Genomic DNA, 72,089 nt, shown 5'->3' with positions numbered 1-72,089 from the left:
CATTCCACGATATCACAAAGATACATTCCACGATATCACAAAGATTCATTCCACGATATCACAAAGATACATTCCATAATATCACAAAGATACATTCCACGATATCACAAAGATACGTTCTATGATATCACAAAGATACATTCCATGATATCACAAAGATACATTCCACGTTATCACAAAGATACATTCCACGATATCACAAAGATACATTCCACGATATCACAAAGATACATTCCACGATATCACAAAGATACATTCCACGATATCACAAAGATACATTCTATGATATCACAAAGATACATTCCATGATATCACAAAGATACATTCCATGATATCACAAAGATTCATTCCACGATATCACAAAGATACATTCCACGATATCACAAAGATACATTCCACGATATCACAAAGATACATTCCATGAATCACAAAGATACATCCAGATATCACAAAGATTCCACGATATCACAAAGATACATTCCACGATATCACAAAGATACATTCCACGACGATATCACAAAGATACATTCCACGATATCACAAAGATACATTCCATGATATCACAAAGATACATTCCACGATATCACAAAGATACATTCCACGATATCACGAAGATTCATTCCACGATATCACAAAGATACATTCCACGATATCACAAAGATACATTCCACGATATCACAAAGATACATTCCACGATATCACAAAGATACATTCCACGATATCACAAAGATACATTCCACGATATCACGAAGATTCATTCCACGATATCACAAAGATACATTCCACGATATCACAAAGATACATTCTATGACATCACAAAGATACATTCCACGATATCACAAAGATACATTCCACGATATCACAAAGATACATTCCACGATATCACAAAGATACATTCCACGATATCACAAAGATACATTCTATGACATCACAAAGATACATTCCACGATATCACAAAGATACATTCCACGATATCACAAAGATTCATTCCACGATATCACAAAGATACATTCCACGATATCACAAAGATACATTCTATGACATCACAAAGATACATTCTATGACATCACAAAGATACATTCCACGATATCACAAAGATACATTCCACGATATCACGAAGATTCATTCCACGATATCACAAAGATACATTCCACGATATCACAAAGATACATTCCATGACATCACAAAGATTCATTCCACGATATCACAAAGATACATTCCATGACATCACAAAGATACATTCCACGATATCACAAAGATACATTCCACGATATCACGAAGATTCATTCCACGATATCACAAAGATACATTCCACGATATCACAAAGATACATTCTATGACATCACAAAGATACATTCCACGATATCACAAAGATACATTCCACGATATCACAAAGATACATTCCACGATATCACAAAGATACATTCCACGATATCACAAAGATACATTCCACGATATCACAAAGATACATTCCACGATATCACAAAGATACATTCCACGATATCACAAAGATACATTCCACGATATCACAAAGATACATTCTATGATATCACAAAGATACATTCCATGATATCACAAAGATACATTCCACGATATCACAAAGATACATTCCATGATATCACAAAGATACATTCCACGATATCACAAAGATACGTTCTATGACATCACAAAGATACATTCCATGATATCACAAAGATACATTCCACGATATCACAAAGATACATTCTATGATATCACAAAGATACATTCCACGATATCACAAAGATACGTTCTATGATATCACAAAGATACATTCCACGATATCACAAAGATACATTCCACGATATCACAAAGATACATTCCACGATATCACAAAGATACATTCCACGATATCACAAAGATACATTCCACGATATCACAAAGATACATTCCACGATATCACAAAGATACATTCCACGATATCACAAAGATACATTCCACGATATCACAAAGATACATTCCACGATATCACAAAGATACATTCCACGATATCACAAAGATACATTCCACGATATCACAAAGATACATTCCACGATATCACAAAGATACATTCCACGATATCACAAAGATACATTCCACGATATCACAAAGATATCATTCCAAAGATACATTCCATGATATCACAAAGATACATTCCACGATATCACAAAGATACATTCCACGATATCACAAAGATACATTCCACGATATCACAAAGATACATTCCACGATATCACAAAGATACATTCCACGATATCACAAAGATACATTCCACGATATCACAAAGATACATTCCACGATATCACAAAGATACATTCCACGATATCACACAAAGATACATTCCACGATATCACAAAGATACATTCCACGATATCACAAAGATACATTCCACGATATCACAAAGATACATTCCACGATATCACAAAGATACATTCCACGATATCACAAAGATACATTCTATGACATCACAAAGATACATTCCACGATATCACAAAGATACATTCCACGATATCACAAAGATACATTCCACGATATCACAAAGATACATTCCATGATATCACAAAGATACATTCCACGATATCACAAAGATACATTCCACGATATCACAAAGATACATTCCATGATATCACAAAGATACATTCCACGATATCACAAAGATACATTCCACGATATCACAAAGATACATTCCCACGATTTCACAAAGATACATTCCACGATATCACAAAGATACATTCCACGATATCACAAAGATACATTCCATGATATCACAAAGATACATTCCACGATATCACAAAGATACATTCCACGATATCACAAAGATACATTCCACGATATCACAAAGATACATTCCACGATATCACAAAGATACATTCCACGATATCACAAAGATACATTCCACGATATCACAAAGATACATTCCACGATATCACAAAGATACATTCCACGATATCACGAAGATACATTCTATGATATCACAAAGATACATTCCACGATATCACAAAGATACATTCTCACAAGATCACCACATTCCACGATATCACAAAGATTCATTCCACGATATCACAAAGATACATTCCACGATATCACGAAGATACATTCCACGATATCACGAAGATTCATTCCACGACTTCTATTGCAGTATTACAGTAGTCGTTTACATTTGGTTGCATATAGCGGAAAATGTGGTCATTTCTCTGCATTACACTTAATGAAATTTCTTCGCTTGAATTTTCAACTAGAAAGGACAAAAACTACGTTCTTTATAACTATTTCTTAAACCTCGCGCTGGCTTTACACGAATGTTTTTTTAGCGAACTCTCAAGTTAAAATGTTCAGTGTCTGTCACACGAATCCCGGGCGCAAAGAAAGAATCACAAAAGATATTTTGAAAGAAATTTGCATTATTTCGTATGTAATTCTAACTCTGGATTGATATTGTATTGCATTTCTCATGAAATCCTAACTCCCGCCTGATATTGTATTACATTTCGTATGTAATCCTAACTCCAGCCTGATATTGTATTACATTTCGTATGTAATCCTAACTCCAGCCTGATATTGTATTACATTTCGTATGTAATCCTAACTCCGGCCTGATATTGTATTGCATTTCGTATGTAATCCTAACTCCAGCCTGATATTGTATTACATTTCGTATGTAATCCTAACTCCAGCCTGATATTGTATTACATTTCGTATGTAATCCTAACTCCGGCCTGATATTGTATTGCATTTCGTATGTAATCCTAACTCCAGCCTGATATTGTATTACATTTCGTATGTAATCCTAACTCCAGCCTGATATTGTATTGCATTTCGTATGTAATCCTAACACCGGCCTGATATTGTATTACATTTCGTATGTAATCCTAACTCTGGCCTGATATTGTATTGCATTTCGTTTGGTAATCCTAACTCTGGCCTGATATTGTATTACATTTCGTATGTAATCCTAACTCCAGCCTGATATTGTATTTCATTTCTATGTAATCCTAACTTCGTATGTAATCCTAACTCCGGCCTGATATTGTATTGCATTTCGTATGTAATCCTAACTCCGGCCTGATATTGTATTACATTTCGTATGTAATTCTAACTCTAGCCTGATATTGTATTGCATTTCGTATGTAATCCTAACTCTGGCCTGATATTGTATTGCATTTCGTATGTAATCCTAACTCCGGCCTGATATTGTATTACATTTCGTATGTAATCCTAACTCCAGCCTGATATTGTATTACATTTCGTATGTAATCCTAACTTCGTATGTAATCCTAACTCTGGCCTGATATTGTATTGCATTTCGTATGTAATCCTAACTCCCGCCTGATATTGTATTACATTTCGTATGTAATCCTAACTCTGGCCTGATATTGTATTGCATTTCGTATGTAATCCTAACTCTGGCCTGATATTGTATTGCATTTCGTATGTAATCCTAACTCTGGCCTGATATTGTATTACATTTCGTATGTAATCCTAACTCCAGCCTGATATTGTATTGCATTTCGTATGTAATCCTAACTCCGGCCTGATATTGTATTGCATTTCGTATGTAATCCTAACTCCGGCCTGATATTGTATTACATTTCGTATGTAATCCTAACTCTGGCCTGATATTGTATTGCATTTCGTATGTAATCCTAACTCTGGCCTGATATTGTATTACATTTCGTATGTAATCCTAACTCCAGCCTGATATTGTATTGCATTTCGTATGTAATCCTAACTTCGTATGTAATCCTAACTCCGGCCTGATATTGTATTGCATTTCGTATGTAATCCTAACTCCGGCCTGATATTGTATTACATTTCGTATGTAATCCTAACTCCAGCCTGATATTGTATTGCATTTCGTATGTAATCCTAACTCTGGCCTGATATTGTATTACATTTCGTATGTAATCCTAACTCTGGCCTGATATTGTATTGCATTTCGTATGTAATCCTAACTCTGGCCTGATATTGTATTGCATTTCGTATGTAATCCTAACTCTGGCCTGATATTGTATTGCATTTCGTATGTAATCCTAACTCCAGCCTGATATTGTATTGCATTTCGTATGTAATCCTAACTCCGGCCTGATATTGTATTGCATTTCGTATGTAATCCTAACTCTGGCCTGATATTGTATTACATTTCGTATGTAATCCTAACTCTGGCCTGATATTGTATTGCATTTCGTATGTAATCCTAACTCTGGCCTGATATTGTATTGCATTTCGTATGTAATCCTAACTTCCTATGTAATCCTAATGCAGCCTGATATTGTATTGCATTTCGTATGTAATCCTAACTCTGGCCTGATATTGTATTGCATTTCGTATGTAATCCTAACTCCGGCCTGATATTGTATTGCATTTCGTATGTAATCCTAACTCTGGCCTGATATTGTATTGCATTTCGTATGTAATCCTAACTCCGGCCTGATATTGTATTGCATTTCTATGTAATCCTAACTCCGGCCTGATATTGTATTGCATTTCGTATGTAATCCTAACTCCGGCCTGATATTGTATTACATTTCGTATGTAATCCTAACTCTGGCCTGATATTGTATTGCATTTCGTATGTAATCCTAACTCTGGCCTGATATTGTATTGCATTTCGTATGTAATCCTAACTCCGGCCTGATATTGTATTGCATTTCGTATGTAATCCTAACTCTGGCCTGATATTGTATTGCATTTCGTATGTAATCCTAACTCTGGCCTGATATTGTATTGCATTTCGTATGTAATCCTAACTCTGGCCTGATATTGTATTGCATTTCGTATGTAATCCTAACTCTGGCCTGATATTGTATTGCATTTCGTATGTAATCCTAACTCTAGCCTGATATTGTATTGCATTTCGTATGTAATCCTAACTCCGCCTGATATTGTATTGCATTTCGTATGTAATCCTAACTCTGGCCTGATATTGTATTCATTTCTATTAATCTATTAATCCTAACTCTGGCCTGATATTGTATTGCATTTCGTATGTAATCCTAACTCTGGCCTGATATTGTATTGCATTTCGTATGTAATCCTAACTCTGGCCTGATATTGTATTGCATTTCGTATGTAATCCTAACTCGCCTGATATTGTATTACATTTCGTATGTAATCCTAACTCTGGCCTGATATTGTATTGCATTTCGTATGTAATCCTAACTCTGGCCTGATATTGTATTACATTTCGTATGTAATCCTAACTCCGGCCTGATATTGTATTACATTTCGTATGTAATCCTAACTCCGGCCTGATATTGTATTGCATTTCGTATGTAATCCTAACTCCGGCCTGATATTGTATTGCATTTCGTATGTAATCCTAACTCTGGCCTGATATTGTATTGCATTTCGTATGTAATCCTAACTCTGGCCTGATATTGTATTACATTTCGTATGTAATCCTAACTCTGGCCTGATATTGTATTGCATTTCGTATGTAATCCTAACTCTGGCCTGATATTGTATTACATTTCGTATGTAATCCTAACTCCGGCCTGATATTGTATTGCATTTCGTATGTAATCCTAACTCTGGCCTGATATTGTATTACATTTCGTATGTAATCCTAACTCTGGCCTGATATTGTATTGCATTTCGTATGTAATCCTAACTCCGGCCTGATATTGTATTACATTTCGTATGTAATCCTAACTCCGGCCTGATATTGTATTGCATTTCGTATGTAATCCTAACTCCGGCCTGATATTGTATTGCATTTCGTATGTAATCCTTACTCTGGCCTGATATTGTATTGCATTTCGTATGTAATCCTAACTCCGGCCTGATACTGTATTACATTTCATATGTAATCCTAACTTTGTATGTAATCCTAACTCTGGCCTGATATTGTATTGCATTTCTATGTAATCCTTACTCTGGCCTGATATTGTATTGCATTTCGTATGTAATCCTAACTCCGGCCTGATATTGTATTACATTTCGTATGTAATCCTAACTCCGGCCTGATATTGTATTGCATTTCGTATGTAATCCTAACTCCGGCCTGATATTGTATTGCATTTCGTATGTAATCCTAACTCCGGCCTGATATTGTATTGCATTTCGTATGTAATCCTAACTCCGGCCTGATATTGTATTACATTTCGTATGTAATCCTAACTCCGGCCTGATATTGTATTACATTTCGTATGTAATCCTAACTCCGGCCTGATATTGTATTGCATTTCGTATGTAATCCTAACTCTGGCCTGATATTGTATTGCATTTCGTATGTAATCCTAACTCCGGCCTGATACTGTATTGCATTTCGTATGTAATCCTAACTCGCCTGATATTGTACTTTCGTATGTAATCCTAACTCTGGCCTGATATTGTATTGCATTTCTATGTAATCCTAACTCCGGCCTGATATTGTATTGCATTTCGTATGTAATCCTATTTCGTATGTAATCCTAACTCCGGCCTGATATTGTATTGCATTTCGTATGTAATCCTAACTCTGGCCTGATATTGTATTGCATTTCGTATGTAATCCTAACTCCGGCCTGATATTGTATTGCATTTCGTATGTAATCCTAACTCCGGCCTGATATTGTATTGCATTTCGTATGTAATCCTAACTCCGGCCTGATATTGTATTGCATTTCGTATGTAATCCTAACTCTGGCCTGATATTGTATTGCATTTCGTATGTAATCCTAACTCCGGCCTGATATTGTATTACATTTCGTATGTAATCCTAACTCTGGCCTGATATTGTATTGCATTTCGTATGTAATCCTAACTCTGGCCTGATATTGTATTGCATTTCGTATGTAATCCTAACTCCGGCCTGATATTGTATTGCATTTCGTATGTAATCCTAACTCCAGCCTGATATTGTATTGCATTTCGTATGTAATCCTAACTCCGGCCTGATATTGTATTGCATTTCGTATGTAATCCTAACTCCGGCCTGATATTGTATTGCATTTCGTATGTAATCCTAACTTCGTATGTAATCCTAACTCCGGCCTGATATTGTATTGCATTTCGTATGTAATCCTAACTCCGGCCTGATATTGTATTGCATTTCGTATGTAATCCTAACTCCAGCCTGATATTGTATTGCATTTCGTATGTAATCCTAACTCCAGCCTGATATTGTATTGCATTTCGTATGTAATCCTAACTCCAGCCTGATATTGTATTGCATTTCGTATGTAATCCTAACTCCGGCCTGATATTGTATTGCATTTCGTATGTAATCCTAACTCCGGCCTGATATTGTATTGCATTTCGTATGTAATCCTAACTCCGGCCTGATATTGTATTACATTTCGTATGTAATCCTAACTCCGGCCTGATATTGTATTACATTTCGTATATAATCCTAACTCCGGCCTGATATTGTATTACATTTCGTATGTAATCCTAACTCTGGCCTGATATTGTATTGCATTTCGTATGTAATCCTAACTCTGGCCTGATATTGTATTGCATTTCGTATGTAATCCTAACTCCGGCCTGATATTGTATTACATTTCGTATGTAATCCTAACTCTGGCCTGATATTGTATTGCATTTCGTATGTAATCCTAACTCTGGCCTGATATTGTATTGCATTTCGTATGTAATCCTAACTCTTCCGGCCTGATAATCCTATATTTCGTATGTAATCCTAACTCCGGCCTGATATTGTATTGCATTTCGTATGTAATCCTAACTCTGGCCTGATATTGTATTGCATTTCGTATGTAATCCTAACTCTGGCCTGATATTGTATTGCATTTCGTATGTAATCCTAACTCCGGCCTGATATTGTATTGCATTTCGTATGTAATCCTAACTCTGGCCTGATATTGTATTACATTTCGTATGTAATCCTAACTCCAGCCTGATATTGTATTGCATTTCGTATGTAATCCTAACTCTGGCCTGATATTGTATTACATTTCTATGTAATCCTAACTCCGGCCTGATATTGTATTGCATTTCGTATGTAATCCTAACTCCGGCCTGATATTGTATTGCATTTCGTATGTAATCCTAACTCTGGCCTGATATTGTATTGCATTTCGTATGTAATCCTAACTCTGGCCTGATATTGTATTACATTTCGTATGTAATCCTAACTCCGGCCTGATATTGTATTGCATTTCGTATGTAATCCTAACTCTGGCCTGATATTGTATTGCATTTCGTATGTAATCCTAACTCCGGCCTGATATTGTATTGCATTTCGTATGTAATCCTAACTCCGGCCTGATATTGTATTACATTTCGTATGTAATCCTAACTCCGGCCTGATATTGTATTACATTTCGTATGTAATCCTAACTCCGGCCTGATATTGTATTACATTTCGTATGTAATCCTAACTCCGGCCTGATATTGTATTGCATTTCGTATGTAATCCTAACTCCGGCCTGATATTGTATTGCATTTCGTATGTAATCCTAACTCCGGCCTGATATTGTATTGCATTTTCGTATGTAATCCTAACTCCGGCCTGATATTGTATTGCATTTCGTATGTAATCCTAACTCCGGCCTGATACTGTATTACATTTCATATGTAATCCTAACTTTGTATATATATGTATTGCATTTCGTATGTAATCCTAACTCCGGCCTGATATTGTATTGCATTTCGTATGTAATCCTAACTCTGGCCTGATATTGTATTGCATTTCTATGTAATCCTAACTCCGGCCTGATATTGTATTGCATTTCGTATGTAATCCTAACTCCGGCCTGATATTGTATTGCATTTCGTATGTAATCCTAACTTCGTATGTAATCCTAATCCGGCCTGATATTGTATTACATTTCGTATGTAATCCTAACTCTGGCCTGATATTGTATTGCATTTCTATGTAATCCTTACTCTGGCCTGATATTGTATTGCATTTCGTATGTAATCCTAACTCCGGCCTGATATTGTATTACATTTCGTATGTAATCCTAACTCTGGCCTGATATTGTATTCATTTCTATAATCCTAACTCTGGCCTGATATTGTATTGCATTTCGTATGTAATCCTAACTCTGGCCTGATATTGTATTGCATTTCGTATGTAATCCTAACTCCGGCCTGATATTGTATTACATTTCGTATGTAATCCTAACTTTGTATGTAATCCTAACTCTGGCCTGATATTGTATTACATTTCTATGTAATCCTAACTCCGGCCTGATATTGTATTGCATTTCTATGTAATTCTAACTCTAGCCTGATATTGTATTGCATTTCGTATGTAATCCTAACTCCAGCCTGATATTGTATTACATTTCGTATGTAATCCTTACTCCGGCCTGATATTGTATTGCATTTCGTATGTAATCCTAACTTTGTATGTAATCCTAACTCTGGCCTGATATTGTATTGCATTTCGTATGTAATCCTAACTCTGGCCTGATATTGTATTGCATTTCTATGTAATCCTAACTCAGCCTGATATTGTATTGCATTTCTATGTAATCCTAACTCTGGCCTGATATTGTATTGCATTTCGTATGTAATCCTAACTCTGGCCTGATATTGTATTGCATTTCGTATGTAATCCTAACTCTGGCCTGATATTGTATTGCATTTCGTATGTAATCCTAACTCTGGCCTGATATTGTATTGCATTTTATATCCTACTCGTATGTAATCCTAACTCCGGCCTGATATTGTATTGCATTTTCGTATGTAATCCTAACTCTGGCCTGATATTGTATTGCATTTCGTATGTAATCCTAACTCTGGCCTGATATTGTATTTCACATTTCGTATGTAATCCTAACTCCGGCCTGATATTGTATTACATTTCGTATGTAATCCTAACTCTGGCCTGATATTGTATTGCATTTCGTATGTAATCCTAACTCTGGCCTGATATTGTATTGCATTTCGTATGTAATCCTAACTCCAGGCCTGATATTGTATTGCATTTCGTATGTAATCCTAACTCCTGGCCTGATATTGTATTACATTTCGTATGTAATCCTAACTCCGGCCTGATATTGTATTGCATTTCGTATGTAATCCTAACTCTGGCCTGATATTGTATTGCATTTCTATGTAATCCTAACTCTGCCTGATATTGTATTGCATTTCGTATGTAATCCTAACTCTGGCCTGATATTGTATTGCATTTCGTATGTAATCCTAACTCTGGCCTGGCCTGATATTGTATTGTATTGCATTTCGTATGTAATCCTAACTCGGCCTGATATTGTATTGCATTTCGTATGTAATCCTAACTCTGGCCTGATATTGTATTGCATTTCGTATGTAATCCTAACTCCAGCCTGATATTGTATTGCATTTCGTATGTAATCCTAACTCCGGCCTGATATTGTATTGCATTTCGTATGTAATCTAACTCTGCCTGATATTGTATTGCATTTCTATGTAATCCTAACTCTGGCCTGATATTGTATTGCATTTCGTATGTAATTCTAACTCTAGCCTGATATTGTATTGCATTTCTTATGTAATCCTAACTTCGTATGTAATCCTAACTCCGGCCTGATATTGTATTGCATTTCTTATGTAATCCTAACTTCGTATGAAATCCTAACTCCGGCCTGATATTGTATTGCATTTCGTATGTAATCCTAACTCTGGCCTGATATTATATTGCATTTCTATGTAATCCTAACTCTGGCCTGATATTGTATTGCATTTCGTATGTAATCCTAACTCTGGCCTGATATTGTATTGCATTTCGTATGTAATCTAACTCTGGCCTGATATTGTATTGCATTTCGTATGTAATCCTAACTCTGGCCTGATATTGTATTGCATTTCGTATGTAATCCTAACTCTGGCCTGATATTGTATTGCATTTCTATGTAATTCTAACTCTGGCCTGATATTGTATTGCATTTCTTATGTAATCCTAACTTCGTATGTAATCCTAATGCAGCCTGATATTGTATTGCATTTCGTATGTAATCCTAACTCTGGCCTGATATTGTATTGCATTTCGTAATCCTAACTTCGTATGTAATCCTAACTCCGGCCTGATATTGTATTGCATTTCGTATGTAATCCTAACTCCGGCCTGATATTGTATTGCATTTCGTATGTAATCCTAACTCTGGCCTGATATTGTATTACATTTCGTATGTAATTCTAACTCCAGCCTGATATTGTATTGCATTTCGTATGTAATCCTAACTCTGGCCTGATATTGTATTGCATTTCGTATGTAATCCTAACTCTGGCCTGATATTGTATTGCATTTCTATGTAATCCTAACTCTGGCCTGATATTGTATTGCATTTCGTATGTAATCCTAACTCTGGCCTGATATTGTATTGCATTTCTATGTAATCCTAACTCTGCCTGATATTGTATTGCATTTCTATGTAATCCTAATCGCCTGATATTGTATTGCATTTCGTATGTGTAATCCTAACTCCGGCCTGATATTGTATTGCATTTCGTATGTAATCCTAACTCTGGCCTGATATTGTATTGCATTTCGTATGTAATCCTAACTCTGGCCTGATATTGTATTGCATTTCGTATGTAATCCTAACTCTGGCCTGATATTGTATTGCATTTCGTATGTAATCCTAACTCTGGCCTGATATTGTATTGCATTTCGTATGTAATCCTAACTCTGGCCTGATATTGTATTACATTTCGTATGTAATCCTAACTCTGGCCTGATATTGTATTGCATTTCGTATGTAATCCTAACTCCGGCCTGATATTGTATTGCATTTCGTATGTAATCCTAACTCTGGCCTGATATTGTATTGCATTTCGTATGTAATCCTAACTCCGGCCTGATATTGTATTACATTTCGTATGTAATCCTAACTCCGGCCTGATATTGTATTGCATTTCGTATGTAATCCTAACTCCGGCCTGATATTGTATTGCATTTCGTATGTAATCCTAACTCTGGCCTGATATTGTATTGCATTTATTGCATTTTCGTTTATGTAATCCTAACTTCGTAGATCCTAACTCCGCCTGATATTGTATTGCATTTCGTATGTAATCCTAACTCTGGCCTGATATTGTATTACATTTCGTATGTAATCCTAACTCCGGCCTGATATTGTATTGCATTTCGTATGTAATCCTAACTTGTATTGCATTTCTATGTAATCCTAACTCTGGCCTGATATTGTATTGCATTTCGTATGTAATCCTAACTCCGGCCTGATATTGTATTGCATTTCGTATGTAATCCTAACTCCGGCCTGATATTGTATTGCATTTCGTATGTAATCCTAACTCCGGCCTGATATTGTATTGCATTTCGTATGTAATCCTAACTCTGGCCTGATATTGTATTGCATTTCGTATGTAATCCTAACTCTGGCCTGATATTGTATTGCATTTCGTATGTAATCCTAACTTCCTATGTAATCCTAATGCAGCCTGATATTGTATTGCATTTCGTATGTAATCCTAACTCCGGCCTGATATTGTATTGCATTTCGTATGTAATCCTAACTCTGGCCTGATATTGTATTGCATTTCGTATGTAATCCTAACTCTGGCCTGATATTGTATTGCATTTCGTATGTAATCCTAACTCTGGCCTGATATTGTATTGCATTTCGTATGTAATCCTAACTCCGGCCTGATATTGTATTGCATTTCGTATGTAATCCTAACTCCGGCCTGATATTGTATTGCATTTCGTATGTAATCCTAACTCCGGCCTGATATTGTATTACATTTCGTATGTAATCCTAACTCTGGCCTGATATTGTATTGCATTTCGTATGTAATCCTAACTCCGGCCTGATATTGTATTGCATTTCGTATGTAATCCTAACTCTGGCCTGATATTGTATTGCATTTCGTATGTAATCCTAACTCCGGCCTGATATTGTATTGCATTTCGTATGTAATCCTAACTCCGGCCTGATATTGTATTGCATTTCGTATGTAATCCTAACTCCGGCCTGATATTGTATTACATTTCGTATGTAATCCTAACTCTGGCCTGATATTGTATTGCATTTCGTATGTAATCCTAACTCTGGCCTGATATTGTATTACATTTCGTATGTAATCCTAACTCCAGCCTGATATTGTATTGCATTTCTATGTAATCCTAACTCTGGCCTGATATTGTATTGCATTTCTATGTAATCCTAACTCTGGCCTGATATTGTATTGCATTTCGTATGTAATCCTAACTCTGGCCTGATATTGTATTGCATTTCGTATGTAATCCTAACTCTGGCCTGATATTGTATTGCATTTCGTATGTAATCCTAACTCTGGCCTGATATTGTATTGCATTTCGTATGTAATCCTAACTCCGGCCTGATATTGTATTGCATTTCGTATGTAATCCTAACTCTGGCCTGATATTGTATTGCATTTCGTATGTAATCCTAACTTCGTATGTAATCCTAATGCAGCCTGATATTGTATTGCATTTCGTATGTAATCCTAACTCTGGCCTGATATTGTATTGCATTTCGTATGTAATCCTAACTCCGGCCTGATATTGTATTGCATTTCGTATGTAATCCTAACTCCGGCCTGATATTGTATTGCATTTCGTATGTAATCCTAACTCTGGCCTGATATTGTATTGCATTTCGTATGTAATCCTAACTCTGGCCTGATATTGTATTGCATTTCGTATGTAATCCTAACTCCGGCCTGATATTGTATTGCATTTCGTATGTAATCCTAACTCCGGCCTGATATTGTATTGCATTTCGTATGTAATCCTAACTCTGGCCTGATATTGTATTGCATTTCGTATGTAATCCTAACTCTGGCCTGATATTGTATTGCATTTCGTATGTAATCCTAACTCCGGCCTGATATTGTATTGCATTTCTGATGTATTCTATGTAATCCTAACTCGGCCTGATATTGTATTGCATTTCGTATGTAATCCTAACTTCCTATGTAATCCTAATGCAGCCTGATATTGTATTGCATTTCGTATGTAATCCTAACTCCGGCCTGATATTGTATTGCATTTCGTATGTAATCCTAACTCTGGCCTGATATTGTATTGCATTTCGTATGTAATCCTAACTCCGGCCTGATATTGTATTGCATTTCGTATGTAATCCTAACTCCGGCCTGATACTGTATTACATTTCGTATTGTAATTCTAACTCCGGCCTGATATTGTATTACATTTCGTATGTAATCCTAACTCTGGCCTGATATTGTATTGCATTTCGTATGTAATCCTAACTCCGGCCTGATATTGTATTGCATTTCGTATGTAATCCTAACTCTGGACTGATACTGTATTACATTTCGTATGTAATCCTAACTCCCGCCTGATATTGTATTGCATTTCGTATGTAATCCTAACTCCGGCCTGATATTGTATTGCATTTCGTATGTAATCCTAACTCGGCCTGATATTGTATTGCATTTCGTATGTAATCCTAACTCCGGCCTGATATTGTATTGCATTTCGTATGTAATCCTAACTCCGGCCTGATATTGTATTACATTTCGTATGTAATCCTAACTCCGGCCTGATATTGTATTGCATTTCGTATGTAATCCTAACTCTGGCCTGATATTGTATTGCATTTCGTATGTAATCCTAACTCCGGCCTGATATTGTATTGCATTTCGTATGTAATCCTAACTCTGGCCTGATATTGTATTGCATTTCGTATGTAATCCTAACTCCGGCCTGATATTGTATTGCATTTCGTATGTAATCCTAACTCCGGCCTGATATTGTATTACATTTCGTATGTAATCCTAACTCCGGCCTGATATTGTATTGCATTTCGTATGTAATCCTAACTCCGGCCTGATATTGTATTGCATTTCGTATGTAATCCTAACTCTGGCCTGATATTGTATTGCATTTCGTATGTAATCCTAACTCTGGCCTGATATTGTATTGCATTTCGTATGTAATCCTAACTCCGGCCTGATATTGTATTGCATTTCGTATGTAATCCTAACTCTGGCCTGATATTGTATTGCATTTCTATGTAATTCTAACTTCGTATGAAATCCTAACTCCGGCCTGATATTCCTATTTCGTATGTAATCCTAACTCTGGCCTGATATTGTATTGCATTTCGTATGTAATCCTAACTCTGGCCTGATATTGTATTGCATTTCTTATGTAATCCTAACTTCGTATGAAATCCTAACTCCGGCCTGATATTGTATTGCATTTCGTATGTAATCCTAACTCTGGCCTGATATTGTATTGCATTTCGTATGTAATCCTAACTCTGGCCTGATATTGTATTGCATTTCGTATGTAATCCTAACTCTGGCCTGATATTGTATTGCATTTCGTATGTAATCCTAACTCTCGTAAGTAATCCTGATTACATTTGATATGTAATTGCATTTCGTATGTAATCCTAACTCCGGCCTGATATTGTATTGCATTTCGTATGTAATCCTAACTCCGGCCTGATATTGTATTGCATTTCGTATGTAATCCTAACTCCGGCCTGATATTGTATTGCATTTCGTATGTAATCCTAACTCCGGCCTGATATTGTATTGCATTTCGTATGTAATCCTAACTCTGGCCTGATATTGTATTGCATTTCGTATGTAATCCTAACTCTGGCCTGATATTGTATTGCATTTCGTATGTAATCCTAACTCCGGCCTGATATTGTATTGCATTTCGTATGTAATCCTAACTCTGGCCTGATATTGTATTGCATTTCGTATGTAATCCTAACTCTGGCCTGATATTGTATTGCATTTCGTATGTAATCCTAACTCCGGCCTGATATTGTATTGCATTTCGTATGTAATCCTAACTCTGGCCTGATATTGTATTGCATTTCGTATGTAATCCTAACTCTGGCCTGATATTGTATTGCATTTCGTATGTAATCCTAACTCTAGCCTGATATTGTATTGCATTTCTTATGTAATCCTAACTTCGTATGTAATCCTAACTCCGGCCTGATATTGTATTGCATTTCGTATGTAATCCTAACTCCGGCCTGATATTGTATTGCATTTCGTATGTAATCCTAACTCTAGCCTGATATTGTATTGCATTTCGTATGTAATCCTAACTCCGGCCTGATATTGTATTGCATTTCGTATGTAATCCTAACTCCGGCCTGATATTGTATTGCATTTCGTATGTAATCCTAACTCCAGCCTGATATTGTATTGCATTTCGTATGTAATCCTAACTCCGGCCTGATATTGTATTGCATTTCGTATGTAATCCTTACTCCGGCCTGATATATGTATTACATATCAAATAATTTATTGACATATCAATTTTATTGTGTGCCCTATCTGGGCCTCGAACTTATGATCTACGGTACCCAATCGCCTAGCTAAACATACCTGCGCGCGTCTTTTCTATGACGAAGTGATAGTCGGTTCGATATGCTGACATGATCACTGTGTAATTGTCAAATTAAACCTTTGGAGCAACAACGCATCGTGCATATGATACGTTTTGTCTAGTAATTATGACATATCAAAGAAACACAATTTAACAAAGGATGACAATTTATTAGATATATACCTTTATTTGTAAATTGTGCCGGGTCCCTGTGAGGCGGGGATAATATCATGTCCTCACGTCATAATGGAAATTTTTATTGTGACGTCATAAGCCAATATGTTTATGACGTAATAGCTTAGTTACACTGTTGTTTGGCAAAAGCAAAGAGTGGCCATGATGTCGGGTACGGTCGATGAGGTAGCCGAGTTAAAGAAAAGCGGGTATGCTCTCGGCGCCCTACTGGGCGAGGGATCCTACGCCAAAGTTAGAAGCGCCTATTCTTCAAAAACAAACGCAAGAGTCGCTGTAAAAATAATCAATAGGAAGAAGGCGCCTAGAGACTTCCGTGAAAAGTTCCTTCCTCGAGAATTGGATATTATTAAAATGGTCGATCATCCAAACGTCGTGAAATTGTATGAAATTATAGAGTTCAACGGAAAGGTATGATTTTACTAATATTTTCATCCCGTTTCTTCTTTTAAGAAGGCGAACCATCAGGTCCAGCGTACACAGTAAATGTCTCCTATCGTGTCATCTTATTGCGGTATATATAACATAAGCAGATTTTTATTTCATGATAGTGCTATACTAATTAACACCCGCGCACCGTCAAAATGTTTTCACGAACATTAACAGGTAATAAAGTCAATATTCCAACGGAAATGATACCAGAAGACCAATTTAAAACCTTAAAAAAATCAGACACCCCATGAAATTCCATAACACAATAAATAGATTTACAATTCAAAATGTAACGTTTTAACAGTTGTCTCATAACTATGAGTTCTATACATATTGCTTTCCCGAGGTAAAAAATGATGATTGATTTACTGTACATGTCTTGAAATTTATAACATTGTAAACTTGATATTATATAGACCTTCAAAAACTCCCACTGAATAGATGGAAGATGTAGACCTGGCGTTATGTCATATGGAACTCCTTCTGGGTTTCGTTGATCATTATAGGGTTCCTTTGTTAAAGCAAACCGATTTTTTAAATTAAATTTTGCACTTCCGCACTGTTTCCGGTCGTGATAAGCGACACGCTTGTGAGCGGTCTTTCAATGTTCTTCCTTTTTAATTATTCTTGCCAAGTTTTCAGCTAAGCTAAAGACTGAATTATACTAAGATAAGATAAGATAAGATAAGTTAAGATAAGTTTATTTCTGGTTCAGGACTTATATGTAAAGTCCTCTATACCAGACTCATACAAAATATAGAGTTTACATTTTATCCGGTAATAATAATAAATTAATGATGTATAAAGGCTTTGTAGTTGTATAAGAGTTTTTGTTCATTCCAATGTTTGTCTAACGCATGTTTGAAGGAGTTTATATTTGGCGCCATCACTACATTCTCTGGTAGATCGTTCCATATCTTAGTAGCTCTTAGTGAAAAAAGTTTCTCCTAACCTCATATTTAGATCTTGTATGGAATAGCTTCCTCCTATGCCCCCTGCTGCTCTCGCGGTCCGTTGCATCTTTCCATAGAGATAAAATGTTACAACATTTGGAGTCATATACTCCATCTAAAATTTTGAAGAGTTCTATCATGTCTCCTCGTATTCTTCTATATGCCAATGTTGGTAATTTCAGTTTCTCCAGCCTTTGACTGTATGCTAGATGTGACATTCCTGGTAGACATTTTGTCGCTCTTCTTTGGACACTTTCTATCATTTCTATATGCTTCTGTAGGGTAGGTAAGGCGCCCATACGGGGCAAGCATAGTCCAAATGAGACCGAACTAAGCATTTATATAGCGGAATAAATGATTTGATGTCTATAAACTGAAAAGTTCTTCTCAAAAGTCCAAACATGGAATTGGCTTTTTTTACTTTCTCTGATATATGGCTGTCGAAGCTTAACGTGGAATCTACAACTACTCCTATATCTTTTTCTTGGTCTATATGTTGCAGTGTTTTTCCATTGAGCTGGTATTGTATAATTTCCTCACATTGGTTTCTTGTTCTCTCATCTCATCAGTTTCTCATCAGTCCAACATCATTGGAAAGCCACAAACGGCTTGTAAAGATGTATAGTGATATTTACAATAATGGTAAAATATTAAAAAGATTGCTTAAATCCTTAATAGCATGTCCTAGGTTTAAGTATAATATAATGTCTTTCCTAGGTTGATGGTGAAAACTTCGTGACGTGGTTTTTCCAGTGCTTGTTTAGCCTATTTTTGAAAATATTCAGGTTTTCAGCATTGACCACATCAACAGGGAGAGAATTCCATGACTCCACTATCCTGTTACTGAAAACATTTCTTGCCGAGTTGAGACGAAAAGGTTTCTTGTAGAGTTTTTTTTATTATGACCTCTTGTACCTGTGTGTCTCATTGGAGTACACATGTTCTCACTAGTAACAATATCGATTTTGTTGATAATTTTGAAGGTCTCCACCATATCGGCCCTCAGTCTTCTATATTCCAGTGTTGGGATACCCAGGGTCTTCAATCGGTCCGGATAGGAGAGATCTTTGAGGTTTACTAGTCTTTTTGTGCCTCTTCGTTGGACGTTTTCGATGGTTTTTATATCTTTTTTAATCCAGGGAGACCAAACGACAGAACAGTATTCCAAATGAGGTCTAACCAGAGTCTTATACAGTGTTTTAAAAGTTTGGTTGTCTAGATAAGTGAAAGTTCTAAAAATGATACCCATGATTTGGTTTCCCTTTGTTGAAGCTTTATTCACTTGATTTGTAAACTTCAGGGTATTATCTATTGTGACTCCCAGATCTTTTTCACTGTTGGTTTTCCCAAGTCGTATTCTGCTGTCGCCGTCCTTTATGGTGTATTGTCTGTTAATGGGGATATTTCCAATTTCCATATGCTTGCATTTTTCTTTATTTAGTTTCATTAACCAGAGGTCAGTCCAATCGGAGATCCTGTCAATATTTGTCTGTAGCTCTTCACAGTCCTGTAATGTGTTGATTTTTGAATACAATTTGGTATCATCCGCGAATAGTTTGGTAACACAATTCACTATCTCTGGGATGTCATTGACATAAATTAGAAATAGTATGGGCCCGAGTACACTTCCTTGAGGTACACCGCTTTTTACTTTTTTGGTTTTGGAGCTTGTTCCATTTATAATAACCTTTTGTTGTAGTCCTGACAGAAATTGTTGAATCCATGACAGAATTTTGCCTCCAATTCCATAGGATTTTAATTTGTATATGAGGAGTCTATGGGACACTTTGTCAAAGGCTTTACTAAAATCTAAATAAATAACATCGACGTTGTTGTTGTTGTCAAGGGCCTGTGTCCAGTGTTCTAATACCTCCAGGAGCTGTGTCGTGCAAGACTTGCCTGGCGTAAATCCATGTTGTTCTGGTGACAGTAAATTGTTGATCTTTAGGTGGTCCATGATATTGTCACGTATTATCCTCTGCAAGATTTTACAGGGTACAGATGACAGACTAATAGGACGACAGTTATTTGGATCCTTTGTTGATCCTTTCTTGTGTATTGGGCAAACATTTGCTGTGGTCCATTGTTTTGGCACTACACTTTCTTCAATTGATTTTTTTTTCTCTGTTTGTGTATCCTAATGTGTTTGCATTTATCTGGGTGCATTTTTAGAAGCCACGTTTCACTCCATTTCGACATTGTATCTAAATCACTTTGCAGATCTAAAGCATCATCTTTGCCACGGATAGCCTTGAATATTTTAGTATCATCCGCAAATAAGTATACGTCTGACTGCACTATGTCTGGAAGATCATTAACAAATATCACAAATGATAAGGGTCCAAGAACCGATCCTTGTGGAATTCCTGATGTTACGCTTGTCCAATCGGAATTTTTGCCATTCACTGTTACCATTTGATGTCTTCCTTTCAAAAAGATGAAATCCAAGTTTTCATCTGCTGGTTGAAATTATATGAGTTTAATTTATTCAGTAAACGGTTGTGCGGAACTGTATCAAAAGCTTTCTGATAATCCATGTATATACAATCGACTACGTCACCTTTATCTAAAGCAGTTGTCCATTTATACAGAACTTCTAAAAGTTGTAATGTTGTCGATCTACCTGATAAGAAACCTTATTGTTTGTTGGAGAAGTACTTGTTTTTCCTCATAAATGTTACTATATGATCCCTTATTAGAGTTTCTGGTGTTTTACAAACAACTGACGTGAGACTTACAGGCCTATAGTTTCCCGGTTCACACTTATCTCCTTTTTTGAAAATGGCACACACTCGAGCCTTTTTCCAATCATCCGGGAGAGTTCCTGTTGAAATTGATTGGTTGAATAACTTCGTTATTGGATATGATATTGTATCAGAGGTGTTTTTCAGGAACATCGGGTGGAGTTCGTCTAGTCCGGGGGATTTGTCCGGTTTGAGATTTTTTAGGATCTTTGATACAGCTTCTTGATCTATATTCATTTGTGACATCTCTTCGGCAGCTTCTCTTATGTACAGATGAGGCGTCGTGTCCGATTCCTGTATGAATACACTGCTAAAAAACCGACATAACACTTCTGCTTTTCCCTTATTTGATGTAACTTTAGTTGAAGTTTTGTCCGCTGGTTTTGCATATAGTTCTCCAATCTCTGATTTCGACGTAGCTTTTGGATCCGACTTTGCCTTTTTCGCTATATTGTGCTCATATTCTTTCCTCAATCTGCGTGTTAATTTCCTCACTTTATTTCTGACCCTATTGTATTCCATTCTCACGTTCATATCCTTTGTAGTTGCAGCCTTCCTTGATAACGAATGCTTCTTTTTTATGGCTTCAAGTGTTGTTGTATCTGCTGGGAAACTATGCTTGTTGTTCCGACCTATTTTAATGATTTTTGTAGGGACATGGCTTTCTTCTATTTCTTTGACCACCCTTTTGAAAGAGTTCCAATTCTCGTTGATGTTGTTAGAGTTCATAATTATTTCGTCCCAGTTGGTATCAATTATCTCCTCGTTTATCCTTTCATAATTGGCATTTTTATAACTCTTTTTCTTCTTGCTTTGTAGAGCTACCTTTACTTTACAAATGACCTTAAACAGTAGTACACAATGATCACTTTTACCTAAAGAGCTTTGATATTCAATATCTGATAAGGAATGCTCGTCTTTGCTTATAATAAGATCTAGGACATTCGGATTGTCTTGACCTCGCCATCTTGTTGGTTCTTGGACATGTTGGAAAAGAAAGTTGTCTTGGAGTTTTTGAATGAACTTGTATTCTTGAGAATCTGTATTCTCTCTCCTTGTATTCCATGTTTCCCAGTCTCCCATTATCAAAAGTTTGTTGTGTTTTTTCTGAGCGGCTTCTTCCATCAAATCTTGTAATTTATTGTTATACTGTTTAATCAGTAAATATATTAGATTCACTTCTCTTCAGATTCCTCATGGTTAGTTTTGTCCCGATGGATCAGCAGAATAGCCTAAGTGTTAGCTTACACAGGGATTCAAGTTTTATTTACAGGGATGACAGTGCTACTATTCCTCTGACATCTAACAGCAAAGATATATCTCCACTAAATTGAATAGTACAATAGCACATAATTTCTACATTAAAATTGTTTTCGAATCAAAAGAAGCAAATGCTTAAAGGCCTACTAACTTTCCGGAGCAAACTATAAAGGTTTCTTAACCACCTTGATAACATCAGAAAATATATACCGATGGCTGAAACTGAGGTTAAAACACCAAACATATGCACGATTTCCTTCGTATTTATATGAAAATAGTGGAGTCATTTCGCTGTTTTGCCGTCTGGCGCAGTGATAGTCAACTATCGCGCGGTATTTAGGACGACGGCGGGAAACATAAGACGACCCGCGTTATTAAAATTAACGTTTTATTTATTTTAATCAAATTGTTCAGAAATCATGATACGTGTAATATTAACGGTAAGTTGATAATTTTTGTGACAAAATTATGGATCTCGTTCTACATTCATATTCTAAAATTTAAAAGCCGTTTCGGAAAGGTAGTGGGCCTTTAAAGCCAAACAACTGAGTGTATAATTTAAACAAGATTCGTTCTCTTTTCTAGGTATTTATGGTTATGGAGTATGCAGGCCACGGAGACCTTTTAGAATATATCAAACTTCGTGGTGCGTTACAGGAGGATCGTGCCCAAGTCATGTTCAAACAAATTGTGCTCGCAATAGGCTACCTCCACGACAGGAAAATAGTCCATAGGTAAGGTGGAAGGGATTCATATGTTAATTTGCTATTTTAGCACCATATTTGCTACTTTAGTCAGTTTTATTTAAGCGTTTACATATATACTCCAATCACGTGCATGTATAATTAGGAAGCTACAATTGTTTATTTATTTGTTCATGGTCATAGTACGAATTAATTAAGATTTGAAGGCTACTTGAACACTTATTGTTACTTATAAATAGATTTTATATACTTTGACGAATTAGATTCATCGCGGGTGGGGTTTTTTTTTTTTTTTTTTTTTTTTCGTTATTTGTACATCATGTATGTTTTTGTATTTCTTACTCTACTCCTAGCGCTGAGACATAACGCACAATGTTCGGTCACTTTTACGTCACGCCGGAATTTCATTGGAAAAAGCGTTGAACAGTAAAATAATATAAGCGCAATACTATTTTTTTAAATTGAAAAACAGAAAGGATATATTTATTCAATTACGGGAGGACTTTTATCAAAATATTTGTAATATTTATGTTTCTATTGATGTGTTTTTGTTGAGAAAATGACGTTTTTTGGCGCGACAGATGTAACACGCACCTGTATGCGGTTTCAGTTAAAGTGTCACTGTGGTCATACTGAACACCACATGGCGGTAAAATTTGACAAAGAGATTCCCCAAAAACGAACTATCATGATATCATTTCGTTATAATGAATTGTGACGTCATACTTCAAAATGGTGGACTTTGTTTGTAGACTTGCCGATCGACAGATCCGAAGAGAAAAGACAAAAAAGTGAAAAAACACAAATACACACAGTACAAAACGGTACTAATACATGAGATAGAGACATGAATTGTTAATATAAAAATACGTTTTTCTTCTATTTTAATAACATGTCAGAAAATATAGACTGCGACGTCGTTCTACTTTTTTATCGAACAAAACCTTTGTCTTGCAGAAATGACACAAAATGAAATTTTTAAATTGACTGTTCTGTCACGCAAGTTCACGACGTTGAAAAATGACTTTATATTAGGAAGTATGTTTTCTATTCATAATAAAAAAATACGTTTTTGCTCAAATATACATGTGCGAAATCTCTACTGAAAATTCAAAAAAGTATTCGAAAAATTGCGTTTTTTCTTTGTCTTGCAGGTTTGCCGAATGTCGGAAATGACGTCAATTGCGCTCGTCATGTTATATAAGATAATGACGTCTTTTACATTAAATAACGTTACATAAAAGTGACCGAACATTGTGCGCGACGTCTGAACATTCATAACAATATTTATTTATGCAGTATTTTATTTACAGAGATATGAAATGTGAAAACCTTCTGCTTGATTGCATGAATAACATAAAAATATCCGATTTTGGATTTGCTCGTCAGTACGAGCCCAGCGATGTTAGTAAGACATTTTGCGGAAGTGCAGCATACGCAGCTCCGGAAGTGCTTCAAGGAATTCCATACCATCTTCCATCACATGACATATGGAGTATGGGCGTCATTCTATATATTATGGTAATTTCCTTTATGTTTATACCAAGGCCACATTCTGTGTTTCTGACGTAATATGCAATAACGAAAGTGTGTGGAAGGTTTGCCTTCAAAAAGAAACAATTTAATGAGAAGGTCGTAATGATATATCACCGATGTTTTGTTTGGCGAACAGTGTCGCTACTTTTTAATCCTGCCACTACTAGTAGAGATAAGATTCAATGTATTGTCTGATCTAGGTGTGCGCCTCCATGCCGTACGACGACTCGAATATCAAAAAGATGGTCAGTCAACAACTTGAGAAGAAGATAGGGTTCTCCAGATACAAGAAGTTATCATCCGACGTTAAGGACTTGATCATGAGACTGATGGAAGTCAATGTCAAGAAGAGGCCGAATATCGTTAGTATCAAAGAGCACCCGTTCCTACAGAGTCCCCAAGCCAATGGAGAGTGTGATAAGAACCAGCAGGCCATCAATAGTTCGTATAGACAAGAGGGATGACATGTCGGCTAGAAACAGGCTTTACTACCACAGTAGAAGTAATTATAGTTTACCTATTCAAAAGAAATGCCAATGTATTTTTGTAGACAGGATTGTATTAAAATTTGTACACTTAAATATAAATCTACAAATAAATAAACATTTTCTTTTAAGTAAACATGTTCTTTTTGCTTCTGAAATACATCCCAAGAGCTATCGGTTACTGCCATGGCGGCACACAGCTATAAGCGCTCAATACCATGCCAGTCTGTGTCTATAACCATATATGTGACTTGTACAGCTGTCTCTCATCTGACGGAACACGCTTCTTTGGCTCAACGGATAAAGACAGGGATTATCACAACGTAGACATAGGGTCAGGATTTCTTTGTAAGCACGCAGTTTGTCTCATTACATGCGAGGTTGCCCCGATAAGCTTTTAGCTGTTCATTGGCTCAGGGTCTCTATAAACAATAGATCGGACTAAAATGACCCAAGGTGTTAAAAATATTCTGGAAAAAAAGTAAAAACTAATCGAACCTGTGAAGAATGGTATTTTCCTCATCTCTTTCGCTTGAGTGTTCCACAAATTCTGTATCAAATATTTAATCTTAAATACACGACCATTGCCTTCATACCTCTTCAAACTCGGGGCGGAGGCGTGCCGACAGGTCCAGACATGATATATTCTCCCTTCTGAGTTGATATTCCATATTATGTCAAACATTCAACCCATGTACTTTACAATAAAGTTGGTTCACAGCACCAAATATAACTTGTGTGGTAACATGCAGCCCGATCACTGACCCCACAACCAGCGGAACGCTCCATCAATTTAGCTACCTTGACGCTGGCGATGAGACGTGTACATGTGCACCTGCTAATCACCGTTATTACTTAAATTTTGTACTGTAAGCTTATATCTCAATTTTCATAATTACACACGGGAACGGAAGGCCGCCATTATTCATGAAATTCATGAACTTTCAATGGGTCTTTGATAATGTTCATATATGAGAAGGTATTTGTGGATCCTTCATTACCTTGAATTGTACATTTTACTGTTTTATGACTCCTGACTCTGCGTTGTTCCAAGGTGTGTGTGGCCATGTCCTTTCCAGACACAACTGTAATCCCCAGCTTTAGCTTACCATGTTTAGTCTTCCAGTGAAGCTTCAGTATGTAAAGTTGATAACATTGGCCGAGTGCAGCTCCGATTGGAATTCGTTGTCACTTACGAGTAAAATCAATAAGAGTTCCTGCTTCGTCATATATACCAAGGTAGATAATGATGTTAACCAGATAGTTTCCCATTGGTTTTACTTTTGTTTTGATAAACGATCAGAACAATTTGCTTTTCTTTCATTTTGATGAGAATATGACAATTATTTCATTTACTTTCATTTCCGACATTTCTTAACCTTCCTTTCTGGTATAAATCCACAAAGAATCTACCATTCCCCAACAGTATTGATATGTATTGCTGGAGGTTGGTGTAGTTCACACATACATTGGGTAGGTTTCTTCAAGGTAATCTAGTGTACAACATGACCAAATTGTTGACTCTTTGAACGCAATTTAGCACAACAAATCACGCCCGCATTTGCAATATACAATAAAATATTTGTTGCATTGTATAACTGTTCGCAGGGAACAGTCGAATCTTTTGACGCTTTAGAGTTTCTAGTTCTAAAAAATATACATTAAATGTTTTTTCTGTATTCATGAAAATCACATATGATTGCTGTTTATCATTGACTTGTTGTCATTTGTGCAAACTTTCATATTATTACTGTTATATGGACCAAATGTATGCAGTATTGGGTCCCAAATTATTGGCGATAGACGCCGAGACGACTTTTACAAAATATCAAATGTTAATATCTTATTGATATATTGTAACGACATAAAATATATAAAATACAACAGAAAGAAATGTGCTGGAGGCTGAGTAAATATTTCACTGAAATTTTGATCATAACAAATACATATGTTGGATATGTTTGCCAAACATAGCAATAAATTATTAAAGAAAATATTATCTGTAACGTAATAAAGCGCTTTACCATTTAGTGACGTCTACAACAGTGGGAAACAACCAACTAGTGTGTCTTATGTGTCAAACACAACAACCTCTAACGTCACCCAAACACCTCCGACAGTCGGGGCGTCACTGTGGCACGCGCCTGTTGATGCTTCTAAACGTCGTACGTCACTTGATTCCAGTCTTTACCTAAATGACACACGTGTGGTTGCGTCGGTCATGTCTCTGTAGGCCCCGAGTATCGACCAGACCGCTTAAAGCCATTAAATCACTCAAGTGTTAGCAGATCTCCCGAGGAATTCTTTATTCACGTTATAATAGATCCTTTATCCAGAGTCGACATATCACTGCCCAAATAGCCAGAAACAGTCCACATGAATATTCATTACAACTGAAAATCACATTGACGTCACATGAAATGGACAAAAAGGGTCGTAATCAAATGATGTTGTCGGCGTCTTTGTTCAAATAAACCAAATAATCTGGTCTTACATTATGTTCTATTTAGGCGTGATGGTTTAAATTTGACTGCCCACGAACCTATCGTACAGTTGTCTGGTTTCCTGTTCAATCCATTATGTAATCAACTGTTATCTAAGGAGATGGAGATTCGGTTATTTGTGAGTGTACATAGCGATAATAGATAACAGATTCTTTGCATCGGAAGAGTCATGAGCACGATTGTATTTGAATCTGACAATAGCTTCACTAAGGTTTCGTTTAAGGAAATGCTTCATCCAATGACAGGAACAGTATGGCGTGTTTATGGGCAGAGTCTCAGCTTTGGACTGAATAATCCAGTAGAGTATCGCATGCAATGGTATCACTTTTCCTACAGTGTATAGAGCTTTGTTGCAGTCTCCAAGCAAGAAAGCTAGACGTAGTAATGTATGAACAGTTTATACGTATCTTCATCAAAATTGGACATTTTGAACACCGTCAAAGATGTTACAAATAATGAACGTTTTTCAGAGTCTGAAACCAACGATAACGAACAAACTATGGACACTTAATAAATCTCACAATCTATAGCACCAGACCGAGCTCTTACGGGTTTATAGGTTTATTAGTTTAACGTCCTATTAACAGACAGTGTCATGTAAGGACGTGTCAGGTTAAATGGTGGAGAATTCGGAGAAAAACCACCGACCAGTGGTCAGAACTCAGAAACTGCCACGCATTTCATTCGAATTCGCGTCTCAGAGGTGGAGGGCTTTTGGTAATATGTCTAGACATCTTAACCACTCGGCTACCGCGGCCCCACCGAGCTCTTACGATGTACTTACCGGTATTAGTCGGAGTCGTCATATATCATATACCTCAAAATTGACAAAATAAGAAAGTTTTCATGTACTTAATTAAATTGATTTTTCTTTGCAATTTGGAAGAGTCAAATTAAGAAGACATTTACATATTTGTTCTCGTCAACCAATGAATGCCGCCAAACTACAAAGCAAAGTAATAACCATAGAACAACAAACAAAATCGAGACACTTTGGCCGAATTTTATTTGCAACATAACATTACAACAGTTGGGATATTCTCAAATTAATCAACAAAATATACCTTTTTATTGTGTACACATTCATATCACTTTATTAGTTACACACACTCTGTTTATTAATTGTTTATGGTGGTAAAGATCAATATACCAATATATAATTAGAAAAAGTAGTTTTACAAATTATTTGGAAATCAAATTATACGTTTGTCATATATACAAAAACAATTTAAGCTTTTTAAATATTGAAGTAATTAATAAACATGTAAATTTTCTATTAGTATTTAAACGGCCATACCATGCCAAAGATAAGCCAGTGCAGCTGGCCTTTGAAGCCATGTTGGCCTGAGGTGGAATCCCAAATAACACTATAACATAACGCACAATCTACACGTCTGTAATGCAGTTGGTGTTTATATCTCTACAACTCGGTGCATCACCTCCGCCACAGACACTTCTACCAAGGTGCTTCCACGCAGCGAACAATGTAATATCGCTTTGATAAACAGAAAATTGATCTCATGCATTTATCAGGTCCTATATCAGCCATTCATTGGTGTCACAAAGCTAGTATATTGCCTCTGTTACAAAAAAAAAAAAAAATTTCAATGTTTCGCCATTGATAAACAAAATTAGTGATATCTGTTCTCGATATGTATCTTACCACGCGCCACCTTCGCCGACGACACTATGTAAATCACATGTACATGTAAATCACATGTAGAACCGATTGCATTATAGACGTGTAAATATAAAATTCTTTTTTTTTCATCACAAATTAGAACAACGGAAAAACAATAAATTGACAATGAAATGAGTATGATATCACATTCTGTACCGGTGAAAACCTCTCGTATAAACAATTGTTTTGAAATACCTTTTTGACCAGGCCAAAGTGTTCATTCTTGTAATGGAGACCAAAACCATTGTTTCTCAATGTTATTTTACTGTTATCTTTGAAACTGCGTTGCAAAATATATTCATATATTTCTTTTTTAAATTACCACTGAAATAATACTTAACGGTTAAGAAAAAACGTCAGTCTTTCAGGTTTCTGTATCACAAAAGAAAGTTGATGAACTTTATATGGTAACGTTAATGTATTTAAAACAATGAACGATTTGCTAAATATCTTTACTAAGTATTATGTCTGATTAGAGAGGTCATAGAGAGGGCGTATTTATGTCATGTTAAAATTCAATTATCCTTTGTATATCGATTTAATATTTTTCAGAGAAAAAATGTCTTTTACCTTTACTATTAAGTGTTGTTAAAAGCTAGTGGAAACTAACCTGATAGTATTGCTTTTTTATATCGACAATTATCTCATCCAAACTTCAACTGTATATAATATTTGAGAAATCATTTCTTTTCATGACATTTAGAATATCATTTGAATTTTAAACACCATCGGTGATAGAACATGGTGATCTTTGTTTACCCAGTACAAACGGAATGACAGTTGTAACCAGAAATGTTCTTTTATAAAATAATGTAGAATCTTATTAACTTTACGGCGCCTTTCAATAGCCGTACTAATATTTAGGTGGATAATCATGGCTACATTACATTTAGAAAGGTCTAACTCAAGTTGTCCATGTGAATTAACAGACACCAGTCCCGATTATACGAAGGAGACTTGTAATAATTCACTTGTACATTACAATGATTAGAAGTTGTTGATGTAAGAGACTCCTTATCATTGATGTTTGGTCGTAACTCCTTGTTCTGTCACCATCACTGTTTGACATGGCCTGAACCTATCTCTTACTTAAAGATGTAAAGGAAGTCACTTACCATGTTACAATTCTAAAATGTCAAAGACTACAACTAAATATCTCATTACGAAAGGTATATTTTTAACATGCACATGCTGCAAACAGTATGATTGTCGAACACCGCGTTACCACCAGACAAACATTGATCCCAGTAGACCAGTAACTGGCTTAGTCTACCATACCTTAATACCATAGTATACCACATGGTCACACTGAGGACATCTTAGGTCATCGAGTACACACTCGGGAACTAAGGTACTAAGGGAATAAAATGGCACTCAGCCCATTTGTAATAGTTTTAGAATTCTACCGAGACATTGAACTTCTTCCAAGACTCTCCAGTACCAAGGCACCAGACTTTGAGGACACGGAAGACTGTAAATTTTCGTCATTATGGTAACTTGTGTCGGTAGTAGTCTAATTTGAACCGGGTCTACAGCTAAATATCTAAGTAAACTGTCGACCTACAGTCATTCTTTTATGCGATTCCAATCATTTTCTACCGAGAAATATCTCGATGGAAATTTCATTCAGGAATGCATATCCGTGTCACGTCACAAAGCAAATATTGGTTCTCGAAGCGATTCAATCTTTATAATAATCATCCAAAATAATTGCATATTTTGCCATTTCATATAAAAATATATATTTATCCGTTCTACTTGCTCCGAGCAGCAATAAGTGCTTCGTGTTTGCAAGTTATTGATATTTGTAAATTTATCGTGATTACAGTTAGTATATTAGTGATGAAATAATTAATGATCAATTCTTTTTATCGATTTAATTAAACAGACCTTTTTTTTCCTTTTAACATTATTCCGAATTTTTTAAATTATATACCTTTAAAACTGACACTATTTCATGTAAAATCCGACTATTAGATTCCGAGCTTGGTTTGTAGTTTATTGTCCATTCCTCAGGCTTTCTCCTGGTGGATTCTCTTCACCTTGAACAGCTTCCCGTGGTTCATCTCGTCTTCGACTTGGTTTTTGTAGGGTGCGTCACGTGATCCGTGGAAGATCAGGGTCCACTCGAAGAATGTTCCAGTGTCGACATTGGTGTTCTTGCCGGGTACAAGTGTTACCTCGAGCTTCCAGCGTCCTCTAGGGTTTTCAGCCCAGGTATGGGTAGTCATGAAGGGCCAGCGGGTAAAGCCATTCTTATGGTCGTCGTCATTAGGTCTCTGACTCAGGATCATGGAACTGAAATAATCATATAGAACTTTATTACTCCTTATCGTCGTGACATATTCCTGCAATGATGGTTTTATACAAATCATATACATATTCCAATTCTTATTCTTTCTGAGATGTTAATTTGTTTTCATTAACTTTTTTTTCTTTTGTTCATTTTTATAGACACTGATTTTGACTTTTTTTTTATGTCATATTAAATAAAATTTGTTATTTGCATAAATATTAAGGTTTAAACTTACGTAGTGTTCGTTGGTGAAGTGATAAAGATCACAACATTTCCTCTATAGGTAGACTTAAGGGTTACGAACGCCTGCACGTGCTCTAGATAATTGATCTCGTTATCACTCCCGTGGCCTTTCTGAGATGTTAATTTGTTTTCATTAACTTTTTTTTCTTTTGTTCATTTTTATAGACACTGATTTTGACTTTTTTTTTTATGTCATATTAAATAAAATTTGTTATTTGCATAAATATTAAGGTTTAAACTTACGTAGTGTTCGTTGGTGAAGTGATAAAGATCACAACATTTCCTCTATAGGTAGACTTAAGGGTTACGAACGCCTGCACGTGCTCTAGATAATTGATCTCGTTATCACTCCCGTGGCATGCGTCACTGTCAATGTGCATCTGGATTGGTTCGTTGGTGCCAAACTTCCTGTTATAAATGAAACAACAGTATCTCTATAAGCGTTAACCAGCTGAATGGTGCACAACATTCTAAAAGATCTAATTATCTTGTACTTTTATAAACTAATATTTACAGTCAGTGGTGAATTGATAGTACAAACCCCGTTGATTTCTACCAAAGGCTACTCAACTTTATTTCTCGATAGATTGAGAATGTCACGCGCAATTTGGAGCCGCGCGGATGAATTTATGATGGTCAAAATCAGAAACTTTTGGTGTTTTCAGTACCGAACGTACGTTCGATGAACATGTACGACTAGGTATCAAAATATGTTTCAACACATATATACATGTACGTGTGTAAATACAAATGTAGAAAAGTTACATTGTTTATGTCACTACCGTGTCTCTTTGAGCACAGGAGTTTGACGTTCTGTCAATAATATATAGTATACATATATAAAAAAATATCCCTTTATACTATATAAAAACACCAGGAATGAAATGCATCGCTGGCCAAAATGTTCACCACCTTCGGTAAAAGTTCTGTAAAATTTGTTCTGGGCATTGTCTGCATGTGTCACCGCGCCTATAATACAATAAGATGTTATTCTTCACATATATCAACACTAACCTGTTCACAACCCCATCACAATAAGTTTAATCCCATGTCATTTTGAAAGTTTGCAGATTTCGCGGCCACTTTGTTTTGTTCCCGAATCCATGTGTGTCGGTGAGTCTGTGTTGTTCGCTACAACATGTAGATCTACATCCAGGATGAGAGCGGTAGAGTTGGATGATCCTATTTGTATTTTTAACATCTTTGGTTGTACGCAAATGAATAAAATATGTCAGGATAACATCAGTCTTTGAGTTGGATAAGTTTAACCAAAACGACCTAGGCCTAGCACGAAAATGCATTTTTGTTCACCTCGCGGGACAGACAAGTCCTTTACTGTACGTTATCTACTCGACTACTGTGAATCGGCGATAGCTACACAATGTACGTTTGGGTGTTTCGAAATATCAATGAAACGGAATCCTACAATTGTAGCTTTACAATACTTGTAATAGATATCTCTAATATTTATTGAAGTGTTTGAAAAAGTAATATAAATAGAGGTCTATAAGCTAACATTTTGAGAGCGGTAAATGTTTACAGTACTTAGTGGGCCTACCTGTGTTTGTACATGTTCCTCGAAACGACGTCCGATACATTTGGAAATCTCCAAAATCCGGAAATAACGACATGAAACTATGTAAACATCCATGTATTCAAGTAATTTCAAACGTGGACTGATTAAGTAGAACTCAAGTGATCACAACATTGAAGAAACTCTCTGTTTGTCACACCTCCTTGACACAGGCGGTTTGAAACGGACGCCGCGTCACAACTACGTTAAATATCCTGCCACATTATGAATTGTGTAAGCGTGTGTAATAATACTAAGCAAAATATTAAAACCAAACTGCTTTGCACCATGGTGTTTTTGACAACAGATAAATAGAACAATTTATAGTTTCATACAGGGAAAACACCAGATATAGGCTTCATCAGACGGAACTCATTTTATTTGTATGTTCATTGATAAATTGGCGGGAATTTCCGCCACTTCGAGTGGCTGTTCCAAATGCCCGTCGGAACCAAACGATATAATCCAATTTTAGTCTTATAAATGCCATAAACACTATTAAGTGTAAATTTTGAGCTATGAAAATAATAGTTAAGACTGTAAATATAAATTATTAAATATCGATACCCTACTCAATTTTATCCTTCGATAGAACCACCAGAAAGAGACTTTAATCCTTAAATAAAAAAAAAAAAAAAAAAAAAAAGACGAAACAGCGTTGAGGTGTTAAAATGCTTACAATTACGTAGAATTCTCTTATGATCTATTAGGTAAGGCCAACTACCAAAACATTACAGGGACAATTCAGTGAGGCTAATTCATTACATAACCACGAAGCAAAATGTGACATAAATGTAGTGTTCTACATTCCTTGTGAAACATATGACACGAAATAGTGACAAATTCCACAACATTGTTAAGTATTTTAATTAATACCATTGAAATTTCAGAGTCAAAGTAACGCACATTAAACAAATGCAATACATAAACACTAAGGAGTTGATGAAATTATTTTTAGACAAGAACATTCATATAACAATGTTAATACAACTGATTTGAGTAGATCTAGAAACAAAAAATCTTTACTACAAAAGCAAGGGTCAGGGATCAGCATACAAGACTATGTGTAATGGCGATTGAACATTTTACATACATTTCACTACAGTGGACTTTCCTGGCATATCACAGTAAAGTCAACTAAACTAATTTCCATTAGAACGGGTTTGTTGCCCGAATATATGCAAGTTTTAATGTACTCTTAGACTGAATTGTTCCTTTAACAACCAGTATTGTCTATTTCTATATGTATTCCCATCAGCATCTAAAGGGAACGAATCTAAATGCACTTCTCATGCATGTCTTAGTTTGGATAAGCGTCATGTAAAAGCAGTTCACTTCTCATGCTTGTCTTAGTTTGGATAAGCGTCGTGTAAAAGCAGTGCACTTCTCATCCATGTCTTAGTTTGGATAAGCGTCGTGTAAAAGCAGTTCACTTCTCATGCATGTCTTAGTTTGGATAAGCGTCGTGTAAAAGCAGTTCACTTCTCATGCATGCCTTAGTTTGGATAAGCGTCGTGTAAAAGCAGTTCACTTCTCATGCATGTCTTAGTTTGGATAAGCGTCGTGTAAAAGCAGTTCACTTCTCATGCATGTCTTAGTTTGGATAAGCGTCGTGTAAAAGCAGTTCACTTTTCATGCATGTCTTAGTTTGGATAAGCGTCATGTAAAAGCAGTTCACTTCTCACGCATGTCTTAGTTTGGATAAGCGTCGTGTAAAAGCAGTTCACTTCTCATGCATGTCTTAGTTTGGATAAGCGTCATGTAAAAGCAGTTCACTTCTCATCCATGTCTTAGTTTGGATAAGCGTCGTGTAAAAGCAGTTCACTTCTCATGCATGTCTTAGTTTGGATAAGCGTCGTGTAAAAGCAGTTCACTTCTCATCCATGTCTAAGTTTGGATAAGCGTCGTGTAAAAGCAGTTCACTTCTCATGCATGTCTTAGTTTGGATAAGCGTCGTGTAAAAGCAGTTCACTAAGCGTCGTGTAAAAGCAGTTCACTTCTCATGCATGTCTTAGTTTGGATAAGCGTCATGTAAAAGCAGTTCACTTCACATGCATGTCTTAGTTTGGATAAGCGTCGTGTAAAAGCAGTTCACTTCTCATGCATGTCTTAGTTTGGATAAGCGTCGTGTAAAAGCAGTTCACTTCTCATGCATGTCTTAGTTTGGATAAGCGTCGTGTAAAAGCAGTTCACTTCTCATGCATGTCTTAGTTTGGATAAGCGTCGTGTAAAAGCAGTGCACTTTTCATGCATGTCTTAGTTTGGAAAAGCGTCATGTAAAAGCAGTTCACTTCTCATGCATGTCTTTGTTTGGATAAGCGTCATGTAAAAGCAGTATACCCCTGTTATTGTGACCAGCCAATATGAAATGGAAATTATTAACGATCTACAGTGTTTGACTGAGCAATTGGATCTAATCTAAATTTTCGATGATAATTTCAAACTTCTGATTGGGATAGTTTGAACTCCGACGGAAACGATATAAGTGCATGTAAATAGCGGAAACCATCCGAACAAATCTATATGTATTAGTTGAAACATTATTGATTGATAACTGTTTTATCATTATGAAGCTATATAACGTTCATACTACAGTGAACAACTCGTTCAATACTCGCATTAAGGACACCTTTTACTCATGCATCTACAATCACCAAACGTTGCGTAATAGCCACGGGCTTTTATTGGACTAAACCATCGGAATGTACAGATACTATCCTTTGACAAATCACATGACATGCCAACTGTGGGAGTTTATGTCTGGGGGAATTGGGCTTTGTGGTAGTGTACAATATTGTTTTATTGTCTCACAAGGAGCAATTGCAAACGGACACTAATCGTATATCCATCTTTATTTGAGAATCTCTATTTGAAATGTACGGTTCACTTCGGAAGCACTCTCGACATTGCAGTAATCGGAAGCTGTAAAGATACCGTCTGAGAGCCTACTAGAAGGTTACCATGGCGGCTTTCATGCGATTTATTCTACACTTCATCGGACCAAACAGAAACACGAGATTTGAGAGATAATTTAATACTGTGATTGAAACCAAGTCTGTCAGCAACATTGAATTCAGAACCACTAGCAAGGCCTCAATTGATTTTCTGCTCAGTCAAAAGGTCCTTTAATGATCACTGTCATTTGAGGAGGGTATTAATGAACTCAATTTAACAGCAAAATAACATTTTTCAATTATTGAAAGTATTGACAATGATGTGTAAGAAGGCACAAGATTTACTATACAGTTAATCATTGCCTCTGCCAGGGATCAAACTCGGGACCTCTTGGTCTGACTCAACCGATCGAGCTAAAGAGTATTGCGGCTACTATTGACCAGGGTTACAGTGTACAATGCATGATAATATCAGTATCTTAAAAGTAGCGCTAGATACAACGGGTAAATGCAAAGCATGTACTAGGCGACATAACTTATCCCCATCACCTTAACTGCCATGAGATGAAAAAGGGGATAACTAATTTGTTTACAGACAGTAAACATTAAAACTAAAACGTTAAAAGATCTTTCATTTTATCTCTCGCAAAATAACAAGATATATCCTTCTTTGGTCCTCAAGAAACCTTGACAGGAACAACAATTTTTTTACCGGGTGAGAGGACATCGTTTTTGAAATTAGCATGGTGATGTTATGCGAAATGAGGCTGAGCAAGGTAACCTTAATCTGTGCGACAAGAGAATATTCCATACAACGAAAAGGACGTAATATATGGTAAATAAGGTGATAGACGTACATGTCCTTGGTGACACTTCCTCCTGTACAGTGGAATCGTTCTGGCAGAGGTTTCCATTGTCTAGCCAGATCCACCATGGCAGCGGCATCCAACACCCCGTATCCGAAAAGATGGTTAAACAGTAGTCCGGCGCCGTTATACTTCCAGTGGTGTTTCTGGTACGGGTCGAATAACTTGTTTCTCTTGGAGGTAAGGACAGTCAGATGCTGCATGTCTCTCCATGTCAGGTTACGACTGAAACACAAAGTCAGATAAATGATTATATCTTAATTGAAAATCCCTCTATAACTACTTTACGTAAAGACCAGGCCTCGTAAGTAAGGATAGTCCACATAATAGACACCTGGTAACGTTATGTTAGCCTGGGAGTCTTTTTATTGGAGAAAGTAACTATTAATTAAGTAATGATTTGATTAATTCTAGAATGTTCGGGCTCGGCATACAAGACGTAATAATCATCAATATGAAAAATGGCGGTGAGTGAGCAATTCGTCGCACTGCAACCATTGATCACAGTAGACAATTGCGGCAGGTTATAATGTTAAAAACTGTTATTAGAAAGGTTTAATTAATTAGCGCAATTTTAATGCACCCCTGGACCAAATTGTCCCTTTATAAGACTTGTCTGCTCAGACATATCAATATGACAAACATCAGTTCCTTACTGTATCCAATAATTTTTCAAATGTTACTTAAAGTGTGAAAGCCAGTTTTGTGACATCTGCGATCACCAAGAACGTGGTAAAGCCAGTTATGTGACATCTTCGATCACCATGGACGTGGTAAAGCCAGTTATGTGACATCTTCGATCACCATGGACGTGGTAGGACAACTCTGTGTTGGGATTGCTCAGATGAAATATGGATAGTTAATGACAGCGTTTGGATATTGAAGCCCGATAAACGACTACTAAACTCCTGTGTACGGCTTTCAATATGATGGCCACGAAGGGTTTCCGATAAAGCCAGTAGACTGTGGAGTGATATATAGGAGTGGGCTTGCTGTGGAACTGACCTCACAAGGCTTCTATCGTACATAGTGGTGCGCCTCCAGCTCTGTCGCCAGTATTCTATATTCCGCTCCAGGAGACATAAAACTTCTACGTCGACAAAAAATGCTATAGAAAATGTCATGGAAGGAGAGCGGTAGAGTTGGATGGCATTTCTATATAATTGTCTTTTAACGCCACTATTATTACAAAAATCGACATTTTGTGGCTCATTGTTAAGAAGGTGAGGCTGCATAACTACAGAAAAACGAGTTTTAACACCTTATTTATAACTTGTATTGTAGTGGACATAAATTCCTGCATTTATTTCGAGTCGATATTGGCGTAATAATAATAATTTATCCTCAGTTGATTCTATGAAAATGACACTTCTCCCAGTTAAGATGTAATTTTGGTAAGCGAACACTAAATCTCAGTTCCAAGTCTTTTAAAAGCATACATGAAACACTAACTCTAGGAACAACTAAGGTTAATTCAATGCTACAAGCTAGTAATGGTACACTAACTCTCAGTTCTGATGCTCTACAAGCGTTTTTAACTGATTAGCTTAGACGATTTCACAGTGATAATCGATTCACCAAATACGATTTACTATAGAAATTACTAAAAGGTTAAAGGGTCAGTAATGCTGATCGTAGTGTAAAGGTTTTTTTCATGTTAGAGGGTTAGTAATGCTGATCGTAGTGTAAAGTTTCATTTTATGTTAAAGGGTCAGTAATGCTAATCGTAGTGTAAAGTTGTATTTTATGTTAGAGGGTAAGTAATGCTGATCCTAGTGTAAGGTTGTACTTAATGTTAGAGGGTCAGTAATGCTGATCGTAGTGTAAAGTTTTATTTTATGTTAAAAGGTAAGTAATGCTGCTCGTAGTGTAAAGTTTTATTTTATGTTAAAGGGTCAGTAATGATGATCCTAGTGTAAAGTTTTGTTTTATGTTAGAGGGTCAGAAATGCTGATCGTAGTGTAAAGTTTTATTTTATGTTAAATGGTCAGTAATGCTGATCGTAGTGTAAAGTTTTATTTTTTGTTAGAGGGTCAGTAATGCTGATCATAGTGTAAAGTTTTATTTTATGTTAAAGGATCAGTTATGCTGATCCTAGTGTAAAATTTCATGTTACCAGTGAAGACTTAATTGGAAACGGTTATTTCCTTTAGATTTTTGTTCATCTTTTATCGTCGCACATCTGAATTTCTGCTACACTGTAAATGATAATCTAACGGTGGTCAGCATGCGATTTAACTAGTTTGATCTGCATTTTTACAATATTAGAATTTATCAATGATATCCGTTAACAGACACTCCGCGACTGAAAAGCGACGCATCACAAATGTTCAATGGCGAAGAATCGATTGGTATTGCACATGCGTATAAATCACCCCTTTGGGACGGTTCAACAGAACTAAGTTGATCAAAAGTGTGTATGTATCCGTCTAATATGTTTTGTAGTTTGTAAATTTTGACAAAATATGCAAAGGAATGTACGTTTCAAGAAATAGGTGACCAGGTTCGGAATATATTTATGTCACCAAATTGTGTTTTCAAGTGTTTACAGCAGTGCTATCAGAGTCTGTTTGAGCGGAATTTGACTTTTCAAAAGCATACACATCGAAACCTTTCTGATCATATCTTAAGACATCATTACAACGGGGAACTAAAGATGTTTCATAAGTACGAACTTCCGTATCTTGTAACTATTTCTGTTAACTCTGAAGTCTACCACTGACCGTCTGGACGTGTATTCTAAGGACTCTTCATAGGATAAAGTGAGGCATGGCCGGCTCCTGATTTCCCAAGATATTCCCAGTAACTCCGAGGACTATAGGAACGGACGAACGTTCCCTTTAAAGGTGTCACATTAGATAAGGCGTTATACCATTACGGACTTGTCAGAAACGTAATTGGACATTGAGCAAGGGTAATCAATATTATCGGCAGGAAGCCGACCTGGGCAACTGCATCCTGTGTCATCACAATAGCGCCTAATCGCGGAGAGGATTATCGCTACATTCATTGATCTCTCCGATACACGCCACCGCAGAATCAACAAGAAAGGCTTATGCAAACGTATTCCATCTCAATCCCATCTGTAGCCATGGCGCAATATAGGATTGATATCGGACGAAACAGTAAATGACATTTAATCCGTCTACAATATGATACAGGTAGTGCTGGACATGGGGAACTTTCCTCGATGATACACGGGCGGATTAAGTTTGAAATGAGTTTGATCGGTTGACAAGGGGACAAATGTCAGATTTGCGATACTATCTGTTTATTGTAAAATAGTAAAGGATAATGCTATTTGATTGTTCAAGAATTTAGATACTGAACAAATGGGTTTTTTTTCTTCACACGTAATAAATCTATGAAATGATTGCCATAATCAAGAGGTTTTATGTCAAGATCTTATCGAATAAAAAACATGAATATTTAAAAAAGAACATACATATTAAATTCTATCAAAGATGTGAATAATCTGTGGTAACAGAAAAGCCATACGTACTTTGCCTCCAAGGCCAGAGCGAAGACACCAGCAGCTTCCGGTGCGGCGGCGGACGTTCCTGAGTGAGTGGTGGTACAGTTGTTATAGAGGTCTGTGGTCGCCTACAAGTGTTAGATAACAGTAACAGTGACATCCAATATATATAAGCATAGACAATGGAGAAGGACTTTTTACTGTTCGTATCATTAAGCGTATTTTTTTTTAATTTCAAGTTTTTCAAGAGAAAGTCTTGATTTTTGAATTTAAACCTCATGATAGATTAATTAAACTGATCAAGATAACGTCGGAAAATCAATGTTTTTGTGGCACCAGTTACTGTTGTGGTCAACGAGTTGACAGTGGAGTGGAGTGGAGAGGAAGGAGAGTTTGTTACAGTACTTACAACGCCAGCGTCACGTAGCGTACTCTTGCCGTTACTGAATGTAGAGGCGAGAGTTGACGAACACGACTCATCGTAACCAGCTGTCTGTCCATCATTAGTAGCAGAGTTAATAGAAATAGTCCACATACTCGCCGCATAACCGTCACAGTTACAGTCGTCATCCGCGCCGCCGTCACCAGACGCCCATACGTAAATATTACCGAGACCTCGGCGTCCCTGGAATAACAAGATGGTAGAAGATGTTAAAGGCAAAGACTGATTATATGGCTATTCATTCAGGAATGGGATATTGCTTAATGCAAAATTGCTTTTATAAAATGTTAGCAACAAATGGCTGGCTTTTGGGTGTAGTGAAATCCTTTACATAGAAACCCCGAAATGAAAATTGATCCTTTATAAAAACCATATATCTAAAATCTCTAAGCTTTCTAATGCTGGTATAACTTAGTGTTAACCATAATCTTATGAGAAGATTGTACTCTCAGTAGACATTCCAAACACTACTGTATTCCAGTGTGAGTACCTAAACGTCTATATATACTATTGAAATGATCTAACCACCGTGGTGTTAAACACAGCTACACTAGAAAGTACTGCTATCGTTACCTCATTGACGCCATGGACAATGGCCCTCATGGTCATATTGCGTGGCCCATCTACGGTCTTGCCGTCATCTGTTGGTCCCCATGAGGCGCTGTAGATGTCGATGTCGTTGGGCATATGTCCCATGGCATTTGCTTCGATTAGATCTGTCATAAAAGGCTGGTCAAGCATCCGTAGGCCTGTCACACGGATAACATTATTTCATTAGTTAAGCGAAATTTGTCTAAAGAGAAGATTGGTGTATTTGTCTATGGAGAAGATTGGTGTATTTGTCTATGGAGAAGTTGGTGTATTTGTCTATGGAGAAGTTGGTGTATTTGTCTATGGAGAACATTGGTGTATTTGAAGATATTTCAGGATTGCTAAGACACAATATATAATTGTCTCGAGTATTTGTATACTACCTAGTTTTTATGCTAACAGCAGAAAGAGTAATGTATTAGTATATTGCCATACTGGAATTCTTAATTAAAAGTCCTTACCCAAATAATGTCAATGATTTGAGTCATAACGATTCGAAAAGATGGGGGCGTTGTAACCTTGATTTCTAATTTGTTAGAAGCTTCATATTAGTGTTCATAAAAGTCCTCTCTTTTGATAACGCGATAGATAATTATAAGCGAACTCAAAATTTACATTGATTCTTAACAATATCCCTAGTTATACTGAAAATAGACAGTAGAGTTAGTTGGAAGAAGCTGTACATACCTGCTACCTTGGAGTCGTACGCCACACCGACACCACAGACTTTGTTATCCCTGGCAGCTGACACCTCTCCAGCACATCGGGTCCCGTGACTGGACACAAAAACATAGGAGCAGAAAAGTAGGAAACTCAGTTGTGTTAAAATGTAATTGTGATGATTGTATTTTTGTTTATTATTTTCAAATCAGTATGTCGTTATTGAAATGTCATTTGATTTAATTCTTTTTTTATTTAAGCATTGAAGTCACTATTTTTTAATTTCATCGGGGTATGAAAGAAATTTTTTTTTGCAAACTGTGTGAATCCGCGTAGCGGATTCTCACAAAAGTTTGCAAACACAATTTATTTCATAACCCGATGAAATTAAAAAATAGTGACTTCAATGCTTATAATTAATTTTCCAGGCTAGTTATAAAATGAAATACGTTTACACGTACGATTCTATATATTTTTTCCAGGGGATTATTTTTTCCAAAACAATACGCAACGTCAATGTTTCTATTGTGACGTCACGATAACGTCGGGATTTCCGCGCAATTCTCGGATTTTTTTTTCATCGTGGAATGAAAAAAATGAATAGGCCAATCAGAAAGCCAGTAACAAAGAGAAAATTAATTATTTAATATTGTTCGTGTTCGTTCGGTGAGTACGGCTTTCATATTAAAACTTCTGAAGCCAGGTATTGCTATTCTTACCCACCTGTTGAACCACGTGTCAGTGTATCGTGGGTATGGGTACGGATCGTTACTGCTGAAGTCATAGCTGGCCTCGGCGTTCTGAAGAAGATTCAAAATTACAGTGATTACCTTTAAAAGCAGGTCATGCAAACGCTTCTAATGAAGTTCTTTCAAAATGAATCAAGGTCGAAAACAGGAGCCACTGCGAAAAGGATTTCCAAGTGTTGGACTGAATATCATACAGACGTAAAAGAAAGTTTTCTTCCACTTTTGATATGTACGGTTTATTTGTTGATCGATTAATAAGTTATCAATATAACTATTGTATATCCGTGTGCTTCCTGTTTGATTGTTCACACAGTGTGGCCAGAGGTTTATTAGATTATCTGATGCCGCCCGCCATTATTGGGTGGTGCTATAGAGATCGCGTTAACATTGTGATGGTTTTGGTAGATACACTTTCATCAGTCTGTCACTAATTAAATTACTTACGTAATTGTGTTTTAGGTCCTCGTGCAGATAATCAATACCTGTAAAAACAGCAAAGGATTATAATTGTACAGGATAAAGCCTCGTTGTCATTAGAATGTTATTACTCCGGATACGGGCAGTATGATTAGAATCCTGCCCCAGTATGTAACACAGGCTAAATTTAAATAAAGCCTTCTATCAGGTACATCTCTATTATACTCGCATTCACTTAAGATAAGCAAGCAATAAGTTCTCGTGCTTTGGAAATGCTATTTGATTATCGAACCATTTACAAACGATTTTATATGCGACTGTTATGAAAACAATTTTCATGGGATGACCGAGTTAATCTTTAATTAGAAATCGTAACAATTGAAGCATGTTAAATATCTAGCGTGGCGTGTACTGCAAATTGCGAGTAGGTATGGAGATTTAAGAAAACCTCATTGGTAATGTTTCCTATCATTAGCTGACTTGATGGTACCGATAAGCGAGTACGATAAGCCAGACTCCAAATACACTACAAACCACACAATCACGTATATCAATACCGATTTCGCCCTTTTGATGCTTTTGCAATGCCGAAATGAAATTAAGCGACATTTGGCCTTAGTAACGAAATTGGATGTCGATTTGTCACAATTTGTCGGACACTTATCCATTTTGATTGATGTTCAATATGTCGGCCGTTAGCTGTTCTGGACATTGTTGTCGTTCATCAGATTAAAGACTGCCACCCTATACGTCAGAGTGATCGATCAATCTGGATCTACCGACTTCTAACCTCTCATACCAGTGCTTTCTCCTGTCATCTTACAGCCATTTAACAGAATAATGACTAAATAATGTTTTGGTCAATACACAAGGAATTATTCTATTACGGCCTAAAGAACAAGAAGACGTACTAGAAATCGTCTGAGAACAAATCTACGCGGATCTGAGGATGAATGTTTCGTAGATCACATTTATCGTACCGTCGCTTTATCAGCCTAGCTCCAACATCAGCATCATGCTTATAATTCATATATATTACAGTACTGCTTATACTTATTCATTCCGACATCAAGCTATGATATAGTCGCCTACTAGTCACAATGGCGTTGCTGAAGTCATTGATTAGCATGCGATGGAGACGTGTGTCATTGATTACTGATTGGGTACAAACATCGAAGAAACCCAATAGTGAATGCGAAACTGCCACAGCAAACAAAATGCTAGTTAAAATGGAATTATAGCAGACACGAGATTGATGAGATCCGGTAGAATACATTCACGATTTATATCTAAGATGAATGATACCTCCTGTTTATTAGAATTTAATTAATACTTCAAAAATCGATTGAAACAACACAATATCTGTGATGTATAGAGAAAAGTGATTGTTTTGTATTTACAATACCCTTGAGCTATTTGTAACCGTCTCTCACAGATGAATGGTCTAAAAGTTCTGACGTCATTACAGAATCGACCCAGCCACATCAATATTGCACGTCACCGCGACTCATGTATACGCCGTGCAGCGTAAATCAAGTGTGCCCTACATGTTAGTAATTTATATAAACAATAGCTGTGGCGTCAGTGATGGTTTTCTGCTTTGAAAATTTTCAATTGCAACAGAACCATTTAAATTTAAACGAAAAAAGCATTATTAACAAATCGAAAAAGATTGAAAACAACATACAGGACTGTAAACTCATTCCATTTCTATACAGAAACAGGAAATCGAATTCATTCAAGTCATGTTAAAAACCTTTAATAATATGGACTTTTTCATTTTCTTTTTGTAATTAAAGGGACAATTCATTCTACGATAACATTAAAATTTGTATATATATCGGAAAACCCCCAGTTCTAATGGAAATTAGATCAGTCGGTTTTACTGTGATATGTCAGAAAATCCCATGGTGGTGAAATGCGTGTGAAATGTTCAAACTCACTCGCTGTCCGCCATTACACATTGTGGACGAATATCTTGTATGCCGAACCCAGTCCCTTACTCGTAGAGTAATGCTACATTTGTCTAGAACTGCTCAAATCGCTCTGACAGAAGTGTGTTTACCTTATTAGGTGAACTGTTTTGCCTAAAAAATCATTATATCACCTCCACAGTGGTTATGTAGTTCATTTGTTTCACGTGCGTGACTTTGGCTCGGATATTGGTACAGCGTACATATTGTACCTGCTTAATCGTATTGATCAACGATTTGTAATTACAACGGTATCAATTAAATTACTAAACAATGACGTGGAATTTGTCAATATCTTATGTTATATGTTTCATAAGAAATGTAGAACAATACATTTATGCCATATTTTGCTTCTTGGTTATGTAAAAGATTTAGCCTGAGTGAATTGTCCCTTTAAGGAATTTCCAATATTGTATTTGTTAATCTTATATATATAAGTTACTCTGAATGTATAACACAGTCCAAACACGAATGGTGGGTGTTTCATTGCCTGGGAACTAATAACTTATCTCCGGTCATATTCTGCAAACTGCGCTTGCTTTCCCTGTCTAAAAACGTTTTATTTCCCTTTGGGTTTTTCTACGTCCTCATATCTTAACCAGATTGTGGGTAGAATAACTGAATAATCCCCTCCTGTGTAAGGAATTATGACAAACCAAATATAAGTGATGCAGGAAAGCGCTGTGTATAAATCGATAGCACAGAAATAGAGTAAATAGAGGGGGGCACCGCTGAAATGTATCAAAACTATCGACTACAACAAGACAGTAATACTTACCGTCATCCATAATAGCGGTGGTGATCTTCTTTCCTGTGTAGCCCATCGCCCAAGCTGCCTCCACATTCAAGTCCAAGCCTAAGATACCTCCAGATTGACCGGTGTTTTTCTGGTGAACAGTGAAGTATTTACAAGCAAATATTAAAACAAAAAATAATATATACAATAACAAGGATTAGAACAAACTTTTTAGTTATAGAAAAAGAGTAAAAAGAAATGTGTAAAAGGGGATAAACATATGAAAACGATAATATTTCGAAAAAATTGACCTAAAAAATTCAGAAGTGAAAATACTGCCACTCAGATCAATTAAATGAATACTCGATATTACCTATATGAGTTCCGAACACATTGTTACTGAGGTATTGAAAACAGTATCAGAGACTCGATATCGATTATTCGGAGATGATTTTCAGTTAGCGTGGGCGGTGTGTGGTGACTTGTATGACGGTGGGCGTTACAGACATGTTCAGGCCTGGTACTGGGGGAGGACATCAGGACTAGGTAATGAGCCTAAACCTTTAGTTTACATCTTAGTTTTAAAGTGAGAGAGACAATATAAAAACGAATTAAGGTAGAATCTAGTTAAGGTTAATGGTGTATCGACTGTAGTTTATATTCAAACAGATATCCGATATTAGTACATTCAGCAAACAAATCATTATAAATTGAAATTCAACCCGTAGACTTTGTAATTGCATACTCAGATCATTCATATTTAACAATTTCTGTATTTCCATGGATTTTATTCAGTTTTTAACTACAGTATGTCATTGCAAGTTCTTGTTTGGTTAATTTATTTCCAATAAATTTGATCATATTTTGATATTCTTTTCCTTGTCATTTCAATAAGAATCACGTTTATTACCGACCACCATTGATTTTCTGGAAGTGACCATGTTGGTTACTAGAGATACAACATTTCCCGGAAACTCCCCAATCACAATAAGCTGACCAAGCGGCGGATAACAATTCGTAGTTTAATTCATGTAGGGCTATTGTGTCGAAAACACCCAGATAAAACATTGTTGGGATTGAATCGCCATGGTTCTCCATCAGATCTACCGCAATCAATATAATGTGAATCGTTACTGACCACAAGTGTTTGGTCGTACGCTTTCTAGTTGTTAGACTGGCTAGATGTCGTCAGAGCCAATGGTGCTAGTAATCAATGTTATTTTGTATCAAGTAGTTTTATTTTGTATGGAGAATAAGTTAGGTAGTGAATAAAGTTGTTATATATATAAAAAAACTGTAATATATAAAGACTATAACATAGCGTGTTCAAAGCGATGATTTTTAATATACTAGTTAATGAGCTTATTTCGGGTCAAACCAAAGACACTCGGTCCTTTTATACGAAAGTTGAGACCCTTTATTTCTACCAAGACTATAATTAAGGGAACGCAATTTTCGATCTCGCAATTTCAGGAAGCGAATGTCACGATTGTCTAATTTTAGATCAAATACGTAGTTTCCACAAACTGTAGCCAAAACATATCACTATACGTTAAAAAGACTAATATATATAGCCCCCCCACCCAACTAACACAAACACACAAAACATGCCGACCATTCTAATGTACTTCTAAAGCATTCAATATACAGAATTCAACAATGACAAAGGAAAAAAGATGTCGAGAAGATAACACAATCATTGTCTACACTATGTAGGAATGTAAAGACTGGAAATTTGACTCGCTACGAGAATTAATTGTAAGTTTGAAGTTACCTACACTATGCAGAGTATGTATAGGCAGTGGATATAACTTTGAAGTTGCTTTCTTCGAAAACTGTTAACAATTGTGACTGGATTTATATAAAATGTGCTGTAGTTCAGGTTTCCTCTATATGTGACTGATTTATATAAAATGTACTGTAGTTCCGGTTTCCTCTATATGTGACTGGATTTATATAAAATGTGTTGTAGTTATATATGATAAAGAGATGTGTGGTATTTTCCAAAGTTGAGAGGTCGTCTTGGAAAGCAACTAATTTATTAATTTTTATGGCACATTTTGCAGCAAATAGATAATGAGCGGATGAAGGATAACTTTAATTTAATGAGGGTCAGAAATCTGTCCGTGGCCATGCGTTGTATTGAAGAGAAACCCATTCTTATAGTACTCAATTACTGGCTGTATCCTTCAATAACCCCGAGGTGTGTCCTTGTGTCCAATGGCACGGACAAGACCCACAGACTAAACACGTGTCGAGGTGTTGATTGTCTTGGGTAGTTATAATTGTAACAATTGTCTGGTACATGCGTCCATTCCCATTCAAAAGAAGGACGTGTCCATTTAGTAGCTCCTTATCGGGGATGGTCAATGCTGACCACTAACTGACAACGCAATCAGAATCGATCTGGAGAGGTTCGACCAATAAGTTCAATCTAGGTCATTCCCTCCGGTCAAGAATAACAAGTCGAACTAATCAACAGCTACATATATCATTGAAATGAGTCGGGCCAGTTCACAGACTGGAGGAAAGAACTTAACCAACTTATTTACCAGGCAATTGTAGCAGTAAATCAGGAAGTCAACACTATTGAGTTACTGTCGACTACCGAGCCATTGAAAATAACAACAAATCTTTAAGCCACTAGGACATTGAAAACACCGCAAGTCATTTACACCGTCAAGATTATTAAAACAAAAAATCTGGTCATTCAACTGTCGTGGAATTGAAAACATGAAAACAACACCGCATAGTGTCAACTACCAAAACAATGAAAATATTATCTGGATTTTTCAACTACCAAGGCATTGAAAACAGCAACTTGGGTTATTAAATTACCAAGGCATTGAAAACATTAACTCGGGTTATTCAATTACCAAGGCATTGAAAACATTAACTTGGGTTAATCAATTACCAAGGCATTGAAAACATTAACTTGGGTTATTCAACTACCAAACCATTGAAAACTGCAACTAGGGTTATTTAACTACCAAGGGATTGAAAACATTAACTTGGGTTATTCAATTACCAAGGCATTGGAAACTGCATCTAGGGTTATTCAATTACCAAGGCATTGAAAACTGCAACTAGGGTTATTCAGTTACCAAGGCATTGGAAATTGCAACTAGGGTTATTCAATTACCAAGGCACTGAAAACTGCAACTAGGGTTATTCAACTACCAAGGCATTGAAAAAAGCAACTGAGGTTATGCAACTACTAAGACAGTGAAAACAGCAACTAGGGTTATTCAACTACCAAGGCATTGAAAACAGCAACTGAGGTTATTCAACTACCAAGGTAATATTAAAACAGCAACTATGGTTATTTAACTACCAAGGCATTGAAAAATTTAACTCGGGTTATTCAATTACCAAGGCATTGAAAACATTAACTTGGGTTATTCAATTACCAAGGCATTGAAAACATTAACTTGGGTTATTCAACTACCAAACCATTGAAAACTGCAACTAGGGTTATTTAACTACCAATGCATTGAAAACATTAACTTGGGTTATTCAATTACCAAGGCATTGAAAACTGCATCTAGGGTTATTCAATTACCAAGGCATTGAAAACTGCAACTAGGGTTATTCAGTTACCAAGGCATTGAAAATTGCAACTAGGGTTATTCAATTACCAAGGCACTGAAAACTGCAACTAGGGTTATTCAACTACCAAGGCATTAAAAACAGCAACTGAGGTTATGCAACTACTAAGACAGTGAAAACAGCAACTAGGTTATTCAACTACCAAGGCATTGAAAACAGCAAATAGGGTTATTCAACTACCAAGGCATTCAAAACAGCAACTGGGGTTTTTCAACAACCAAGGCATTGAAAACAGCAACTGAGGTTATTCAACTACCAAGGTAATATTAAAACAGCAACTAGGGTTATTCAACTACCAAGGCATTGAAAACAGCAACTGAGGTTATTCAACTACCAAGGTAATATTAAAACAGCAACTAGGGTTATTAAACTACCAAGGCATTGATAACAGCAACTGGGGTTACTCAACTACCAGGGTAATATTAAAACAGCAACTATGGTTATTCAACTACTAAGGCATTGAAAACAGCAACTGGGGTTATTCAACTACGGAGACATTGACTCAACTGTCAAAAATTGAAAACAACAACAAAATCCAATCAAGAAGTACAGTCATTATTAGTTCCTATTAGTTTCATTGTTCTTAAATTGAATAAAGTCATTACAGTCAAAACGTGACTGGCTGATCGTCTGTTTTTAATTCAATTCTTTTATTACCTTGGTCCTTTTTTGTAACAGACATATATACATACCAAAATCTTACTTAAAAATAGAATGATCATGTAGGCACCTGATGTTCCATGAGCAATTTTCAAAATGTCAAAAGTGGAAAACACAGATTATGCTTTTCAATGGGAAATACGAGATTAATAAATTACGTTTATTATGAAACGATACTATAAATATATTTCCCAGTTGAACTTCATATAATAGTCTTCCCGAATGACATTAATCCTCGGTTTTGTTTGAAGCTATCGATGAGGTGAAGTAAAAATGTCCACGAAGTGAATCGGAAGTATCCCTGGATAGTTTCTACCGGTCGGTATCCATCAATTCATTAATCAGCATTGAGTCGGCGACATAAACCGGACCAACTATCAATTACTGTCAGCCTCGCAAATGTCATCAGCAGGACTGACATACAACCAGCAGAATATCCTCTCAGCTTATACGGGTTTTATATAATCAGTAAATCTAATATCTGCATGCATATATATATATATATATATAATGTGTGTTTTAACAAAATTCTGACGGTTAGAAGGAGACCAGGATCTGGATAGAATATCATAGACCTCGGTATATAGATGCATTACAGGTACATTACGTGTTCTGTTTACGTCAACACTCTCCCAAGGTTAAACAACATCTGAGTGACGCAGGGAACCTGTGTTACTGTGATTACCAGAGTGGAAGATGTCCTAATGCTTTTAGGAAGTCTGGTGTCGTCAACATTAAATTCTGATCCCGAATATCGATTTCACCGAAGGTCTTCGCAAAGCAGATTCGTCGGACTCTCGATGGCGACATCGTGATCTCAGATAGCATCAGAGGACTGATGTGGAATTCTTATCTCCTCATGGGCTGTCTGACTGGGTTTACACACAACTATAACTCTATATTTAGGTAGCCCTATAGCGTTAACACATACTGCAATGAGTATACACAAGAGACACATAAGAAATATAAATCCTTGGCATGTAGAATCCGGCCTTCTTCCATATATAGACTAGACATATTTACTACTCGTTTGATGGATTAACATTAAGTTCTATGATTTGTTGGGGAAAACTACTATTTTATCAGTTTGACTTTTTGAACGGTCTCTTATGTAGATGGTGCGTGTCTATTTTGGGAGACTGCTGTAAATTCGTGTTGTACTTTTGATCAACATTTGTTTTTGAAATATGCTCTTAAATAACTTAATCGACATTTTTTCCTAATCATACACACTAAAGAATGCATTATCACTTCACCAGTAAAAGGAGTGGAGTTCTCTTGTCAGTAAAAGTAATGATAGACTGTTTCTACTATCAGACTTACCAGGTACCATTCTTTAGCAAACAAAGGATCGTTGGGTGTATGAGCGGAGTCGCCGTTCTGTTGGGTTTCCTGTGCTGTGAGATCGTGATTGAGAAGAAAGTGTTCTATATCCGGGGCAGTCAATTTGATGTCAGAAACAGGCATACCTTTTAAGGGTTTAAAGCCTCGCTTGGCTCGTACATATCCCAGCTGCTGCACAGCCCTCTTCACCTACACACAAAATCAAATCCAAAATGTTAACACGAAAATTCAGAACAAGTTTGTCATTTTCTGAGCATTTTGCAGAACATTTTTAAATGGAAGAAATATTTGTGGCGATTAGTGCTGAATTAGCATAATAATCCGTGATGATATTAAATATCAAATACGTCACACCAAGATAATCCAGAGTTGATAATGTTGACTCTTAAGGAAATCCTATTGGGGTTGTACTCAGTAGTACTAATATTAGATTATTACACAATATATTTAGGGTGTGAATGACGAATGGGTTTTAGTTATACAACTAAATACTTTTCGAAAGACAACAGTGTAAATTTTGTAATGTACTATTAAAACAACTGAACCATATTTAGTTATTCTATTACTAAAATCTATGTTATCATTAACACTAGAGAGAAAAGGATGTGTTTCTTCAGCTCAACCTCCCACCATTTTGAAACACGTGTAAGGTGCATTTTGCTTGAAAACTTCCAAAATTCTTATGTTTTTACCTATTCATTATCAAAATTGATATTTTGAACACAAAGGTCAATCTGGATTTCCAAATGTATATTATTTTTATATCATTTTTACATAGGAATAAATACTGTCACAAACATTTTTACTTTGAGTTTCATGATTAACCAGCCAAACATTGGTCTGCACAAAATTCTATCCGTGGCTCAATCTTTTATAAACAGTGGCCATTCCAAAGGTTTGCTTTCATTTATTTGGTTGTTTCCTACAGTACTACATTATCATGAGTCCAGCAACGATCTGAAAAGCGCTGCCCGATGGTCAATGATGTCGAACTGAATAAACGCTACATACAGTATTTAGTGGTAGAGCAATGTTAAAGTGGTATATAGAGAGGGCTGCCCTTAGTACGAATTCCCTTATCTTGGCTGACTAATAACAAAAACATGCATACGGAGATATTAACTATACTTCTGCTACAATAAAATACTAGTGAAGGTCAGGATTATGGCCAAGTGCGCGCTCACTGGTTAATGCAATCAACGAAGTGCATTGCGCGAGATTCCGTCGCAATGTGAAAGGAGATGAAGCTTGGTACATTGTTTTAAATAAAAGCGTTTACAGTTTCATACGCTGTCATCCTGTTGGAAGAAACGGGAAACCCAGTTGTTCAAAAAGTTTAACAACAATTTTCAAATCAAGATCAAATAAGTTTTCAATTTCTGAAGTACTCCGTTCTTTACTCAACCTTGGGCAGTTGGGAAATGAAACTTTCACTAATCATGTGCTTCAGCTCACCATCAGCTCATTACCGTTTGATCAGCCGGGCTCTGGCGTTTATATTAAAGTACAAGTTTACTTTTAACCTCCATTTCACAAATGACGGTATGTAAATGGATGTTTATAGATAAAAATTCAACGCTGTTAAACAGATACCAGCGATTCCAAAAAGTTTGTACCATTTTTCTTAATGTAGAAATTTTCAGACGCGATATTGAGAAGGATTGTCTTCATTTATAAAAATTTCAGCCAACCGCATTGACAAAATGGGTTTTCCTGGTCTATCTTTGTGCTTGAATACCGTTACCTGGATAGAAGTGTTAAATGGTCGTAAACGATGACAATATAGGATGTTGATACGGTGAAGATGTTGAAGGTGATTTAGTGAGAGCATGAGAAAGAACATGGATAGAGAAGACGGATAGAGAATAAGGCATCGTAGCGTTCTAATACGTGTAAACATTGTGTAAAATACAAAAAAAAAATAAAGTCTTTCAAAACATGTTTCATTAGATAGACATCAATCATAGTTTCTCAAACTGGGTTAGTGTATCAGGGACGTATTGCATCTACTTTTGTGTCAACAAACCAATATTTAATACATCCCTGATTCAATTATAATGAAGTTTTCTAGTTTTGCAGTTTAAATTGCCATGGTAACCATCCAAAATATGCGTAGTTAAGCGAATTGAATTCGAAGATTTTGTCATTTTCATGTTTGTAATGGTTATATCAACTACAATGATACACATGCTTTAAGTGAAATTGTTGTTTGAAAGTTATTATTTATGTAAGTGTCTATTAACTTTTTCACATATTGGGTTGTTTTCACATATTGGGTTGTTTTCACATATTGGGTTGTTTTCACATATTGGGTTGTTTTCACATATTGGGTTGTTTTCACATATTGGCAGGTTATGGCATAAATATAAATATAACTGATTGCGGATTGTAAAAGGCTGAAGCTGGGAGGTTGGATACAAGATCCGGCAGTAGAAGACCATTCATATATTGGCTGCTTTCTTATAAGACACAGCAATTATTAACTCGAGTTCTTTAACGTTAATTTTGTAACATGTTTGCATTATATATTTCCTTCAACGTTCTAAGGAGTGTCATTTTAAATGTTGAAGTATGTCACTTCCTTGTGACAAATCTGACTGCTCTTCAGTCTGAATGTTAGATACATGTACGTGGCAGTCAGACTATACTCAATGGCATGCTTTTTACAGATGAATTTTAGGATTTCAATAAAAAATGTCCAGAATTAAATAAGCTTCTCTACATATGCCAGGGATATTTACATGTAATACAAGTAACATCGAAAGACATTCAATATTTATTTTAGCACAGAAACATAGTTTTAGAGGATGTTACTTAAGGCTGCAGTAAAACCCTGGGTTATTTATAAAACTGACGAGATAAGATCATGTATCACAAACCAACTATTACAGTACTACAGAAGCCGTCCACAGCGACTTACCATGGGATGAGATTTTAGTAGTCGAGTATGTAGAACGCTTCGTCTCATTCGGATATTTGGCACTGCATTATGTATAAAATGGAACTCCCTGGGCGACCCAAGCATCTGAAACAAGAAAGATATATACAATACAATCTGGTGACTTGTTCATCCACGGCACACTATGGACACTGGTTAAACGTGTCTAATTACGGACACAATTATCTGCTACCACAGTGTTTCGCCGCCCTAGTGCTGGTACTGTATGGGAGTGTTTGTGGCTCGGCTGACGCCGTCAGAGCCACAGAAGACTGCCCCTTGTGTAATACTAAACAGAAGCATTGCTAGAAATACTTTATCAACTTTATTTAAGCCCACTACCTTTTCGGAGCAAAATATAAAGGTTTCTCAAAAAGCATGTATAACATCAGAAAATATATACTACGGTGGCTGATTTCTGCCATTTCGTCTTTTCGTCGTTTCGCCCCGAAAAGCAAAAAAATTAACCATTTCTGTATTTCGTGTTTTAGAGGCAAAAAGACGAAAAGACAAAAAATAAAAACACGAAATGACGAAAATAAGCACGCTAATTAGCGATTTTCAATTCTCGTCTTTTCGCCTTCAAAAATCTCGTCTTTTCGAAAATTTACAAAACTTAAATTTCGCCTTTTTGTCTTATCGCCCCGAAACATTAATATACCCTAAATTTCGTCTTTTCGCCCTTTTACACATGCAACTTACCACCACAAGCACCATCACTGCGTATGTCAAAATAGATCACGCAATGCACGCATGTCAACCGGAAGACGAAAACACGAAAATTAAGGTTTGCTAATTTTCGTCTTTCCGGGGCGAAAAGGTTTGTTAATTTTCGTCTTTTCGCCCGAAAAGACGAAAATCCGAACAGGCACAAATCTGCCACCGTACACCAAATATACGCAAGATTTCCCGCGTAATATTTAAAAAAACCCAGTGGAGTCATTTCGCTGTTTTGCCGTCTGGGGCAGTAATAGACAACTACCGCGCGATATTTAAGACAACGGCGTTATGAACATTTAGATTTTATTTAGTTAATTTGTTCAGAAGGTGATGTTAAATATAGTATATACGGTGTGTTAATAAGTTTTGCGATCTTGTTTTACATTTCCATTCTAAAAATAACAAGCCGTTTGGGAAAGGTAGTGGGCCTTTAAGCTAAAAATACAAGCGTCTTTTATTTTGAAGCAAAATCAGATTACCGTTAAGTTATGTTATGAAGAAGCTAGCAAAATTGATCCACCACTATTTCTATGAATATTGTCCATCTTTGACAACAGTGCTCAATAATGGCTCTTCGGAAAAAATGAAAATGTCTGGTTTTTATGATGTGTGTTAGGAATCGTTGTAAAACACGTCAAGTGCCTTCTTGACCAACTGTGGAGACTTTTGGAATAGTAATTCATTATAAATGTTTTATTTGTCATCAGTTATTGAATAGTACATGCCTTGTGTAAGTATCGGTTTGATATCGAGGCTTTTTATACTCGTCACATCACCATATATGGATTTATCATTATTCAAATAGCATTTTCTTTTTCGAAGAAGCTAAACAAACGGGTTCCATAATAACTGATTACAACAGAGAACTTGGCAGTACATACAGGAAGACATTCTTGGCAGTACATACAGGAAGACATGGCTAGGATTAGGGCGAGCATTCTACGTAGTTTGCCCAGTAATCGACACCTTGGACAAAGAGATCCGTCACCATAGTGACGTCCAACTGACCATATGACCAGCAACATACGTGTATAAATATGTGTTTCATAAAACTCGACAGGCATCGGAATCGCGTGAAAAAATTTATAGTGGTTCTGAATAAACTAAATATCTGGTAAATAAACATTCCAGGACTCTGTAATAAAAAAAAAACATCTGGTCAATGCGTGTAGCATGCAAATTTTCCCAGTCGTCCAATGTAACATACATGTACGTGTAAGTCAATAGTAACATACCTGTACGTGTAAGTCAATATTGTATTGACTTTTGCTTACCCACGCCGTGGTACTACCGGGGTACTGTATAGTAAAGAGGCATGACACGGACACTCCAAGCCGCGAGGTGACATCACGTAACATAGAGCTAACGCGGGAAGTAATCTCGATAGTGGGTAGATAGTAAATAATTCAGCAGGGAATGGTCACTGAAATTTATATTATTAAATAAATCTATTACAAATATTGATTGTACCGCGGATCATTGCTAAACGCTCCAGATGTCAGTGCCGGTAAGCCTAAGAGTTCGTCACAGGGATCGTGAATTTTATTTGTTATGACAAAAAACATGAATTATAACTCCAAAAATTATAAACAAAAAGGCAATAACTCCAAAAAATCATCGTAATAATCCTACATTGTTTTTGCCTCGCTATCAAAAATTCCTCTTTAATCTTCTTGATTTTTGGTCTATTAACCTCGAAATCAACATACTTTAAATCTTGTTGAATCGAAAGAGTCATCATTCTATTAATTTCGTATTTTCGGAGCTATTTTAGCTATCCTGAGACAGATCGAGCTACTGTTCCATTTAGCGATTTGGGTATAAACATAACCCATTCCTTTTCACTTTCTAGTTTTAATGTAGCTAATGTTTTATCCATCTGTTTAAAGATCATCACACTAATTTTAAACTTGATCGTGCATTCTTGTGGGCAGCTTTTCGTCGAATGTGCACAAACATCCTTAATTTTCTCATCGTTCCATGAAACGGTGCCTATGTGAAATCGAGCTTTTGTTTAAGTCACAAGAACGTGAGATATCATGAAAACCCGTCTTTTCCGTGTACAGTGAAACCTGCCCTTTGTATTTAAGTGTACAATGTATGTGTGAGTTGTTATTAATGAATATTTCAGTATATTCTCTTTTATATATTTATCATAAATGATTCATATAAGGTTACGTGATTCTAGTTAAAATTGATATTGAATGGGTGTGGACAACTCCGGATAAATTTTCACCGTCAATATTTTGAATAATTTCCGATATATTCTATAGTATGATGGTTTTCCATTAATAGGGAGTGTAAAACATTGTATAAATAAATAAGTGTTCTCAGGATATCAAACATCTAAAACACAGCATAAGGACCGACCGGAACGGCTGCCTTATCATCAATCAACGTATACTTTATATGTCAATATCGTCCGAAGTGTGAGGCGAAGTATATTTATATAGTGATAGTTTAATTATATTTGTGGTATGGATATATAATAAATAAGTTATAAAAAAATCCATTAATTCTTATTTATTTCATTCAGTATTCATGCTATCCCTCATTGCAAAATCCATATTTTATTTTTCCAAAACAAATAACTATAAGCAGGATTGACTTTACCATATCCATTTACGGTTGTTATGTATCTTAATAACTTTTTTAAAAGTGTTTTGACTCGACAAGTAAGTCTTTTACACAAGCTCTATCTGAGATGATAGTCCATGAATTGTTACATATGGCCCCGGTAAAGTTTATCACGGGGAAGTCTAAACTGTTGATCACACCAACTACCTATATACAGTTCTAAATATGGTCAATGGCGCTAAGTGTGACCACGTGAGCGCGTGGCCAGGTGTTGACAGGTTCAGTGCAATGACCACGTCATTAGCATCAAATCAAATTTCCATATCCGGATGAAACAGTTAAGTAATACTGGTCCAGGACTGAAAAACATGTAGTCTACATTATCGAAGATTTCTTTTTCTTATTTTGTTAAAGGTATCAATGTGACTTGATTCTTTGTTCATTCAAATAGTCGTTCCATGCCAAAAGGCCTGTTCCCTGATTGATCGAAATATCGATCTATCGATTTATTTGATTGGGTGTCAAGCTTTCGGGAAATGGAATACGAGAAATGTATTATTATATATAATACCTCAAAGGAGTGTCCCTTATTTTTATGACACACGTACAATATTAAGGTGTGGATGCTGTCATTACATGGGCGGTGAGATGGGGAGACTCAATATGGATTTCAAACATTGTTCTCCGTGATATGGACGTAATAAAACGAACAGAATATTAAATACAAATGTAGTGACTTTATGTGAATCATGGCCATTTTAATTATTTAATGAAACATCTCTTTAGTTAAAGTTCTCTACACCTATATTGCAATTTTGGGTATATATTCTGCGAGACTGTATTTGTTATTAGAATTGTCATCGGAACTCATGCCTTTAACACCTTCATTTCACATTTCTTTAATTATCAAAAAAGTTAATATAAAAAACAATTTCTAAAAGAAACCCAACGGACATATTTTCAGTGGAAGCCATTGTGGGTTGACAGGAGTCGCCGGGACCTTAGATCTATCAAAGACAGGACTCACCGGTGCTACGAAAGTGAATCCGGTCCTTTTAGCCACCTCCATCGCAGCTTCCGGTCCCACATCGTCCCGGAGTTCCACAAGCCAGTGGTTTGTACTCACATCCTTGCTACATGTTGGAGAGAGCAAACACGCGAACAGGCCTACTGAAAACAACAATATCCTACCAAACCATGATCCTAGATTTGGCATCTCAAGCTGGGCCTGCTCTGTAATTCCTAATCTGCACCAATAAACCGTTTGTTACGTCTTATTCCTTTGTTACCCTACACTGTTCTAAAGTCTCTTAAATCTACCAAAATATCACCTCACAGAATGTCAACCTTCTCTCGATCACTACTATTTCTCTAATGATGTCCTCATTATGGAATAGTTATGGTGGATGGTATCACGTGGTCACATGTACGTCATGTCCTCGCGAGCCAATGTGTGCCCGAAGTGGGTTTTCCTTTGTAGCTACTGTTGCGTACAGAACTCATTGAATAATGTAGCTTCTCGGATCAGTAGCCCTCCTTCCTGTTTCCATGGTGTAGCGAGATGACGGTATTGATTCTTGTGCGTACATGGTGTGTATCGATCCCGCTTCTCTCCCGGCACGGCATTCTCCATTGTGCTGGCACGGTTGACATGTAAATGCAATACAATACTTAAAGAACTATTGATACGGTGAAATCACATCAATTCACGGAGAAAAATCCATTTTAAATCAAAGTGTTAAGCTTTACCACTAACGAATATGGCGTTAATTCAGTTAGCACAAGAGGAATGAAAGCGATGGACGACAATCCGTATATCTCAGCAATTATAAATATCACAAAGGCATTGGTCCTGCTTTTTTATATTCAAATTTATATGAATATCTAATTAACCGGTTATACTTGGCCAGCCAATATAAACTTGTTTATGAGCTCGTGACATGGTACGGTTATACGCATTGGTCAAACACATTAACTTCTTTGAACTTCAATGAAAAGGGTGCAAAATCATTGCTTCTGGAGGTTATCAAAATTGAGTATTGAATGACTTTTTTAGAATTTAAAAATAATAAATGTTTTCTACCATGATATGTACTATAGCGGGAAGATTTCGGGAATAACCTTCCGTTGTTATGTAACAACACAAACATGATCAGATGTCGTACTTTGAGCACGTTGACCGAACTCAACCGGTGTTTCACGTGGATTTATTTACACTGCTTCGTTATATCTTCTTTTTTAATTGAGTCTGTTGCCCTGGTAAAAACTGCACTCTATCCCTCAGTAAGCCTCGGGATTCCCCACATTGTATGACCTCATCCACTCATCACCAGGGGGTAAAAACTGCAGTCTATCCCTCAGTAAGCCTCGGGATTCCCCACATTGTATGACCTCTTCCACTCAACACCAGGGGGTAAAAACTGCAGTCTATACCTCAGTAAGCCTCGGGATTCCTCACATTGTATGACCTCTTCCACTCAACACCAGGGGGTAAAAACTGCACTCTATCCCTCAGTAAGCCTCGGGATTCCCCACATTGTATGACCTCTTCCACTCAACACCAGGGGGTAAAAACTGCAGTTTATACCTCAGTAAGCCTCGGGATTCCCCACATTGTATGACCTCTTCCACTCAACACCAGGGGGTAAAAACTGCCATCTATACCTCAGTAAGCCTCGGGATTCCTCACATTGTATGACCTCTTCCACTCAACACCAGGGGGTAAAAACTGCACTCTATCCCTCAGTAAGCCTCGGGATTCCCCACATTGTATGACCTCTTCCACTCAACACCAGGGGGTAAAAACTGCAGTTTATACCTCAGTAAGCCTCGGGATTCCCCACATTGTATGACCTCTTCCACTCAACACCAGGGGGCAAAAACTGCAGTCTATCCCTCAGTAGGCCTCGGGATTCCCCACATGGTATGACCTCTTCGGTTTCCTTCCTACCTAGCGTAGTCTCACATCCATTGATTTCATCAGTTTAGACAGCAAATGCAACAGGACATACAGACATCCATCCCCAGTGATTGACTACATTAAGTTTGTTGATAATCGTGCTATTGAACATTACATAAGTTTATATAATTCAGTGAAAGTGTTAAAAACTTTCAGTAGTCGTCAATCGTGTTTCTATAAATGTTGTTCGAACACGAAATGACTAAAACACATTTTATTTTATATTTGTTTGTAAAATCGTTTTGACTTCGTTTGTTTACTTCAGAGAGTACTAATGGAACGTTATGGATCATGATATCCAAAGCAAAATCAGCTGGTCCAGGAGTTTGTTATCATACTACGCCATAAAGGGCCTGCTCCTCAGTCGACAGGGGCCGCGGTGGCCGAGTGGTTAAGATGTACCGACATATAACCACATGCCCTCCACCTCTTGGTACTGACCGCTGGTCGGTGGTTTTTCTCCGGGTACTCCGGCTTTCCTCCACCAACAAACCTGACACGTCCTTAAATGACCCTGGCTGTTAATAGGACGTTAAACTAATCAAATCAAACCTCAGTCGACAACCTGGAAATTTGGAACCGCATTGGTGTTCATATAGCATTGTAAAGCAATCCTGACTGACTGATTGAAACATGACAGATATTGTGAAGACACTGTATTTTGGCGAGAGTTTAGACAGACAGTAACAATCCTTCGGCAAGTCATTGTTGACATGGAGTCTGGTGAGGGTTTAAGAAAAACAAAAGTAACGCCCTTTTTGTAATTCTGTCCGAGTCAAGTTGCATTTTAAGTCATTGATCTTGATGCAGTCATTGATGCAGCATTCCTAAAAGTAGCATATTTAAGTAAAAAGTTGTAAACTATGTTGAAAATAATTCCATCCTTTAGACAGCGCTTCACTTAGAAGTAGTTCAGTCGAATCAGCGCACGCGCTTAAATTCTAAATTACAGCTGTTGCGTTCTTGCAGGATATAAGATATTATTTGTATTTCCTTTCGCCAATGTGAGGCTTTTATAAGAGGACTTATAAGTTTAATACTAGGACTCATTAGAAGAGATAGAGTAACGGAATACGGACTCCTGGCTTCAGACTAGTCTTTCCAGAATTCATAAATTCCAAGGACAATTATCATACTGTATGTCACAGAAGTCGCTTCGGTATGGTACCTATATCAGCAGAAATCAGAATAAAGTTCGAGGTCAGAATCAACAACAGTAGCTCATTTTGATTGCCATGTGACGGAGATCTATTCTATCCCTTGTATTCCTTTGATTGCCATGTGGCGTAGATCTATTATATCCCTTGTATTCCTTTGATTGCCATGTGGCGGAGATCTATTCTATCCCTTGTATCCCTTGATTGCCATGTGGCGGAGATCTTTTCTATCCTTTGTATTCCTTGATTAACATGTGGCGGAGATCTATTCCATCCCTTGTATCCCTTGATTGCCATGTGACGGAGATCTTTTCTATCCCTTGTATTCCTTGATTGCCATGTGGCGGAGATCTATTCTATCCTTTGATTCCATGTGGCGGAGATCTATTACTATCCTTATCCCTGTATCTGATTAACATGTGGCGGAGATCTATTCCATCCCTTGTATCCCTTGATTGCCATGTGACGGAGATCTTTTCTATCCCTGGTATCCCTTGATTGCCATGTGCGAGATCTATTCTTCCTGTTTCTTGGCGGAGATCTATTCTCCCTTGTATCCCTTGATTGCCATGTGCGGAGATCTTTTCTATCCCTGGTATCCCTTGATTGCCATATGGCGAGATCTATTCTATCCTTATTCCCTTGATTGCCTGTGACGGAGATCTATATTCATATCCCTTGTATCCCTTGATTGCCATGTGACGGAGATCTTTTCTATCCCTGGTATTCCTTGATTAACATGTGGCGGAGATCTATTCCATCCCTTGTATCCCTTGATTGCCATGTGACGGAGATCTTTTCTATCCCTGGTATCCCTTGATTGCCATATGGCGTAGATCTATTCTATCCCTTATATCCCTTGATTGCCATGTGACGGAGATCTATTCTATCCCTTATATCCCTTGATTGCCATGTGACGGAGATCTTTTCTATCCCTTATATCCCTTGATTGCCATGTGACGGAGATCTATTCTATCCCTGGTATTCCTTGATTTGTTGTATTCTCCATAAGTCCATGTCGGTAATTAGAAACCAATTTTAATTATACTGGTAATATAATTTAGAATACACATCTGCACCTAATTCACAAAAATTGTCAATCTAGAAATTGGTCAAGTTTTGTAGTTGTAATGGTGATACTCATCTGATAATCATCAGATGTCTGGTATTTAGATGCCTTTCAAAAGTTCACGATTGTACTTATTTTGAACTATTTTAAGATTGGAATTTAGTCGCCTCCGAGTGGTTTGTTATCTGTCGAACATTTGAGAGTTTTCCACCCAGATTTAGTTGATTCCTAAATTTTGCTTCCCAGGCTTTGGTGTTATATTGTTACTATTTTGGGATAATTCTAGTTTGGGCTTTAGTTACCTCTAATTCTAGTTTGGGCTTTAGTTACCTCTAATTCTAGTTCGGGCTTTAGTTACCTCTAATTCTAGTTTGGGCTTTAGTTACCTCTAATTCTAGTTTGGGCTTTAGTTACCTCCCATTGTTTTGCTCGCTTTTACTAGAAATATAACCGCAATAATTGTTGCTATTAGTAATCTGTAATCAACTTAATTCTAGTGAGATCTATACTGCAGCATCTTTGTCGGTGATGGAAGAGCAAACTAAAGAAACATGACTAAAATTCATTGTCATATTGGGCATGAACTTAAGTTTTTCTGTTTCAATTACGCTTACTATGTCTAAATATAATTTACAAATATTGTGAACCATTCCCTGTTAAGTAATTATTATTTTGTCTAACTCAAACTTATATGTTGATATCGCTTTCTGACATTTTCTTTCCACATACATGTACATAAAAAGGCAGTACATGTCTTTAAAGAAATTCTGCGATACCTTGTATAGCTACCAGTAATATGCTGCAGTGGTAGGGTACAGATATACTGAGCTGCGGTCTAGTTTGAGACTGTGGTTTCCGAGCTGTTTAATATCAAAGCTGCTTAAAACTGTTTCCTCAGTGTTTACAGACTTTCCTGATGATTTAATTTCCTAAGCAATGAGTACTCAAATCTCACATTGGTGTATACTGGGTATGTTAAAGTAGGCAAAGCCGGTAACTGAGCTGAACCAGGGAAAATCTAAAGAAGACATCAATCCAGTAAAAAACAGGATGACACTAATTGGTTCCCGGAATGATTATTCGGTAACATAAAGAGAAACAAAAATATAATAACATTGGCCAATTATTGTTGATACCATTGTCAACTTATATAAGCCAAAAACAAGGCATTTATGTAGATACCTTCTCTTAGCGAAACACAATCGAGTCTATAAAAGCCCTTTGTCTCAGTGAAGATTGTCTGTTTGGATACTGCAGTGTTCCCTCCTGAGGTCCGCTCGGGTGAAAGACACTCAGTATTTTTAGTAATTATTTAAAAACTTTCATGACATTGCACGAACACCAATTATTTATATCGACCGATTGTTCTTTGACACACGAACTTCGAGTTACACATAATGGAGTCGTAATTAAATTCGAACGCTGAATTTTTGGTCCTCCTCCTGGGATTCAGCCTCGCTCAAAACACTTTGAATATCAAATGACACTAGCTCAACGTTAACGCCAAATAACTGAATAACAGAATTACTTTTACACTTTGGAAATATTGTTTGATGATTGGAGTTATTTCCCCGTAATTGGTATCATATTGTGGATATTTAATCATCCCTCATCTCTATAGCATGAAACCATAGTCGGGTAAGGATTTTTTCACCCTCGGCCACCAATCATAATCGGGTAGGGATTTTATCAACCTCGGCCACCAATCATAGTCGGGTAGCGATTTTATCAACCTCGGCCACCAACCATAATCGGGTAGGGATTTTATCAACCTCGGCCACCAATCATAGTCGGGTATGGTTTTTATCACTCTCGGCCACCAACCATAGTCAACAATATAAAAGCTTGTTATGACGATCCTCCTAAATACAGTTACCTGGATAACATACTGTCTTAGGGAGTAAGAGAAGTGGCGATCTCTCAACTGATTGAAGGCTCCAAAATTGTGATGGTTATGGAATGGAGTTTTCGCTTGTAGCGAATCGTTATTTCTGTTCTTCATCAATTGTGCTACCATGGAGAAAAACGCCAGTTGCAGTGTCAGTCGGTGTTCTATATACCAAGGATACGATTTAGTGACGTCGTTCAGAAATGTCCCTCAAATTCACATTAGGATGTAATTGTTTTTATGGTCAAATTAACTTCACTGATAACTTGATCATCTCGAGGGGGCAATCACAAGCCCGGTCTGTGGTTCTCGTGGTTTAGCAATAACAATAGCGCCCGGTCAGAAATCCCATCACATTCTCAATCGATAAACAAACACAACGGGCCAAAAGCCAGTACGACCTACCTACACTAAGTGTTTAATGTCTGGCCAGTTGGTATCTCATTACATCAATGGCGCAATCACATCCGAACATCATATTGAAAATACAGATTACAAAACTAGGGTAAGTCCCGGTAAATACGGACTAAAGGAAATTAAAGTTTACAAAACTAGGGTAATTCCCGGTAAATACGGACTAAAGGAAAATACAGATTACAAAACTAGGATAAGTGCCGGTAAATACGGACTGAAGGAAATTACAGTTTACAAAACTATGGTAAGTCCCGGTAAATACGGACTGAAGGAAATTACAGTTTACAAAACTATGGTAAGTCCCGGTAAATACGGCTGAAGGAAAATACAGTATACAAAACTAGGGTAAGTCCCGGTAAATACGGCTGAAGGAAAATACAGATTACAAAACTAGGGTAAGTCCCGGTAAATACGGACTGAAGGAAATTACAGTTTACAAAACTATGGTAAGTCCCGGTAAATACGGCTGAAGGAAAATACAGATTACAAAACTAGGGTAAGTGCCGGTAAATACGGACGGAAGCTAAGGAAAACACAGATTACAAAACTAGGGTCAGTCCCGGTAAATACGGACTGAAGGAAAATACAGATTACAAAACTAGGGTAAGTCTCGGTAAATACGGACGGAAGCTAAGGAAAATACAGATTACAAAACTAGGGTAAGTCCCGGAAAATGCGGACTGAAGGAAAATACAGATTACAAAACTAGGGTAAGTCTCGGTAAATACGGCCTGAAGGAAAATGCAGATTACAAAACTAGGGTAAGTCCCGGAAAATGCAGACTGAAGGAAAATACATATTACGAAACTAAGGTAAGTCCCGGTAAATGCGGCCTGAAGGAAAATACAGATTACAAAACTAGGGTAAGTCCCGGTAAATACGGACTGAAGGAAAATACAGATTACAAAACTAGGGTAAGTCCCGGTAAATAAGGACGGAAGGAAAATACAGATTACAAAACTAGGGTAAGTCCCGGTAAATGCGGACTGAAGGAAAATACAGATTACAAATCTAGGGTAAGTCCCGGTAAATGCGGACGGAAGGAAAACACAGATTACAAAAACTAGGGTAAGTCCCGGTAAATACGGACTGAAGGAAAATACAGATTACAAAACTAGGGTAAGTCCCGGTAAATACGGACGGAAGCTAAGGAAAACACAGATTACAAAACTAGGGTAAGTCTCGGTAAATACGGACTGAAGAAGAAATCAGATTACAAAACTAGGGTAAGTCCCGGAAATCGGACTGAAGAAAATACAGATTACAAAACTAGGGTAAGTCCGGTAAATACGGACTGAAGGAAAATACAGATTACAAAACTAGGGTAAGTCCCGGTAAATACGGACTGAAGGAAAATACAGATTACAAAACTAGGGTAAGTCCCGGTAAATACGGACTGAAGGAAAATACAGATTACAAAACTAGGGTAAGTCCCGGTAAATACGGACTGAAGGAAAATACAGATTACAAAACTAGGGTAAGTCCCGGTAAATACGGACTGAAGGAAAATACAGATTACAAAACTAGGGTAAGTCCCGGTAAATTACGGAACTAAGGAAAATACAGATTACAAAACTAGGGTAAGTCCCGGTAAATACGGACTGAAGGAAAATACAGATTACAAAACTAGGGTAAGTCCCGGTAAATACGGACTGAAGGAAAATACAGATTACAAAACTAGGGTAAGTCCCGGTAAATACGGACTGAAGGAAAATACAGATTACAAAACTAGGGTAAGTCTCGGTAAATACGGACGGAAGGAAAATACAGATTACAAAACTAGGGTAAGTCCCGGTAAATAAGGACGGAAGGAAAATACAGATTACAAAACTAGGGTAAGTCCCGGTAAATACGGACTGAAGGAAAATACAGATTACAAAACTAGGGTAAGTCCCGGTAAATACGGACTGAAGGAAAATACAGATTACAAAACTAGGGTAAGTCCCGGTAAATGCGGACGGAAGGAAAACACAGATTATAAAACTAGGGTAAGTCTCGGTAAATACGGACGGAAGCTAAGGAAAATACAGATTACAAAACTAGGGTAAGTCCCGGTAAATAAGGACGGAAGGACAATACAGATTACAAAACTAGGGTAAGTCCCGGTAAATAAGGACGGAAGGAAAATACAGATTACAAAACTAGGGTAAGTCCCGGTAAATGCGGACGGAAGGAAAACACAGATTATAAAACTAGGGTAAGTCTCGGTAAATACGGACGGAAGCTAAGGAAAATACAGATTACAAAACTAGGGTAAGTCCCGGTAAATACGGACGGAAGGAAAACACAGATTACAAAACTAGGGTAAGTCCCGGTAAATACGGACGGAAGGAAAATACAGATTACAAAACTAGGGTAAGTCCCGGTAAATACGGACGGAAGGAAAATACAGATTATAAAACTAGGGTAAGTCTCGGTAAATACGGACGGAAGCTAAGGAAAATACAGATTACAAAACTAGGGTAAGTCCCGGTAAATACGGACGGAAGCTAAGGGAAATACAGATTACAAAACTAGGGTAAGTCCCGGTAAATACGGACGGAAGCTAAGGAAAATACAGATTACAAAACTAGGGTAAGTCTCGGTAAATATGGACGAAAGGAAAATACAAATTACAAAACTAGGGTAAGTCTCGGTAAATACGGACGGAAGCTAAGGAAAATACAGATTACAAAACTAGGGTAAGTCCCGGTAAATACGGACTGAAGGAAAATACAGATTACAAAACTAGGGTAAGTCCCGGTAAATACGGACGGAAGCTAAGGAAAATACAGATTACAAAACTAGGGTAAGTCCCGGTAAATACGGACTGAAGGAAAATACAGATTACAAAACTAGGGTAAGTCCCGGTAAATACGGACTGAAGGAAAATACAGATTACAAAACTAGGGTAAGTCCCGGTAAATACGGACTGAAGGAAAATACAGATTACAAAACTAGGGTAAGTCCCGGTAAATACGGACTGAAGGAAAATACAGATTACAAAACTAGGGTAAGTCCCGGTAAATACGGACTGAAGGAAAATACAGATTACAAAACTAGGGTAAGTCCCGGTAAATACGGACTGAATAGGAAAATACAGATTACAAAACTAGGGTAAGTCCCGGTAAATACGGACTGAAGGAAAATACAGATCACATAACTAGGGTTAGTCCCGGTAAATACGGACTGAAGGAAAATACAGATTACAAAACTAGGGTAAGTCCCGGTAAATACGGACTGAAGGAAAATACAGATTACAAAACTAGGGTAAGTCCCGGTAAATACGGACTGAAGGAAAATACAGATTACAAAACTAGGGTAAGTCCCGGTAAATACGGACTGAAGGAAAATACAGATTACAAAACTAGGGTAAGTCCCGGTAAATACGGACTGAAGGAAAATACAGATTACAAAACTAGGGTAAGTCTCGGTAAATACGGACGGAATCTAAGGAATATACAGATTACAAAACTAGGGTAAGTCCCGGTAAATACGGACTGAAGGAAAATACAGATTACAAAACTAGGGTAAGTCCCGGTAAATACGGACTGAAGGAAAATACAGATTACAAAACTAGGGTAAGTCCCGGTAAATACGGACTGAAGGAAAATACAGATTACAAAACTAGGGTAAGTCCCGGTAAATACGGACTGAAGGAAAATACAGATTACAAAACTAGGGTAAGTCCGGTAAATACGGACGAGAAAAATACAGATTACAAAACTAGGGTAAGTCCCGGTAAATACGGACTGAAGGAAAATACAGATTACAAAACTAGGGTAAGTCCCGGTAAATACGGACTGAAGGAAAAACACAGATTATAAAACTAGGGTAAGTCCCGGTAAATACGGACTGAATAAAAATACAGATTACAAAACTAGGGTAAGTCCCGGTAAATACGGACTGAAGGAAAACACAGATTATAAAACTAGGGTAAAGTCCCGGTAAATACGGACGGAAGGAAAACACAGATTACAAAACTAGGGTAAGTCCCGGTAAATACGGACTGAAGGAAAATACAGATTACAAAACTAGGGTAAGTCCCGGTAAATACGGACGGAAGCTAAGGAAAATACAGATTACAAAACTAGGGTAAGTCCCGGTAAATACGGACTGAAGGAAAATACAGATTACAAAACTAGGATAAGTCCCGGTAAATACGGACTGAAGGAAAATACAGATTACAAAACTAGGGTAAGTCCCGGTAAATACGGACGGAAGCTAAGGAAAATACAGATTACAAAACTAGGGTAATACAGATTACAAAACTAGGGTAAGTCCCGGTAAATACGGACTGAAGGAAAATACAGATTACAAAACTAGGATAAGTGCCGGTAAATACGGACTGAAGGAAAATACAGATTACAAAACTAGGGTTAGTCCCGGTAAATACGGACTGAAGGAAAATACAGATGACAAAACTAGGGTAAGTCCCGGTAAATACGGACTGAAGGAAAATACAGATCACATAACTAGGGTTAGTCCCGGTAAATACGGACTGAAGGAAAATACAGATTACAAAACTAGGGTAAGTCTCGGTAAATACGGACGGAATCTAAGGAATATACAGATTACAAAACTAGGGTAAGTCCCGGTAAATACGGACTGAAGGAAAATACAGATTACAAAACTAGGATAAGTCCCGGTAAATACGGACTGAAGGAAAATACAGATTACAAAACTAGGGTAAGTCCCGGTAAATACGGACTGAAGGAAAATACAGATTACAAAACTAGGGTAAGTCCCGGTAAATACGGACTGGATAATACAGATACAAAACTAGGGTAAGTCCCGGTAAATACGGACTGAAGGAAAATACAGATTACAAAACTAGGGTAAGTCCCGGTAAATACGGACTGAAGGAAAATACAGATTACAAAACTAGGGTAAGTCCCGGTAAATACGGACTGAAGGAAAATACAGATTACAAAACTAGGGTAAGTCCCGGTAAATACGGACTGAAGGAAAATACAGATTACAAAACTAGGGTAAGTCCCGGTAAATACGGACGGAAGCTAAGGAAAATACAGATTACAAAACTAGGGTAAGTCCCGGTAAATACGGACTGAAGGAAAATACAGATTACAAAACTAGGGTAAGTCCCGGTAAATACGGACTGAAGGAAAATACAGATTACAAAACTAGGGTAAGTCCCGGTAAATACGGACTGAAGGAAAATACAGATACAAAACTAGGGTAAGTCCCGGTAAATACGGACTGAAGGAAAATACAGATGACAAAACTAGGGTAAGTCCCGGTAAATACGGACTGAAGGAAAATACAGATTACAAAACTAGGGTAAGTCCCGGTAAATATGGACTGAAGGAAAATACAGATTACAAAACTAGGGTAAGTCCCGGTAAATACGGACTGAAGGAAAATACAGATTACAAAACTAGGGTAAGTCCCGGTAAATACGGACTGAAGGAAAATACAGATTACAAAACTAGGGTAAGTCCCGGTAAATACGGACTGAAGGAAAATACAGATTACAAAACTAGGGTAAGTCCCGGTAAATACGGACTGAAGGAAAATACAGATTAGAAAACTAGGGTAAGTCCCGGTAAATGCGGACTGAAGGAAAATACAGATTACAAAACTAGGGTAAGTCCCGGTAAATACGGACTGAAGCTAAGGAAAACACAGATTACAAAACTAGGGTAAGTCCCGGTAAATACGGAAGGAAGCTAAGTAAATCTCAGATTATAAAACTAGGGTAAGTCCCGGTAAAAAACGGAAGGAAGCTAAGGAAAATACAGATCACAAAACTAGGGTAAGTCCCGGTAAATACGGACTGAAGGAAAATACAGATTACAAAACTAGGGTAAATACGGACTGAAGGAAAATACAGATTACAAAACTAGGGTAAGTCCCGGTAAATACGGAATCTAAGGAATATACAGATTACAAAACTAGGGTAAGTCCCGGTAAATACGGACTGAAGGAAAATACAGATTACAAAACTAGGATAAGTCCCGGAAAATTCGGACTGAAGGAAAATACAGATTACAAAACTAGGGTAATACAGATTACAAAACTAGGGTAAGTCCCGGTAAATACGGACTGAAGGAAAATACAGATCACAAAACTAGGGTAAGTCCCGGTAAATACGGACTGAAGGAAGATA

At 36.9% G+C, this 72,089-nt stretch overlaps 2 protein-coding genes across 2 annotated transcripts; one reads left to right on the top strand and one right to left on the bottom strand.

Moving 5' to 3' along the window:
• Window positions 1–17,536: 17,536 nt before the first annotated feature.
• Window positions 17,537–25,643, top strand: LOC138319215 (testis-specific serine/threonine-protein kinase 1-like). Its single transcript, XM_069262199.1, has 4 exons — window positions 17,537–17,842; window positions 23,406–23,554; window positions 24,838–25,045; window positions 25,261–25,643. The coding sequence occupies exons 1-4, from the start codon at window positions 17,576–17,578 to the stop codon at window positions 25,522–25,524; spliced, it is 888 nt and encodes a 295-aa protein (XP_069118300.1). The 5' UTR covers window positions 17,537–17,575; the 3' UTR covers window positions 25,525–25,643.
• A 3,393-nt stretch (window positions 25,644–29,036) lies between these two features.
• LOC138319214 (neuroendocrine convertase 2-like) lies at window positions 29,037–60,217 on the bottom strand. The gene is made up of 13 exons (XM_069262198.1): window positions 59,521–60,217; window positions 55,179–55,283; window positions 52,238–52,447; window positions 46,688–46,796; window positions 43,964–44,001; window positions 43,494–43,570; window positions 42,798–42,886; window positions 42,093–42,268; window positions 41,487–41,702; window positions 41,105–41,205; window positions 37,594–37,827; window positions 32,513–32,677; window positions 29,037–32,028 (listed from the first exon to the last, which is right to left on the bottom strand). Exons 1-13 carry the CDS (start codon window positions 59,707–59,709, stop codon window positions 31,743–31,745), a joined length of 1,995 nt encoding a protein of 664 aa, XP_069118299.1. The 5' UTR covers window positions 59,710–60,217; the 3' UTR covers window positions 29,037–31,742.
• Window positions 60,218–72,089: the final 11,872 nt, after the last annotated feature.

This window comes from Argopecten irradians, chromosome 3, assembly GCF_041381155.1.
Source record: "Argopecten irradians isolate NY chromosome 3, Ai_NY, whole genome shotgun sequence".
NCBI classification, from domain to species: Eukaryota; Metazoa; Mollusca; class Bivalvia; order Pectinida; family Pectinidae; genus Argopecten; species Argopecten irradians.
Note: the sequence above shows the minus strand (reverse complement) of the source record. Positions and strands in the feature narration are given on the sequence as shown.

Bases quoted from the DNA above. Each gene is read 5' to 3' on its own strand.
- LOC138319215 (XM_069262199.1), top strand. From the start codon at position 17,576: ATGATGTCGGGTACGGTCGATGAGGTAGCCGAGTTAAAGAAAAGCGGG. The intron at 17,843-23,405 runs GTATGATTTTAC...TCTCTTTTCTAG, and splicing joins TTATAGAGTTCAACGGAAAG to GTATTTATGGTTATGGAGTA. The intron at 23,555-24,837 runs GTAAGGTGGAAG...TTTTATTTACAG, and splicing joins GACAGGAAAATAGTCCATAG to AGATATGAAATGTGAAAACC.
- LOC138319214 (XM_069262198.1), bottom strand. From the start codon at position 59,709: ATGCCAAATCTAGGATCATGGTTTGGTAGGATATTGTTGTTTTCAGTA. The intron at 37,828-41,104 runs GTACGTATGGCT...TTTGTGTTTCAG, and splicing joins GCTCTGGCCTTGGAGGCAAA to TCGTAACCTGACATGGAGAG. The intron at 32,029-32,512 runs GTAAGTTTAAAC...TGATTATTTCAG, and splicing joins ACTTCACCAACGAACACTAC to TTCCATGATCCTGAGTCAGA.